At 37.9% G+C, this 72089-nt stretch overlaps 3 protein-coding genes across 4 annotated transcripts; 2 read left to right on the top strand and 1 right to left on the bottom strand.

The window, feature by feature from the left end:
- Positions 1 to 4634: 4634 nt before the first annotated feature.
- LOC145992399 (protein GVQW3-like) lies at positions 4635 to 5219 on the top strand. The gene has a single exon (XM_083128780.1). It carries the CDS (start codon positions 4635 to 4637, stop codon positions 5217 to 5219), a length of 585 nt encoding a protein of 194 aa, XP_082984906.1.
- Positions 5220 to 12079: 6860 nt separating this feature from the next.
- On the bottom strand, positions 12080 to 27991 carry LOC145992020 (uncharacterized). 2 transcript variants are annotated; one of them, XM_083128034.1, is made up of 4 exons: positions 27851 to 27991; positions 18682 to 19092; positions 16912 to 17524; positions 13281 to 13405 (listed from the first exon to the last, which is right to left on the bottom strand). In XM_083128034.1, the coding sequence occupies exons 2-3, from the start codon at positions 18867 to 18869 to the stop codon at positions 17506 to 17508; spliced, it is 207 nt and encodes a 68-aa protein (XP_082984160.1). In that variant the 5' UTR covers positions 18870 to 19092; positions 27851 to 27991; the 3' UTR covers positions 13281 to 13405; positions 16912 to 17505. The 2 variants fall into 2 exon arrangements, with proteins under 2 accessions (XP_082984159.1, XP_082984160.1); XM_083128033.1 differs by lacking the exon at positions 16912 to 17524 and having other exon boundaries at positions 12080 to 13405.
- A 6391-nt stretch (positions 27992 to 34382) lies between these two features.
- Positions 34383 to 61849, top strand: LOC145992398 (uncharacterized). Its single transcript, XM_083128779.1, has 5 exons — positions 34383 to 34469; positions 38487 to 38633; positions 46285 to 46727; positions 59492 to 59736; positions 61845 to 61849. The coding sequence occupies exons 2-5, from the start codon at positions 38598 to 38600 to the stop codon at positions 61847 to 61849; spliced, it is 729 nt and encodes a 242-aa protein (XP_082984905.1). The 5' UTR covers positions 34383 to 34469; positions 38487 to 38597.
- The last annotated feature ends 10240 nt before the right edge of the window (positions 61850 to 72089 follow it).

Raw genomic sequence — 72089 nt, 5'->3', positions numbered from 1 at the left:
TATAAGATGAAACCGGTATGGGTACAAACATTAGTATACGCTGATGATATTGTTCTCCTAGCAAAAGATAGCAACAGCCTACAAAATGCTGTCCTAGAGTGGGGCCGAGCATTCAAAGAACGAAAGATGGAAATCAATGTTAGCAAGACGAAAGTCATGCACTTCACTAAACAAGAACCAGCAAGGAGGCACATTCGTTGGAATAATAAGACCTTAGAACAAGTAGAACAGTTTGAATATTTAGGAACCATACTAACTGCGGACGGGAAAATGGACTCTGAAATTAATCACAGAATTCAGAAAGCAAATAATCTGTACTATAATATTAGTAACACCATTATAGGTAAAAAGGAGATTAGTAAAGAAACAAAAATGAAAATATATAAAACAGTCTATCTCCCCACGCTATTATATGGATCAGAAAGCTGGATAATGCAAACTAAATTGGAGAGCAGACTTACTGCTACTGAAATGAAATTCTTAAGAAAAACTGTAGGAAAGACAAGGAGAGATATGATACGAAACACAACAATAAGAAGAGAGTGCCTGAATCAGGAACCACTGATTGAAATCATCGAGAAGAGGGAATTAGGCTGGCTGGGACATCTTATTAGGATGGAGGAAGAGCGTAAACCGAAACAAATATTTGAGGCCCGACCAGAAGGAAAGAGAGGAAGGGGACGACCCAGGTTGAACTGGAACCAGTACATTTATGGACTGGCACAGAAGAGAGGGAAGACACCGGACGAAGTGAAAAGACTGGCACAGGATAGAACTTCTTTCAAGAAGTGGCTGAAAGGACCCGACGCCTAAGTGGGCATAAGGGAAAAGAAGAAGAAGAAGAAAACCTTCATTAGCTGAATAGTTCAAGTAATTGATTACGTCGCCAAAGGGTAGACCACAGGCAAGAACATGCACTTTTCTCCTACAGTGCTTTAGATATTCTACTATTGTAGTAAAGTAAAGTAAACAATAGATTTGAGAGCATGAAACAAATCATAGAAAGCTACACCTTTTTAAGCCCTAACGGAACACACCGACAGACTGTTGGTGAAATCCGCTACTAATTTCTGGGAGAAATGTGAAGATGATGTCTCTTGCACTGTAGCTACAGAAATTGTTTGATTTCGGAATGCAGTGTCAACTGAAACCAAAAGGAGAAACACGTCGATCATCATTGAAGTTGCAGAATTTCACTTCAGAGAAAATAAAATTATGGCTAGTAGCATTCCTGATTATGGACTGCTTATATGCTGTATTTTGACACTACTACCTCAGCTGAGAGGTAGTTTTCTAAGATAAAATTGATTAAAAAATTAATTAACAAGCACAATGAAAAGAGCGAGATTGAGTGGACTGATGCTATTTAGCATCAAAACTGGACATGACCAAAATAGCATAAGAACTTGCTTCCATCAAGAAATGCTGAGGACTGGTAATGGGCATTTAACAAAATTGTAATTTTTGTAGTAACAGTGTATTTTCATAATAATAATAACATATACTTTTTTACAGTTTGTCTGCTGTCTTAACCTTTCATACCAGTTTTTACACTGATTCAAATTACATGTATGAATTTTCATATTTGTACATATCTAACACAGATGTAGGCGAGAATTAATATTTTAGAAGCGAGTGTCTTAAAAAAAAAATTAAAAAAAATCCAGTAGGGGTGCACAGCATGTTAGTTACACTACTGTTAAGGAGAGAAATAATTATCGAGGCATTACGGAGAATGTTCTGTAACCCTGTTATTGTTACTAGCGCGTATCCAAGGTGGGGATCAGGTGGATCGAGCCCCCCCCCCCCTTGGAAATTTTTAAATTTACCCTAGATAAAATTAGGTTTTTGTCTTCTTCAATAATGTGACAATCATTTAAGGATAGAAATAATTATCGAGACAAGAAGGAGGATGTTCTATAACCTTGTTATTGTTAATAGCGCGTATCCAAGGTGGGAATTAAGGGAGAGAAGAAATCGACGAACATACATACTAAGATGGTTCCGACACACAAAGTTAATGGAAACAGAGGAGTAGAGTGGTAAAAAAAGTACTGATTTCACGTTCTGATTAAAATGACAACCTTAAACTGTGGGAACAATTTAGGGGATATTTGCTCCCCATTTTTTTGCCTCCACACTCCTCACTATCATACTATGGCCTCTTAATGCTAAACCTTGTCTACCAAGCCTTGTCTACACCTTTTTAAGCCCTAACGGAACACACCGACAGACTGTTAGTGGAATCCGCTACTAATTTCTGGGAGAAATGTGAAGATGATGTCTCTTGCACTGTAGCTACAGTAATTGTTTGTTTTCGGAATGCAGTGTCAACTGAAACCAAAAGGAGAAACATGTCGATCATCATTGAAGTTGCAGAATTCCTCTTGAGAGAAAACAAAATTCTGGCTAGTAGCATTCCTGATTATGGTCTGCTTATATGCTGTATTTTGACCCTACTACATCAGCAGAGATAAAATAGATCAAAAAATTAATTGAGAAGCACAATGACAAGAGCGAGATTGAGTGGACTGACGCTATTTAGCATCGGAACCAATCGGGCTCAAAAACTAGACATGACCAAAATAGCATAAGAACTTCCTTCCATCAAAAAATGCTGAGGACTGGTAATGGGCATTTAACAAAATTGTAATTTTTGTAGTAACAGTGTATTTTCATAATAATAATAACATATACTTTTTTACAGTTTGTCTGCTGTCTTAAACCTTTCGTGCCAGTTTATATATTGATTCAAATTACATTCATGAATTTTCATATTTGTACATATCTAACACAAATGTAGGCATGAATTAATATTTTAGAGGGAAGAGCCTTTAATAAAATGATTAGGGGAGCACAAATGAAAGTTGCGGGGTTCACAGCATGTTAGTTACGCTACTGTTAAGGAGAGAAATAATTATCGAGGCAATACGGAGAATGTTCTGTAACTCTGTTATTGTTAATAGTGCATATCCATGGTGGAAATCAGGGGGCTTCAGCTCCCCACTCCCCTTTCAGAAAATATTTTCTGTTTACACTAGATAAAATTAGGATTTAGGCTTCTTGAATAATGTGATGATAATTTGAGAGAAAAAATTATCGGGAAAGACTGAGAATGATCTATAACCCTGCTATTGTTACTAGCACGTATCCAAGGTGGGGATCAGGTGACTCGAGCCCGCACCCCCCCCCTGGAAATTTTTAAATTTACCCTACATAAAATTAGGTTTTTGTCTTCTCGAATAGTGTGACAATCATTTAAGGAGAGAAATAATTATCGAGGCAAGAAGGAGAATGTTATTGTTATTGTTAATAGCACGTATGCAAGGTGGGAATCAAGGGAGAGAAGAAATCGACGAACATACATACTAAGATGGTTCCGACACACAAAGTTAATGGAAACAGAGGAGTAGAGTGGTAAAAAATATTATGGTTTCACGTTCTGATTAAAATGACAGCCTTAAATAGTGGGAATGATTTAGGGGATAGTTGCTCCCAATTTTTTTGCCTCCAAACTATCACACTATGGCCTCTTAATGCTAAGCATGGTCTACCAAGAGAAAGGTAACTTTCCTTGCCCCCCACCGTTTTGGGACCAAATTGCCATCACTGGCCTTAAACATACAATTGTGAGGTTCTATCTATACCCCTTAACCCCCCCCCCCCCCCCCGAAAGGAATTCCTGGATACGTGCCTAGGCTGTGAGGTGGAGTAATATGAAGTTGTTTTAGAATGCAGTAATAATTCATTTAATATACAATTCAATAAGGGCTATCAACTTGTTTGATTTTTGTCTGATGCATTTAGCAGAAACTTCTATGGTAATCAGTTTGAAATTTTACTGATACTTTACTTTGAATGGTGAGTGTTATTCCCCCCTCCCCCATTTCTTGATGTTATTTTAACCAAAACATTTGTGTTTTCATAAAGCAAGCTGTTTGCATTACAATTAACCAACACATAGCTAGATGTGAATTGAACTGATGTGCTAATTACAAAAAAGATTGAAAATAAGCATTTGTTCTCCTTGAAATGCAATTAATATTACATAACATTTTGTCCCTTCAGTTGAATGTTACGGAAAAAGATAGTTATTGCATTTTTTTATTATAAACCATGAAAGAAAAGATTTAAAAATACAGGAAAAGTAAATCTTGCATATAAGAAATGAATTTCAGTAAATATATGAAGACATTTTTATGGAAAACTCCTTAAATTGATGATGTTATGGCTAGTAACTGCTTTTTGTAAATTTCCAATTGGAAGTACTATATAGATATTTGTTTATACAAAATACCAATTTTACTGGCATTTAGTCTGAATGCCCCCAGAAAATAACCTTCTTCCCCTTCATTTTTCTAATGTAGTTACAAAAAGTTTCAGCTTCTATTCATGGTCGGAGTCAAGTTACAGTGATTACCTCTTGTTTGTTATATTTTAACCATTGTCAGTAGCATTTACGAAACAAACTACAAGGTACATTCAATATATAACCGGAAAAGTTGTATAAAAAATCGAAAATACAACCATGTTTGGTGTTTCTTTGTTATTTTGTGGTGGCATCCTAGAACTATTAACAGATGGGCCTGGCACGCCTGCCTCACGAATAGGGTGCTGGGAATCTGTTAAACAAGATGGCGGCATCCTTGCAGGTTTGCACCAACTTGGAGCAGCGAAGTGGCATTAGATTTCTGTTAGCTGAAGGGTTGAAACCAATTGAAATTCACCGTCGGATGGCAGTGCAATATGGTGAAAGCTGTTTGAGTCGAACACAAGTGTACGAGTGGGCAGAGAAATTCAAACAGGGTGTAACAAGTGTTCAAGATTCGCCACGTCCAGGACGCTCTGTCTCTGCAGTCACCGAGAACAACATTGCGAGAGTTGACGAGTTGATACAGGAAAACAGGCATATTACGGTGAGTGAGATTGCATCAGAGATGAACGTTAGTGTCAGATCAGCCGACCATATTGTTCATGACGTACTGATGTTCAAGAAAGTGTGTGCGAGGTGGGTTCCAAAACATTTGACACCAGAAATGAAAGACAGGCGAATGGATGTGTACGGGGAGCTTTTGCGACAGTACGAGGCTGAAGGGGAGGCATTTCTTCACCGTATTGTCACGGGAGATGAAAGTTGGGTACATTTTTATGAACCTGAACGAAAGCGGGCTACAATGGAGTGGCGACATTCTTCATCTCCAAGACCCAAGAAGGTGTGAGCTGAAAGAAGTGCTGGTAAGGTCATGTTGACTTTGTTTTGGGATCATAAGGGAACAATTCTTGAACATTACATGCCTAGAGGTCAAAATGTAAACAGTGTGACATACGCAAACCTTATGCGTGAAAATTTGAAACCAGCAATTTTGAAGAAGCGGCGTGGTCTGGTGTCCAGTGGCATCCTGTTACTGCATGACAACGTGAGACCACACACTGCTAGTCACATTAGCTACCATCAATGACCTAAAGTTCATCTGCTTACCCCACCCCCGTATTCCCCGGATCTGGCACCTTCAGATTATCACATTTTTGGCCCACTTAAAGATGCTCTTAGTGGTTCAAGGTTCGAGGATGATGAGGAAGTCCAGGCAGCAGTGCATGACTGGTTACTCACATGCCCAAAAGAATTCTTTGCACGTGGAATGGGGAGGCTTGTGGAGCGCTGGCGCAGGTGCATTGAACTTGAGGGGGACTACGTTGAATAATTATCATGTGTTGTATTCCATTCGAATAATAGATTCTGTAAAAAAAAAAATATTTCCGGTTATTTATTGAATGTACCTTGTTCATACATGAATAGATGCCTCAGTGGGCAGTAGTAATTTATGAACTCAAAGTTCTGGGTCTGAATCCTTTGATGGGTGTTCATCAATTAAGAAATACAATACTTATGGAAGCACATTGGGCACTGGCATCAGCCTCTCTCTCAAGCTCACAAGTTTGTTCCACTCAGATGGTATAGTGGTACCATTGTCACCTTGTAATCAAGGGATCCCAGGTTCGATACCCTGGAGATGCATAGTGCTTCAGATCCCCAATTAGCTTCTCTCTGCATAAAGTGGACTTAAAAACTCAACTCAACTTACTCCGATTCTTGTTAAGTTCATTGTAAAAACAAGCAGCTTATCTAGCTTTTTATTTTGATGTGTATTTTGACGTCCCACAGTATGTTGGAGTGATAAGCAGAGCTAGGAATTTTAGGTGCAAAAATTTGCCAATAAAGGTGCAAAAAAGGTGCCAATTTTTGTACAAAAAAGGTGCTAAAATAGGTGCTAATTTTCAGATGTAAAATTTAGTGTGAGCAGTGCATACATATATGATTCAACTTGTCCGGATAAACACATAAGAGTATTCTCTGGTTTTAAATCGTTTAATATAACTAAGCAAAGAAAATTCTCTGATACATTAAGGAAAACATGCTTCTTCTTACTTGCTTAAAATTAGTCATCTCGAAATCTGTTAAAATAGATTACATTCAAAATTTCTATGTTCCTCTGAGTGAGGCTACATCTGCGGTCACTAAGCAGATACTTGTAAGTTGAAAAAGAACGTTCAACGTCAACAGACACAAGTGATGTGTATTTTGTTTTCAACCGGTAATCCACATCCTTGTTGTTTGCGACTTCTTGAACATCAGGATTTTTGGCTAAACTTTGTTCTAACTTCCTTTCCCGGCCCCTTGCAGCTCTCGTTGCACATCCATCAAAACAGCCTACTGTGCTTCCTTTTCAGGACACTGCTCCTCCAGTTTTGTGATTGCAGTAGTAAGGAAAGAGAAGCCATTTACAATATAGAGTTCATCTTGTAATTCCTGTTTAAGTGCAAGTTTCTTGGCTTTTTCTACAGCTGAGGAATCACTAGGCAAAGCATCTAAAAATTTCGATATTGTATGGAAATGATTGCAAATAAACACTGCAGCTTTTAACCATGTACCTCATCTAGTGAGGATGGGAGAGGGTGGTAGTGGAAGTTTCGTAATTTCTACGTACTTCTGTATTCTAGAAGAATACAGAAGGAGCCTTTTTCAGTATTTTCTTAATGCTAGAAACAAATTCGTTCACATATGTATATTCATCTTTAAGAGCTTCACAAACTCAATGCAAAGCATGAACAATGCAGGTCGCATGTTTTAAGTTAGGATACATATTCTTCAGATTAGAAAATGCAGCTAACATGTAAGATGCTTGGTCTGTAAGAACTAACCACACACTATCATATTTTACTCCCTCCGGCCACAATACAAAACATGTATCATTGAAACTTTGCATTACACTTGCATTATCTGTTTTGCCAAGAAAATAAGTTTTTAAAAGCATGGGTTTCACTTGATGTCCATTGAGAGGTGCTACTAATATGTTCAAAACGTACCTGTTTTGCCTATCTGTGGTTTCATCTAGTATGAAATAGACTGAATGGTCAGCTACTACTTGCCTGATCTGCGAGATTTTAGCTTCATAAAGAGGTTGAAGGTAAGATTTCCTTAAGGTGCTCTCATCTGGAACTGACTTCCCAGTATATTTTTGCAAATATGATTTCATGACTGGATTGTTAAGTTTCGAAAGAGGTATTCCACATGCTATAAATGCCCTTGCTGTCTCACTGAAAAATTTATTTGTATTTCTGGAACTCGAAGATGCAAGCGCCTCACCAATGAATTGCTGTCACTTCCCACCTTTACCGTCTCGTAGTTCTTTATTCCTGACGTGCTTCCCACTTTGTAGATGCTGCACAACCCGAGTGCGTTGGTGTTTGCCATCAACAGCAATAGAAATATCACACACATCACACCTCAGAACAGATCCATCACTCTGAATGCCATCACCGCTTAACTGTTTAACAATGTCCTGCAGTTTCCCAACATTTACTTTATGTTTTGGCATGGTGAACAAGCAAATCCGATGCATCGATCACAGACTGCAGTTACCTTGCTCGCTGAGACGGGAGAAGGAAACTAAAACAAAACAGCTTTCCTCCAACAATTCGTAAACAATACAGAATAGGACAAAAAGAGCACAACTTCTAGCAATTGTAACGCGTCATTGTTGGCACTGTTTAAAGTCGGCGCGCTTAATACATTAACGTCCAAGAACTGAAGAAAGCCGATTCATTGTTGTGCGGTAAACAAGAATCATGTGCCAAGAAGCCATGCCTCGAATGTGGGTGGGGTTAAACAGCGTACAAGTTGTATTTAAAAAAAAATGATAAAAGATGCAAAAAGGGCGAAAAGGTGCAAAAGGTTCGGAGATTGTGAAAAAGGTGCAAAAAGGTGCAACCGAAACACCATGTGTAGAGTTCAATACGTGCTTATTTTGGCGATGAGTCACTTTTTTACCCATTTTCACACAAAAAAATTTAAGGTGCAGAACCTAAAATTCCTAGCTCTGGTGATAAGTGGTACATGTTTTCCTCACAGGGTTGTCGATGGATTTTCACCTCCGAGCCCTGTACAAGTTTAGCAGCCACAGTACTATTACTTGATCTGGCAGTATGTGAATTGGAAGTGTGGCTTCACTCAGGCTTCAGGCATCTTCTTTTCCTTAAGAAGTGTCTATGAATACTGGCCTATACGTATTAAGCCAGTGATTCCCAAAGTGTGTGCTGTGGCATCCTAGGGTGCTGGCTTACAGGGATGCTGCGAAATGTTCCAATAGTTTCACTGAAATGTCATGATTGTTCCAAATATGTGCTTATTTAGTACTTTTTACATTTAAAATGTATCTGAATTTGAAATATGTTTATTTTTTAACTTGAGGCAAGCAACCGAACCACACTAACTAAAAGTTGCATTTATTAGATAGGCCTACATTCTGACTTGAGCACCGTGGAAAAATCTTGAAATACTAAGGGTGCCGTGAAACAAAAAAGTTTGGGAACCCCTGTATTAGGTCAAAAAAAAGTAGCCATGCAATATTGAACCTTATTGGTGTGTAACTGTGACCACCAACTAACCCAGTTACACACTGCATTTAGTCAAAAAGTTGAACAAAGTAAGTATTAAAAAAAAAAAACAGCTCTTGGCCTTTAACATATTAACAGAGGTTTTGTCCACTGTGTGAATAACAGCTTTGCTCTTACATATCCTTTTTGAGTAGATCTTTCCTTGCATGTACATCACACCCCTACCTGACATACACATATATAAATGGCCTTTCTTCTGTATGAATTCTTGTATGCACTTGAAGGTATCTCTTATCTGAACATACTTTTTGCATGCTGCACACAATGATGAGTTTTATTCCATGTGAATTCTTGAAAGTTTCACATCATCTCCATTCCTTGTAAATGCTTTTTCATGTCTGGCACACACATACTGTTTCACTCCAGGATAAATTTTTGAATGTTTGGCATTCTTCTTTTTGCCTATACCTTTGCATGACAAATACCAGGGTTGGACAGGTAATTTACTGGAAACATATTTTACATAAATTATGTGCAGTTTACAAGGAAATTATTTCACATAAAAAACAGTTTTTTTTTATGAATGTAAAAAATTGTTTGCATTAATTTATTGAAAGATCCCTCAAAATTTATAGGAGAATTTAAATACATATTGTTTGTATTCTGATACAGTATAAAAATCCATTCTATTAATGGAGATGATATTATTCTATGTAATGTGTAATTGTTCATTCATTTTACTTCCTGCTTTGAGAATCAAAAATAATTATTTTGTAATTTCATAAATGGGAAAAGTCAAATGTCATATTTTATATTTCTGTGTCCACTTTTAATTTCAGCAAAGGATGCTTCAAGGACCATGATCCTTACATACTTCACTAACTCCTATATCAAGTAATCTGTGGAAGGGGGACTAGGTGGTATCAGCTCTTTCCCTCCTTCCAAATATTTTTAATACCTGAAACAGTCTATTTACACATCCTTTAGAGGGTTGGTTCATAAACATTAAATTACAAAATAAATATAACAATTTTGCAGTTCCAAATGTGGTTAAATTATTCAATATCTGTCTTCAGAAAAAGTTGATTTGAGTATTAAACAAGGATAACACTGAGCAAGATGTTACTTCTTTGTATATGTTTCTTCACATGTCACACACACACACACACAATTTATCTCCAGTGTGAATTAATAAATGTTTGGCAAGGTCTGACTTCCTTAAGTGCTTTTTCTCACATTGCACACATACATAGTTTCTTTTGGGTGTGAATTCTCATTCATTTGACAAGATCTGATATCCTTGTGAATGCTATATTACATGACAAGTCATACATGTGGCATCTATCCAAAATGAATTATTTACGACACCTGAAGACATATTTCTGTATGTTGTATGTTGCACACATGAGGCATTGCGGATATTACGGTCGAACTGGACAATGGGCGATTTTTCTTTTATTGCTGTATCATATACTTTGAAAACTGTAAGAACTCATGCACTCAACTCACGTGTGACAGGAGTCTACCTCGTCTCTCATACTCTGAAATTTGCATAGAATAGGACAGACGTTTGGAAACCTTCTGATTTCCCGAAACTTTCATTTTGTGAGTTCGCCCTTAACCTTTATCATCCAGAGGCTCGGGCAAAGGTATTTCCATTGAAGACAGAGCCTTTTGAAGCATGCACTTCACAAAAAAAAAAAAAAAAATCTTTCTTAAAGATAGGTTCAGCATAGGTAAAATTTATACCCTGTGCCTCCCAATAATGAGTGTTAAAAGGAGAAAAAAATGGACACGCCCCTGTACCCCTCCAAAAGATCGAAGTGAAGGGGGGGTGTAGTGGTGGTACATTTATACAAAGATGCAAAGTTTCATTGAAATAAGACTGATACTTCTTGGCTAACAAAAAAATAATAACATTGTATAAAGCACCAGCGTTGCTAGCTTATAGAACAATTTCCAGAATTTTGCTTCTATAGTCTGCCTATGGATGGACCAAATTTGGAGGGAATCACGAAAAAGACCACTACGAAGATATGTATTGCTCATGCTGCAACTTTGGGGGGAAAAAACTGAAAGTACGGTGTTCGGAAATTTTACGTAATTGTGGAAAATTTCAAACTTTGGGCCTTTGCTCCCTCTTGTCCCCTGGATCCTTAATTGTCACACGTTGATTAAAATGTTACTTTGTACTCATTGTTACATGTAGATTTAAATTTTTAAAAAAGATGCAGTAGTTTAGAGGTTAGAGCCCCTTATTTTCAATTTATCCTGTAGTAACAAAAGGGACACAAAGGATCTTTTCAAATGGCACTTGTTAATAATAGTAACAATGGATATGTTGTTTTCTAATTCGAGTATGTGATACCTTCATACGTATACTAAACAACAAAAAAGACAACTGCAATATGATGTGAGGTTTTCAAGAAATGGCGTGTTAATTGCTGCTGGTGGCATCCTCAATGGTAATACTTTTTTTATTTCAAATTAAACCATCCGGATGCTACAGGTTAATATCCTCAACATCTCATATATGGTTTCTTTTGAGTGTGAATTCTTCAGTGCCTGAGAGGAACAGATTTCCCTGTAAATGCTTTTTGTAAAAGTGACAGACATGCAATTTGTCCTAAATGTACTGTATTTATGCATGTATAATGCGCACCTTGGTTTTTGATGGGGAAAAACAACAGACAATTGTATCTCGATTCAGGTTCAAGAAATTGCTTTCTGAGTTGTAGGTATATGTCTTAAAGCTGTTGCTATGCCAATCAAGTGATGGAAGGTGCATGCTCATATTCTGCAAGAACAGCGCTACACCACTTTTCTCTATCACAAAAAGTTCAGTTGCAAAGTGAAAAATCATGGAAAATGGCAATTTCACTTTTATAGTGTTGTTTTAAAAAAATATTATTACTAAAGAAATCCAACCTGGTAATTTGTATTTGCACCTGTCGATATGTACGTGTTATACGCAGGGACATAGTGAAAACATGTGTGGTTTTAATGTTGGCTGTCCAAATTATTCCGTGCATAATACGTATCACACTTATTGGGGGCAAAAATTTTGGGAAAAAGTGAGCATTATACATGAGTAAATACGGTATTACTGTATGATGGTTGAAAAAGTCTTTGTGTATACATTTTTGAAAAAGATGCAGTAGTTTGGAGTTTAGAGTCCTTTATTTTCAATTTATCCATACTAACAAAATGAAAGCAATGGACTTTTTCCATGTAAAATGTCTTGTTGCATATATCACATTAATATGGTTTCCCTACAATGTGAATTCTTGAAAGTTTTACAAGATATGACTTACTTGTAAAATCTTTGTTTACATTTTGTTCACACACATGGTTTCAATCTAGTGTGAAATTTTGAATGTATGCCAAGTTTATTCTCCTGTGTGAATTCTTGAAAGTGTATCAAGATTTGCATTTCTTGTAAATTATTTCTCACTTGTTGCACTTAGATATGGAATTTCTTGTGTGAACTCTTGAATGTTTAACAAGAACTGACTTCCTTGCAAATGATTTTTCACATGTCAGACACACAAATGGCTTCTCTCCAGTGTGAATTCTTGAATGTATGACAAGTTCAAACTTCTTTGTAAATTCTTTTTCACATGTTGCACACACATATGGCTTATATGGCTTTTCTCCAGTGTGAATTCTTGAATGTTTCTTGAGACTTCCCTTATCTGTAAATGCTTTCTCACATGTTGCACACACATATGGTCTCTCTCCAGTGTGAATTCTTGAATGACATACAAGACTTGATTTATTTGTAAATTCCTTTTCACACGTTGCACATGTATATGGTTTCTTTCCAGTGTGAATTTTTGCATGTCTTACAAGCTCTGACTTAGTTGTAAATGCTTTATCACACGTTGCACACACACATGATTTCACCACTCCAGTGTGAATTTTTGAATGCCTTGCAAGATGGGTCTTCCTTCTAAATGTTTTTTTGCATAACTCACAGACATGTGGCTTTTCTCCAAAATGAATCATTGTATGACGCTTGAGGTAGTACTTTTGCATAAATTTTTCATTGCATGTCGCACACTCATATTGCTTCTCTCCACTATGGAGATTTGTGTGAATGGCAAGATTTTCCTTCAGTGTAAATCCTGTGTTGCATGTCGCACACACATATCGCTTCCCTCCAGTATGGATTCTTGAATGCATGGCAAGATTTTGCTTCTGTGTAAATGTTTTGTTGCATGTCACACACACATATAGCTGCTCTACACTATGGATTTTTGTGTGTTTGGCAAGACTTCGCTTCTTTGGAAATGCTTTGTTGCATGTCGCACACACATATTGCTTCTCTTCACTATGGATTTTTGTATGCATGGAAAGATTTTGCCTCTGTGTAAATGCTTCTTGGTAAGTCTCACACAAATGTAAGTCCCTTGAGATACATTCAATTCCTCCTGGATCTGAATACTGATCAGTGTTTGTGTTTCCTTGATGCATGGGACTTTCAAACTCTATATTCTCCGTTGAGTACCTGGAAGTAGATTAGATCATGTAATTTACCTTCATCACATTTCTGAGCACATATTTCACAAATTCGCACATATTTCACAAATTCCCTGCTTGAGAAGAAAAACTCCCAATAAGTGTTCATTTATAACAGGCTGGTTGAAAACCAGAGATGCTTTAAATATTGAGGTGTAGTTTGATTGATAGATTTTGTGTTTTAAGTCCACTTTATGCACAGTATGGCTATTCGGGACTGGACCTACAGATTAAAGTGGGATCAAAACCACTGTGTGCAGCAGTGCCTCCACCGAGTATCGAACCCGGAACCTCTTGATTACAAGGTGACGACATTACCACTACACCATCGGGGAGGGTACTGAGAGGTGGTGTCAAAGGTTAAAAATCTATTGCTTACCAGGTATTCATTGTTCTTCAGTCATTTTTCTTGGGAGTGTCATTGACTTATCATAATGTTGAAGTTCGTTGCCTTGTAATCAAGGGGTCCTGGGTTTGATTCCCGGTGGAGGCATATTGCACAGTGGTTTGAATCCCATTTTTAACTGTAGGTCCAGTCCCAATTAGCCTTTTGGTGCAAAAAGTGGACTTAATACAACAATTTAATTCAATTCAACATCCTTTGAGTTCCACTGCCATCAATGTAAATTAAGTTTGAAAGTTTTGAATTATGTAAATTTCACTTCTTTTTGTCCACCCCGAAACATTCAAACTCGTGAATTCATAAATTAGGCAACATAGCACTTAGCAGACAACAAAGAGTAGCTTTGAGACAAGTCCTCCTACAAATGAAAAATGGTGTGAAAGATTTACATTCTGCAACATTCCATTAAGTTACAAAGCATAAAACAATAAAAAAATCATAAGAATGTTGGAGGATATTTACGATTCTTCATCCTTAACCTTTACTCTCCCAATGATACCATATGGTATCATCAGAGTAAGGTCGTGCTGCCCGATGATACCATATGGTATCATGGTGCTGATTACGAAATGAGTGTGCATTTTGGACCTTCATACTCGTATGTTTGGGTGGAAACTGACACTGGTCTGGAGCAAGCCTGGGAAATTCACATTGATGACCCCCCCCCCCCTCCGCAACACATCCATGCCACATTTCCGAACAGAGTTTCACATTTTGGCTCATTATTCAACTTGTATGGCACCCAGGAACATGAAACATGTTTCATTCTCTTTGAAAACATCCATTCTTTGAAAAGAATACTAAAGTTTGCACCCTCTCCCCAAAATTCCGGGAGTAGAGGGGGGCAAACTCCAGATTTTTATGTGTTTTCCCATTGAAATTCGGGGGTCATGTCCCCCAAGCCCCCTTTCTCGGTCTGGCATTCTGAATTGTACACGGTTGCATGCGCTGATGTTTTAGCTGAAAAACAAAACTTATCCGAAGTAGATTGCTCCCATAGTGCCCGAGTTATAACAATTTTCCTCCAAAAATGCAAATTACCTATTTTTCGTAAAAAAAAAAAATAATCACATTTTGGCTTATTATTCAACTTGTATGGCACCCAAGAACATGAAACATGTTTCATTCTCTTGAGAAATGTCCATTCTTTGAAAATAATACTAAAGTTCGTGCCTTCTCCCCAAAATAGCGGGAGAAGAGGGGGCAAACTCCAGATTTTTATGTTTTTCTATTGAAATTCGGGGGTCGTGCCTCCCAAGCACCCCTTTCTCGGTCCAGCATTCTGAATTGTACACCTTTGCATGCACTGATGTTTTAGCTGCAAAACAAAAGTTATCCGAAGCAGATTGCTCCCATAGTGCCCAAGTTATAACAATTTTCGAATTTAAAATTCCTGCCGAGAAGCCCGGGTGAGAATGGGGGCACTTTCGTAAACCTGCTCGGGAGTGTAAAGGTTAAGCACAGAAATTTAGGTGGGGTTTGAAACACTGAAGTAGTTTGCTCCACCTTGAGAGAACTGACATTTAATTTCCATACAAGGAGTTACATTTTTACAGACTATACATGATATTTCAGTTGAAATCCCTCGAAAAATACTGAACATTGTTATAAATTCAATTTTTCAAGGATCTATGGTGAAAAAGGATTTAGAACATGGTCAGATGGTTGTTTTTGTAACCATGTTCTAATTATATTCTCTTGATTAGTCTCATAAAGCAGTTCATAAGGCCCTGCCACAGTCATTGTACTTTTTTGTTAAAATGAAAGATTGCAGATTGAAATCTGTGTCTGCTCTTTCTTTTTTTGTTCAGTGAACACAAAACTTTGATAATTACTGAGTGCGAAGTGTTGTAATAATGTAATATAAAATTATTTTTCATTCAGCTAAATCGCATAGAGAAAAATATTAAGTAAGAGGTGTGACTTATAAGGATATAATCCCAGGGCAACCACATTTCATGGTATATATTCATGCTAGCTTCTGAGAATTAAATGGAAGTGACAAAGGCAAAACCTACTGGACACAAAATGTTGGTAAACGTTTGACTTATGTTTGATATAGAAACTGTTAATAATTTTCCTTCCAAAACAAATGTTACTTTGTGATGACTCAATCTTCTACATGAATACTCGGGCCTCTGCAATGGCATAGTGGTAATGCCATTGTCTTTTAATCAAGGAGTCCTGGGTTTGATACCCAGTAATTTGTTAAATATATTTGTAACTATGACTCTCTATGTTTAGAATAGATAGTCAATTCTCCACATGAATCACTACAGAGGGCAGTGTTTCCAGTAACACAAAAACTCATCTGCTTCGAATCGGAAATATTCTCTAACATTATTCCTCATGTTCAAGTTTTTCATTTTGTTCTCTATTTATGTTAAAATATGGTTTCCTACTTCACGTTATTAGCAAAAAATGTAAATCAACTACTGTTTTTGTCATCCTGTAAATGGATTTCCAAGTAAAATTGTCTACTCTCTGCTGGTGTTGAAGAGCTATGTTATCACATTAACAATTTCTGAACTTGGTAGTCAGATAATTTTGTAGTAGTTTAAAATGATATATTCATGTCTTTCCATGTTCTGTAGCATAATAAATAAAAAATGAGATCAGTAGAGATAGAGAATAGAGTACAGTATTTTGTTGAGACACTGAATATTTGAATCAGAGAATAAACAGGATGTCTACAATTTTATAAAAACAAAATTGCTTCACTTTTGTGCATTTTTCACATTAAGAACCAACATTCTCCGGACCAGGTTATTGGCACAATTAGTGTACATGAACATATCTGGAAGAAGGTCAACATTTTTCAGTTCAACACCCACTCTTCGAATAACATGTAACAAAGTTTCAGAATATTAACTTCACATATAAAAGGATAATGTGAATGAAAACTGAACAGTAATTGACTATTAGGTAGGGGGAGGGAAGCAAGTGAGTATCAAGGTTGCGTTTCTATGTAATAATTGAAATATATTGACTCATGATTAACAAATACGAGGGTCATCCAGAAAATAAAGACAGTTTGGTTATACAAAATGAAAAACACAATATTTATTGGAAAAAACAATTCTGTTACATACCTGAAGCTTCCTTCACTTCTCTACATAATCAGCTCCTACATTTAAACATTTGTCGTATCTGGGCACGAGCTTCAGAATTCCCATGTTATACTTTTCTGCCGCCAGTTCATTAAGCCAGGTGGTCACTGCATTCTCACTGCCGCAGAACCCATCGTGCACAAATTGTATTGTAGCCGAGATGTTACGACACAATTTCACCAAGCAAAGATCGAGAAATGTCTGGAAACACAATGTGCAATTCGTCGAGAGTTACGCGCCTGTCTTGCAAGATTCTGTTGTTCACTGCAGTCTTCATGTCTTCTGTGTTGAGGGATGGGCGTCCAGGTCGAGTTTCATCGTGCACATTTGTTCGTCCATTGTTGAACATTTCACATTTTTTTCTCAAATTTCTTTCGTTCATTACATTATCACCATACACTGCTTTCAGTTGCCAGTACATTTCTGCCGGTTTCACCTTTTGAGCGTTCAGAAATCGAATAACACTCCTTACCTCACAGTCGGCGGGATTTTCCATCACGCAAGTCATTTTGACCACCCCAACTGCACAAGGATGACTTCTTGCAACCTCCACTCATAGCGTTATGAGCACAGCTGTTACGGAAGCCAGTTGACCCTGAAAAGAGAAAGAGGAGTGAGCTGCGCGGCGGAAATGCGCGAGCGGTCTTTTGTTTGAATGCAGTGACCACCTGGCTTAATGAACTGGCAACAGAAGAGTATAACATGGGAATTCTGAAGCTCGTGCCCAGATACGACAAATGTTTAAATGTAGGAGCTGATTATGTAGAGAAGTGAAGGAAGCTTCAGGTATGTAACAGAATTGTTTTTTCCAATAAATATTGTGTTTTTCATTTTGTATAACCAAACGGTCTTTATTTTCTAGTTGACCCTCGTAATTCATCTTAAAAATTCTTAATGATTAATTAATTAATAATATTATAATAAATATTATGTAATTAATACATAATTATAGTGAAAACAGTAAATATCAATAACTACTTATTATAGTAGATTTCTAAACAAAAAACAGAACATAACCTCTTTCTTTAGATTATTTAATATAAAATTTCTACTCTGCTGGTAATACTCAGTTCATAAAAACTGAAATAACAGTTTGCCCATGACAAAATTAAAATTCCTGGCTTGTCCCTTTTGTTTTCTATTTTCAAAAACCTACTTTAATTCTGCTAGTACAAAAATTATGATTATTTTAAAAATAAATTTCCTTGACCCTTCCAAGACTTTTCCAGAAAAAGTACTGACCTTGCCAGGTCTTCCAGACTAGTAGACACCAGTAAAGGAATTTTAGCATTACAAAGTACAAGTGACAAAGCATAAGCTGTTTTCTCTAAGCTTTTATATAAGTTCCATTTAATTAACAGTGACAATGCTCAGCTGTCCCTAATTAATATTAAGGAAGGAAGGAGTGGAAAGTCAACTGCCACCAATCCAAACTGTTCCTGTTGATGTTATGAATCTGATTGGTGGATGACAAAAATTATGTCAGCACTTGTAGTGGATATTGTTGGAAGGGGGATATTTGCTTGATCGTGATTGTTGTTGAAAGCTTGTATTTTGAATATCAGGAATGGAATTTTAAATTTTAATTTTCGTCCATGAAAAGAACTGTTTCAACGATTTTTTTTTTATATTGCAAAAATCCTAAATTGACACATACTCGAAGTGTTAGTCTCCCTTTATATGTATGTGAATGGATATTGTTGAAATACTGTCATACAAAAATTCATTCTCATGGAACAGTCATCCAATTACCTTTCCGCTTCTGCAGCTGGGCCTTCATCTTCAATTGTCAGTTCATCCTTCACTAGTTCAGGTACTACATCAAAATTGTCATAACTATAGTTTTCAAATCCACCAGCATCAAAATGTTTACTTTCCTCCTCCAGACTTGCCTCCTGGTTGGATGAGTTGTCGACAGTATGCAGCTCCTCAATCTTCATTTTTTTCCTCCATCCGTTCACATTTAATGACTCTCGGTAGGTTTGGCTGCCTACTGTTTCTGACTATCTCTTCACCAGCAGGAACATGTAGTGGTTCTGTTGTTCCTACACACTCAAGGTCAGGCACTAACTTCATCCATAGGGAGAAAGAGTTTTCACCAAAGTCCAGCTCCTGCTGTCTCCTTGTCTGTACCTGTGTTGATGAGGGTAAGGTATCTGAAGCCTGCAAAAATTTCGCACAAATTATTAAGATTTTGAACCCAAATTTAACCCTTAAATGCATAGTTTTGGAATACTCCAACTGTTAAAACAACTACATTCGTGTCCTCTAACAGCAGCATATTTATACATGTATAGCTATGGTGCTTCATATGCAGATATTACTATTCTACTTGATTGGACTGAAGATTATCAATGAGGGCATCCTCAATGGTAGAATGTTCATCGTCTAACATGCTACGAAGTCAAGAGTCTCAGGTTCGAATTCTGGTAAGGCATAAGGTCACATTGTGAGTGATTGTGCAATCATATATTTCATTAGTTCATCATCACGATTAAGAAAAAAAAAGTTCAAAAGTGATGCAGATAGGAAAAAAGTGAAGTAGTGTTGACATTTGAATATATGATTACAGTTTTTTTCTTTTTAGCCTCTCATACAATTTTTTAAGTGTTTACAAAGCATTCAACCTCGTGAGTTTTTCTCATAGCTGTCTTATCAAATGTGTATTAATCTATCTATCTATATTATTATTTTTCATTGTGGAATGAAACAAGGGAGCCTTCATAAAAACTCATAATTTCCAAGCCATCCACCAGAACTCGGTCAGTCGTAACAAATAACATTCCTTTGCAAGATCAGCAGTGACATAGGAAACGTACAGCATTCTTAATCCACTGCCGGGTAAGATGGCTGAAATAAACAAGTAAACAGTCGCTGACCCGGAACAATTGATGAGCAGAAATTCAGCAGAACGATCGGCGCTAAATAGGCCAGAAAATTTGGAGAAGGGACCAGTCGCACGCAGAAGCTAAGAGCAAGAACAGAAGTTCCAGAAGAGGTCGGCCGATACAGAACGCTGCGTCGAGCGTCGAGGAGGACCGCAAGGGCAACCGCTACACTGTATCGCCCCTCACGGCAGCCAGCCTTGTTCTCTGGGCCAACGTGGTCAACTGCCTGCTTCGCACCGAGAGGTTGGTGCTCTTCATCTTCGTCGCAGTGAGTCCTACATAGGACCCCATCACATCACCGGACAGCCTGAATCTGCACGGCCATCCTTCGCCGCGACCCAGTCTCTGTCGCCAAGTTTCCTGATGTGCCGGCGTCTCGAGCACGAACCGACAGACCGGTACGCCACAAGGAGTCACAGCCGCCAGCACCCAGTCAGCCTGCAATGCCACAGTATACGGAAGAACTGTTGGGCATACCTCTTATCCCAGATGCCACAAAATCGGAAGAATGTGGGCATCACAGCACGAGGCCGAACCAGGACATCAACACCAGACTGACTGATCGAGAGGTGAGTTGGGCAGCACTCAACATCCCTTGTGTCCTTCCACGCCACTGGCTAGGAGTTGATAAGGGAGATTGGAGATTGTAGGGGGACCTTAAACCTAAAACCTCTTTCTCTATCATCTGGGTCCTACTCCATTCACGGTAAAATCCCACGTAGCAGCAAAGATCCAGTGATTGCATCATGGTGGAGATGCTTTGGGCTATTTTGTAATTTTGTACACTTCTGTACAAATTGTTTTTCAATTAGAGTCCTCCAACCCAGCAAAATGAAACTCATCCCTCAGTGTTTGACATAAATGCACATATTGTGGCAGTTTTGTACACAACTATACAGCCCACAGTAACTGTTATGTACTGCAAGGTACAATTCAAATTCTGCATACATTTCTCATTAAGGTGAGCCCATAATAACTGTAAAAAAAAAATCAGAACCTCCCCCCTCATATCCTGAGCGTAACAAATGAACACATCTCTACATGACGTCTTAGATCAATCACTCGATGAAATTTTAGAACTAGCTTCAGCAATACATAACCCTATCCGGACCCCACCCATAACTCGCTCACAAGCAGCAGCTATCTACCCCCATTTCCTAAACGGCCTTCAAACACCCAGGCGAATAAGAAAAACCCACTAACCAGTACCCCAGACCAATAACCACATTCAACATGACCAAGCACATTAGGGTGGATCGAAAAACCGTTTTTTTCGAAATCGGTCTGCGGCTAGTGCTTAAAGTTTGTGGTTGGTGGTCCTTATAACCCATAAAAAATTCCAACTTGATCGGATAATATCTTCAGGCTGCGCTTTTTAATCAAAATTTTAAATTTTTATGAAAAAATGTCAAAAATTTGCAATTTTTCCTGATGGGTTCTCTATGTTTCTGGAGTGATTTAATGGCAAAATATTACATATATTGTTTGTATGTTGCTTAATATTTTTGATAACTATTGCTTTTATTTATTATAAACTCAGAACATGCAAGAAACCTGTACAAAAAAATAGTGATTATGAAACACCCACAACAGGTGCACATATGCCATCTCTGTCAAGACCTCTAGTACCCCCCCCCCCAGCTATAATCAAAACTCCACAACAAGCCCCGCAACCACCTCCACTTCCCACAGCTATAATCAGATCTCCACAACAACAAGCCCCGTCACCACACCCACTACCCTCGGCTATAATTAAATCTCCACAACAAATCATATATTTCATTAGTTCATCATCGTAATTAAAAAAAAAGGTTGAAAAGTGATGCAGTTAGGAAGAAAAGTGAAGTAGTGTTTACGTTTGAATATACGATTACAGTTTTTTTTTTCTTTTTAGCCTCTCATACAATTTTTTAAGTGTTTACAAAGCATTCAACCTTGTGAGTTTTTCTCATAGCTTTCTTATCAAATGTGTATTTATCTATCTATCTATCTATATTATATATATATATATATATATATATATATATATATATATATATATATATATAAAGGGATGTATGTGTGTTTGTTTTGTTCCGGTATAACTCTCGAATGCCTGGAGTGATTTCAACCAAACTTGGTACACGTATCACTTGCAATCTCGAAAGAAATACTGTGGGAGTAAGACACCCCTGGCACCCCTAGGGGTGAGGGTGGGAAGGGGGTGACATGTAAATATAATATTAGTGTGGAATCCATAGTTTTCGGGGTTGCTAAAATGAATAGTGACACTCCCAATGCCGTTCAACTCCAAGTTCATCACCTATCAAGATGGAGGGTGAGGGGGGGTGAAAAAATGTCAAAAATGACCTAGATTAGTGTCGAATCCATAGTTTTCGGAGTCTCTAAGCTAATTGGTGACATTCACGATGACCAAACTTGGTACACTTTTCTCTCTCTCTCTCTCTCTAGCCTTCTTAAACCCGAAGGTTCATGGCTGCAGCAACACAGGCCTTCCATGTGTCCCTATCTTGAGCAAGATCTATATACTCTTTTCCATCTCAACGTTATACCTCCATCTTCGTCTTGGCCTTCCTACAGGTCTCTTACCATCAGGTTTCCCAACAAGAATCCCGTAAACTCCTCTTTCCTCTCCCATTTGTGCCACATGGCCTGCCCACCTAAGTCTTCTTGATTTCATCATTCTAATAATATCTGGACATGAATACAAATTATGTAGTTCTAAATTATGTAACCTTCTCCACTCACCTGTCTCCTCATCCTTTTTAGGTCCAAATATTTTCCTAAGGATCTTATTTTCAAATACTCTCAATTTATGTTCCTCTTTTAATGTAAGGGACCAAGTTTCACACCCATATAATACTACAGGCAAAATTACTGTTTTGTATATTTTAACTTTTAGTTTAGTTTAGTATATGCTAAATTGAACGAAATGAGTGCTAATGGAACCTAAGGTAACAGGCCTAACCTAACCTCGTAGGCATACCTCGTGTCCGTGATGGTTCGTGGGGCTATCGTGAATTTTTGGGGCTAACGTCAATGGTTTGTGGGGCTACCCGTGGATGGTTTTTGGGGCTAACGTGAATGGTTTAATAATTACTCTTTATGTCAAAAATTGAACTTTTTCGTGAAAAAAGCAAAATAGCACCTTGAAGAATCTTTCGCAATGCAAAATATGTCAGTACGAATGTTAAAAATGATGAAATAAACAAGTGAGAGGTGTTGGGACGCTATTGAAGTTTTACCCAGAATTTTCTAGTACCCATTCCTCACACACTTGCCTACAGTGGTTTGACCAGTCCACAACTGTTCTTGAACTCATGTTCAGTTCAAATTCTATGAGATCATGTCTTGGGTAAGGCAAAAAAAAAGCCACATATTACAAAATATTATGATTTTTGGTACAGTAAGGGTACTTTGTCCTATACCTGTACCCTTTCATGCGGAATGTTGAAATCTACACGGAATTCTTTTGAACCTTAACTTGCCACGTCCTTGGACTCTCTTCGCACAGATATACATCAATTTCCCATTTCGTCCAATGTGTAGTTTACATACACTGCCACATTTTCGACATTCAATTTATTTTTTCACAATTCCGTGTTGAATTACAAAATCTTCTGGATCTTCCACACCTGGCAATAACTTGACAATGCATGCTGGACATGTCATCTTCTTGAAAAAACACGTGGTGGTTGGAAACAGTGACAGGGGCTTATGTCATCAAACGCACACAACATCCAGGAAGTACATGGAAGCAACGGCAATTGCGATATTTTTACACATAAAAACATGATATATTGCTAAAAAAGATGAAACGATGACAGGAAATACATTCGGGAACTTCAACAATGCTACAGAAAGTGATTTGCGTAAGTAGTTTCTTCTGTAAAAATGAAGAAATCTGTTTTGACTAGTTGAAAGCGTTACCAAATATGTACCTTACCTTACACCAATATCGGCTATTGACTTGACATCGACAAGGCATTCCATTGCACAGACTACTTTCGGCACAAGGTTCAAAGCACAGATTAGAAATTCCAAGTGTGTGTTGTGCTCGAGACCAGCACGAACATAGGGAAACTAATTAAATTATTGAGTCTTTCCCATTTAGCTTAACAATGTTACCTAAAAGATTTCCGCGGGGACGTCAGAACGCAATGCTGCTAGCACGTTGTGCGATAAGGGAAGGTCCTACGATAGGCCGCCAAAACAAGACAAAACATACAGAAGAAGATGATTTCTACCACGGTCATGAACCTGTGCCAAGATAGTCCTTCGCTTTCTATTCTGTGCCCAAGTTACTTTTGTTTTATTGTGATTTCATCATGCTATGGATGCAAATTTAACATGGATCGATTTCAATTTACTTCTGTTAACGCACACTGCAGAGTTCTAGCGATTACTTAAGATTTTTTTAAATATATGCTTTCGTAGTTAGGTTAGGCAGGCCAGGTTCGGTTCTCTTAGCATTAAAATAAATCCCCCAAATGTGGCCACAGTGGCTCAGTCGGTAACGCATCTGACTACCATGCTAAAGGTCCCGGGTTCGATCCCTGGCCGGTTCAAATCCAGGAACTTTTCTAACGATGGAAGCGGCCCCGGTGCCCATCCAGCGTCGAATAACATGTGTACCTGGGGGGTAAAGGCAGTCAGGGGCATGATGCTGATCACATCACCCCCACTCACGACCGGATCAAGAAAGTGTGGGGCATTACCCCTACACCCCTATACGCCTTCATGGCATGGTGCTATGCACAGGGGAGCACTTTACCTTTTTTACCCCCAAATGCATTCTACTAAGGTTCTGATTACTCCTACATTAATTCCCACTAGTCTACGATACTTAGTCGTTTGTCAACGGAAAATACATTGTCCATGGGAAGCGTGCATGCTTGCGTAAGGTAATTTTTAAGTTGTTTTTTCAACATAAATGTTTTATTACTATTTCGGTATGGTCCCAACACCTCTCACTCGTTTATTTCGTGATTTTTAACATTAGTATTTACCTATTCTGCATTGCGAAAGTTTCTTCACGGTGGTATTTTGATTTTTCGTATGATTTTACAGCCATTCTTTTGTAACGGACGTGACACGTACACAATGTAAAAGTATTAAAAAATACACTAATTAAGATTTGTATCCATTTTAATTATTGAGAAAGGTTGTACTCACTGAAATGTACAGTCACAAAAATTGTCATGCCAAATACTTAACTGTATTTGATTTTATCTTATATGAAAGAGGTGTAACGCACGTGACGTGTAAAACACCCTGTAATGAACATAGGGTTGGGTTTTCCATAGTTTCTGTTAATTGGACAGACAAATTAACTGGTAAATATTTGTTATAGTAATGTTAATATATGCTCTTTTAAGACTATAAAGTATGACCTGTTAAAAGTTTTGATGTCTTATTGAAAAATGTTTAACTTTGTAACGGACGTGACAAAGGATTTGTAACGGACGTGACAAAAAAGTGCATCATTTATAATGACAGTTTTTATTTGAAAAAAACACTAATATTATGTAATACATCCTTGTACATAATAATAATATAGTTATACATAGTTGCAAAAGTTTAATACTACAATTCTAGTGAATTAACATTAATTAACATAAAAGAAACAGGTCTGGGAAAGAGATTAGGCTACATTCTGCTAGTTATGGACTAATTCTGATTTAATAAGCAGGTTGAGTAACAAAAGAGACATTACACCTTTGTGGACACTAGGTCTATAGACTATTTATGTTTTTCTCAGCACAGGTCGTAAATTATCACTTTTCTGTGTCACAACATACTTCATTCAACACTTCCTTGTTAGTTTTTGGAAAACAGGCTGCTACCTTAGACAGTGTTTCAGTCATAAAAATTTGCATGCTTAATGCAAACACACACTGTGTGAGGCATATCACCAACCGGGAGCACATGTTTTGGACGTAAGCTATAAAACTTACTTTTTGAAATTTGGTCATGTGGATACAGCAGTTTATATTCTTCATAGGACTCGCCAATACCCATTACCATGTGTCTCAGTTGGCATAAACTGCGTTTACCAGTGACAGGGTCTTTCACTGATTTCACGCCTCTTTTCCCAGATGCGTGACGACTTATTTCATTGCACTGGAGAAACTCATTCACTCTTTTAAGACAATCTGATTGAATCTTTCTTGGTCCAGTTTTCTTAGCATTCACAATATCCTTTTTTAATTCTGAACCTAAGTCTTCTCTTACCAGTTTTCTAAATATTGCAACCTTCTTAGTAGGACTGTTAGGTAATGCATTTTTTATTCTCTTTGCTGCTTTGCCATTTGTTCTTGGACTTTTGTATGAACCGAGCTCACTCTGACCACCATTTTGAATCACCTTCTTTCTTGCTCTATACAACCGCTGTCGTTCTTTATCTTTCTGCCTTTTTTCAGCTAACAGTTTTTTATCTTTGGTCAATTCATTTTGTTCCTTCTCTCTTACTTTCCTCTTCCTCAATTTATCTTTCTCCAAATAAGCCTTTCATTGCTCTTGATTCTTTTTTCTCTCTTCTCTACATTTAGCCATTCTTGTCTTGTTGGGAGTCGGAGCCATAATCTGAAACAAAACAATAAATTTAGAGCCAAATAACCTAAAAATAAATTTAGGGCCAAATAACCTAAAAGTAACATTTAACATAAACATTTGTTGCAATGTTGAACATTTATATTATTGTCATGCCTTTGCTAATAAGTTTCTGTTAGAATTGTGAAAAAACATGTTGAAGTTGGTCAGCTCCAGCTGGTTTTGTTTCAAATAGATTTTAAACATAATAAAAGGTTGTTTTATTATCAAAACATGTTAAAAATAGGTACTATTGCTTTTCATTAACAGTTTAATACCATTTTGAAGTATGTGGAAAGTTTTATTTCTTTGTAGCATAATGGAATCTGAAGCTCTGCTATTAGTTGCACATGGTGTTTATAGTTGAGTGTTGTTAATTCTGCCTCATTAGTTCTTGTATCCTTATTTATTAAACAACTTATAGTTTTGAGTATATAATTGCATTTTAATTTATAGAAAAATTTTTTAGGTTAGGTAGGCCTACCTATTTTATGAGACATTTTAGTCCTATCTTGTATGGTCTGAAAACTGAATTTAATCTTATCTCCCAACAACAAATAAATTTTGAATTACATAAATAAAGAAAATTTAGTTCTACTGTTACAGAAATATGAAAATCAGGCCATAAATATGGACCCTGCTCTAAAAGTAATTAAATGAGAGGAAAATAAATATGAAAAACAATCAAGAAATATAGTATTTGTTTTTGTCACGTCCGTTACACTAAAGTTTGTCACGTCCGTTACAGGATTTTCACAGGTAATGCTATTTTATACAAAACAGACAACACTAAAAATCAATAAACAATGCACATAACCCCACTTCTACCAAGAGTCACTTACATCATATTATTAGGGTTGGTGTGATATAAACTTATTCATGTTTTTTGTAACGGACGTGACATTTGTTCTTCCCCTTCTTAATAAACAAATAAACAGCTTAATACTTACATAAATCAATAACTCTTGAGTGTAAACAATACTCCAGACATCAATATTTCTTCATATAACTGAGAAGAACAGCTCACTGGATGATTTGATTATGTTCAGCTGTTTACAAAGCAGCTGATTTTAACTAACAACTGATCACATCTCAGTGTTCCAACTTCAATGTAAGGAAATGTGATGAAAAATAAAATTAAATAAGAAATAAATGCTTGAAATAGTTATTCTAGATTATTTGCTGCTTAGCTATGAAGTTTATATGATATTTTAAACAGTTTTCAATTTTCGCTATGAGGTGTATGTTATAAAAGAATGGCTGTTTACAATACCGGACCCTTCTCCAATTTCGTCCATATTTGATTAATTTAGGGCTCCTAATCACGAATCTGCAGTTAAAATTTGGCACTCTCGTGTGGAACTTTCAAAATAACGTGTAGAAGGTTGTGATTTTACAATACCAAAAAAAGGCATAATTTCGTTAATAATTCTAATACTCACTAATTATGGACGTATCTGCAGTTAAGATTTCGTGGTCACGTGTAGAAATTGTAAATTAACATGTAGAAGTTGTAAAACAGCGTTGTGAGTTACCACGGTGATTGTCCATGCATAAAAAATGAAGAAGCCATGTCACAGGCCATGTTTCCTCATGTGCAAGGTAGATAGAGATTAGGTAAAGCCATCCGAAGATTGCCGATCTTGCACGAACGCGTGACGTCACCGGAGAAGCAGTGAGCGCGGCTAAAGCAGACGACCCCTAGCATTTGTATGGGAGATTCAGAGAGCGAAAGTATATTATTACTTTTAGGAGGGGGAAAATAATAACTGTCATCCTCCAAGATGATATTGAGGCATCCTTTTAATGATTAGTAACATAATTGAAAACACGCTACTTTAAAAAGGGGGCAAAGTACAAGTGAAAAAATGTATATGGAAAATCCATATTCCTAAAACATTCTGACCGATGCGCTACAAAGAAAGTTACGTGTTCTCCTTCAGAATTTCGTCATTTTACAAATCGTAATATAATAATTTAATAAAAACGTGGCTTGCTAAAGAACAATTAAAGAGTTTAAAAAAATAATTGATTAATAGACTTAGTTTATTTTACTTCGCTTATCTGTTACATATGGCTAATCGCAAAGATGAGGATGTGTGATGATATGATGAAATTGAAGAAAGGAGAGTAGACCCATGCCCGGGCGGGGATTCGAACCTAGGGGCCCTTGGCATCGTTAAGCGTTGTGCTAACCACTTCGCCACGGAGGTCAGCATTACAAGAAAATAAACAGAAAATGGCATCTATGTTTTAATATGCGAGAAACATTTGTGATTATTGAAGTAACAAATAAATATTACAAGACGTTGTGATGAAAATTATTAATATATCTGAAATATCGAGAGTTGATCTTGCAGTCTCTAAATGTACTTTTAGAGTTACGCAAAACCTTTACTCAAAATTGCTAGTGTAAATTTATAAGCTATTAAAATTTAAAACTTATTCCTGTTCGAAAAAACAAACTGCCAAGTCAAATTAATATTTCGTAGAAATACATATATTTTTCTTTCATGGGGCCTAGAGAGTATTTGGAGAGGACGGTGGCTTGGGAAGGCTATAGCCTCGGATCTTGATCTGCAAAGGGGCTTCCAGTGAGAAAACATTGCTATGAAATAGTCCAGAAGAAGGGACGAAATGATTTTTTTTTTAAATGGTTCAAGAATACAAAGATATATGTGGACATTTGACAAGCTTAGACTAAAACTTACAACTGAAATCGTACGTGTGTTTGTGTGTCGGGGTAACGTGAGGTAACGCAGAGGAATATGATTCACAATACTAAAATTAAAATAAATATGTGGGAACAATAGAAATCAAAATATGTTGTAGCTAGTGACGGCGCAATAGTCAAGATGGAGGGGTAAGTCATATTTTCCCGGGGCAATTATGTTTATTATTCCGTTACATACGACACAAAAATGCATATTTTGGCTAGAAGAGCATTCATTAATTTATTTATTTTTGTCGTTTTACTGGAGGCAGATAAGATAGAGAGAGATAAATTGTCGAACGAGAATAGGGGTCGTTCCTGCCCCCCCCCCCCATGTAGTGTGGTCACTGCCTATAGCTATGCTGGAGAAGAATGCACCAATTATTAAATAATATTATTAAATAAAACAGATACTTTTAAAACTTTTAATCAAATTATTTGTGAACTATGATTTAAATGTAGAGAGAGCACATACTTCTTTAATTTAATTTGGATGAGTTAACTTCTGAAGTCTGCCATATCCGAGCCTTCTTCCGGTGTAACTGCACTGCACTTTGAGCCCTGGCTGCTGCATTCAGCTGGCGGAACGAGCAGAATATAATTAAAACAAATATGTGACAAATAAATAAATAAATAAATATATATATATATATATATATATATATATATATATATATATATATATATATATAAAACGTGTTGAAGCTATTGACGGCGTCAAAGAAAAGACAGAAGAGAAACGTGGAGAGTGCAGTGATATTTTACGGGAAGCAGTCACGTTTATTACACCCTTACATTTACATACAATATTAAAAAGATCTGCTTTTAGATCTTGCACAATGCCTTTTTCACAAAAATGGGCAATCCCGCATTTTTTATATCAATCAAGCTGTGATATTTTAGATTTCTTCCGTTAGTTTTCTGATAATAGTTTTCACAGCTTTCCATAGCATTTAGGCATGATTTCAGTTGACAAGAACTGCATAAGGAACCAGCCTTTTCCGTGCCGAGTGTTTCGACGATGACGTCTTGCATCCACGGACAACTGCGCATACGAACGAGCACCCCCCTGCCTCATGTTAAGTTCTGAACAAGTGACGTTCGCAACTCGCAACATTGCATTCAGAAGGTTGCTAAAGTGTTGTGCGATAAAAGAAACCTTCAGTTCGGGCTACGAGTTCAGGTCAGATGTTCATGTGAGGAGGATGATGTCTTTTGAAGGAAGAAAGTAATGTCCATTTTTCTGTAAGTTTTGTTTTGGAAAAAGCCATTTCCTGTCCGATTTTCTTCATATTTGGCATACTTACTAATTGAGGCCGGCTAATGACAAATCTGAAGTTAAAATTTGTCGGAAACGTCTAGAAATTGCAAAATAATTGCGAACCATTGACGTGTAGTTAGGTTAGGCAAACATGCAGTATGCAACATTCTTATTCGTACACACGGATTTTCAAAGAAAATGTGTAAATTTCTCGGGTATCGGACAAACTGATGAAATTTGCTAGTTCATTTAATTTGAATATTCGTACTCTGCATTGAGAAACATTGCTGGGTCGGGTACCCTATTCTACACCCTCGAATTTTGATTTTTTTTCTTTCATTATGAAGGTTATGTGATCCTATTTGTGAATTTAAAAAAATGAAGCGCGGAAAGAAGTATTTACGACTGTACAGCCGTTTAAAGTTGCGATTTTGTCGTTTGCGATTCTTGAGTCAAAATTTCCCACCGGTTCCCGGCTCCGCCCCTGGGGTAATTGACTTACCGCCCCCTACCGCTACCGTGGCCCCGCCTTTATCGAGTCCCTTTTAAAGGCATGTTAGAAATTGGCCGAAGTCACCTTCCCACAACACTATTTCTCACTGTTTTCCGCATTGACACATGAAGATACAAAAAATGAAGGCTAAAATTAAACCAAAGAAGGTAACTTACCTCTTTTTACCAAGGCCTGGTATTAAATTGTGCGTCGAAGTTCAATTTGTAAGTCCAAAAATGAAGTAACTCCTATGTTGAAAGTCCTTGTTGTCCTTTTCCACAGAATACCAACCTCCACTCCCTTCCCATCATAAAAATTAGAAGTCGCAAATTATCCCATCCCACAAGCCATTTAGAAAAAACAACCCTCCCCTTTACGGCATGCAGTTGCCAAAAAAAATATTATTTCAAATTTCTGAAGTCGCATAAATGAAATCGAATGTCTGAAATGTCCAATACGCGAATATATCACACAAATAACATATCGCAATCGCAAATGTTCCTATTGCACAAGTCAATCATATGAAGAAAAAGAAAAAAATCAGACCTGTGCCTGTGACATAATATCTGTTTCTGTTGAAAACAATGTCAGAAGTTAATCATCCGTTTAACGACATTCTATTCGACTTGGTTGAATTATATGATACAGGCAAAATTAATAACTGCGAAGATATAGGATGGGTGCAATTATATAATGAGTACTATGAGGATCATCAAAAATTATTGAAAGTAAGGAGTAAGCCCATATATACTCTAGATTTTCCTGTTTGTGAATATAGAGATATTTATTTTCCTGAACAATATACAAAATATGATTACATGGAAAGATTATTACTTTATATATACAGACGGTTGAAAAAGTAGTCAAAATGTAGGATGTGCTGTTTATGATGTACAGAAGAAGGAATCAATTATGATACATTTACCGGAAGATTTTTCCATTTTTACAGCTGAAGCTTATGCAATTTACCAAGCACTAATTTATACATATAAATTGCAAGAAAAAAATATATTAATATTAACGGATTCCAAAAGTGTATTATATTCAATTCAGTCCAATTATGATTTATTATTTAAATGCTCTCCATACATTATAAACTGTGTAAAAACTTTACAAAATTTAAGGAGCAGGGGAAAGATAATTCATTTAACCTGGATTAAAGCACATTGTCAAAATTTAGGAAATGATATGGCAGATTTGTATGCAAAACAAGCTAGGGTAATTCAACCTGTACTGGAACTGAAAACCTGGTACACAGACCTTCTACTGAGGGTGAAGAAAAAGTTGAAGGAAAACTGGATGGAATGGTGCAAAGGTGAATTTCAAAATGCAGGCAGCTTTTATCAGAGGATAGCTAATTTCAATAGAATGAGACCTTGGTTTACAAAAGTTCAAGGTTCACGGAATGTGATAGTATTACTAAATCGTATTAGGTCAGGACATACAACTACTAAAAGTCATTTACAAAAGATCCGGATTCTACAAAACCCAAACTGTACATGTGGCAACAAGGAAGATATACACCATATCCTATATGAGTGTAATAGATACACACAAGAAAGAGAGACATTCTATAAAACTCTTATAAACTGTGAAATTCCTTTTCCTCAGTGTTTGGAATCTTTGATTTGTGAACCTAACCTTACAGTTGGATATATATTGTTATCTTTTTTTTAGAAAATGTGGCTTAACTATTTAATAGAAAAAAAAATTGGGTAAAATTTTCGTATCCCCAAAACGTATTTCTTCAATTTTACAGGAGAAAGTACTTACCGAAATGGGTTTATTTATACTTTAGGAAGGTCTTGGAAGTTTGCTTTCAACTCGTTGAAATTTTTTTGCCGATAAATCATGTAATTTTCGACATTAATGTCGCTCCGATGCATGAAAGCTGTTCCCTTGATGTCCGTCTACTACGTGAACCAAATATTTGCGAGCGTTTCATGACGTAACAACCGGTCAGTGTTTCCAAATGCACGGTTTTGTAACTGTGTAACAGTTCTAGAACGTAAATAAACGCGAGTTACTGTTCATCATTTCTGATTACGAACTTGCGACAACATGACGTGCACAGGATCAGTGGCGTGCTCAATGTGAGGTTGATGGGGGTGATAACCCCCCCCCTTTCGCCCAGTATCTCTAAGGCTATTTATGAATGGTTCGTGGGCTATTTATGTATGGTTCGTGGGGCTATCCGTGAATGGTTCATGGGGCTATCCGTGAATGGTTCGTGGGGCTATCCATGAATGGTTCGTGGGGCTATCCGTGAATGGTTTGTGGGGCTATTTATGAATGGTTCGTGGGGCTATCCGTGAATGGTTCGTGGGGCTATCCGTGAATGGTTCGTGGGGCTATCCGTGAATCGTTCGTGGGGCTAGCGCCAATGGTTCGTGGGGCTATCCGAGAATGGTGTGTGGGGCTACGAATATTTTTTTCGAAACCAATTTTTAACTATTGAAACCTTTGCGTGGCCCTACTAACCTATCCACGCGCCAATGGTTCGTGGGGCTAGCGCCAATGGTTCGTGGGGTTATCTTTTTCACTATTGAAACCTTTGCGTGGCCCTACTAACCTATCCACGTGCCAGTGGTTTGTGGGGCTAGCGCCAATGGTTCGTGGGGCTATATTTTTAACTATTGAAACCTTTGCGTGGCCCTACTAACCTATCCACGCGCCAATGGTTCGTGGGGCTAGCGCCAATGGTTCGTGGGGCTATATTTTTAACTATTGAAACCTTTGCGTGGCCTTACTAACCTATCCACGCGCCAATGGTTCGTGGGGCTAGCGCCAATGGTTCGTGGGGCTATCTTTTTCACTATTGAAACCTTTGCGTGGCCCTACTAACCTATCCACGCGCCAATGGTTTCAGTTGCTTTGTTTTATTTCAATCACTTATCGCACAACACTCTTGCTACCTTGCGTTCTGACGTCAGCAGACTGAAGTTTATTTTTAGGCTAAAGGCCTATGTTGTTATCCATATCATTAAAATTTCAGTAACCACCAAACGTCTCTAATTCCCTTATTTTCGTATTTTCCATATTCATACTTACGTATTCTCCATACTAGTACCTAGATATTTTGCTATGAAGAAGGTCGCAACACTGCATAACCACTGATCATGGACTACGCTAGTCAAGATTTCTCCGCCATATCGCGGGTAACGCAAGCAAAAGCAAAGAAAATAAAAATACTCCATATTTCGAAAATTGAGATTATTTGCCTGCAAAAAACGAAACGCGAAATAGAAGAATCCTTACGAATGCAGAATATGTAAGTATCAATGTGCAAAATACGAAAATAAGGGAATTAGAGACGTTTGGTGGTTACCGAAATTTTAATAAAAATTGTTCATAGTATCTTTTAATAATAATGTACTAAAAATGTAAGTTTATGTACAGTACATATGTATATAGATATGGGAAAAACTGCTTAGCGGTAATCCCAAGTAAACTGTAAATAAAAATAAATAAGACATAAATCGATGATCCGAAATCTTCAGACTTGCGCCTGTGACATGAATGCATCATATGCCATCATAAAGTTCTGAAAAACCTTTTTGACGTTACGCAAGGAATTTTAATTTCATAAAAAACGTAAGTTTCGTAGCACGTAGATCAAAAAATTACTTTCCGCGCTATTTAGAAACATCATTTTTGTAACAAGAATATTTGAAATGTGCGAAAAATCGAGGGTGTAGGAAAGGGTACCGGAGCCCACGAACCATTCCCGGTAAGTTTAGGTTAGGTAGGGTCACGTATAGGTTACAATAGTAAAAAATTGGTTTCGAAAGAAATATGCGTAGCCCCACACACCATTCTCGCATAGCCCCACAAACCATTAACACATAGCCCTACGAACCATTTCCGGTAAGGTTAGGTTAGGTAGGGTTACGTATAGGTTACAATAGTAAAAAATTGGTTTCGAAAAAATTTTGAGTAGCCCCACACACCATTCTCGCATAGCCCCACGAACCATTGACACATAGCCCCACAAACCATTTGCGGAAACGTACCTTCTTCAGTTACAAAATCACGTGTTTGGAAACACTGACCGGGATTACGTCATCACACACACAGGCTACATCCACCTGGAAGTAAATGGATGCAAGAGCTTTCGTGCATCTGTCACACATGTATATCAAAAATAGATGATTTACCGGCAAAATTCAATGAACGATGAGAGAAAACACTTCCCCGAACTTCCACAAGTATAAAGAAACTGCATTCGGTAAGTAATTTCTTCTGTAAATTTGAAGAAATCCGTTTGTCCGATATGAGAAATTTACCAGAAAATGCTTCAATATCTGAAAAGAAATACACTCCTTTGCGGTACTAGTTTACTATCCTTCGGACAGATTTCGGCAAAATTTCAGTAACCATCAAACGTCTCTAATTCCCTTATTTTCTTATTTTTAACATTGATACTTACATATTCTGCATTCCTAAGGATTCTTGAAGGTGGCATTTCCTTTTTTTCCACGCAAATAATATCAATTTTAGACATATCGAGTAATTATTTTTTGTTCGCTTTTGCTTGCGTCACACGCAATATGTCGGAGAAATCTTGACTAGCGTTGTCAATGATCAGTGCTTATGCAGTGTTGCAGCCTCCTTCATCGAAAAATACCTAGTTTCGTGTTACTGATTTTGTATTTTTTTTTTTTTCCAGATTCAAAAACCCCATGAACCATGCACAGATAGCCCCGCGAACCATTCACGGATACCCCATGATCCATTCATAAATAGCCCCACGAACCATGCACGGATAGCCCCATGAACCATTTCTGGTAAAGTTAGGTTAGGTAGGGTTACGTATAGGTTTCAATAGTTAAAAATTGGTTTCGAAAAAATATGCGTAGCCCCACAAACCATTTGCCTTCTTACCTTCTTCAGTTACAAAAACACGAGTTTGGAAACACTGACCAGGATTACGTCATCACACAGGCTTCATCCACCTGGAAGTAAATGGATGTAAGAGCTTTCGTGCATCGGTCACACATTTATATCGAAAAATAGATGATTTACCGGCAAAATTCAATGAATAATGAGAGAAAACACTTCCCCGAACTTCCACAATTATAAATAAACTGCATTCGGTAAGTAATTTCTCCTGTAAAATTGAAGAAATATGTTTTGCGGATAGGAAAATTTTACCCAGATTTCTTCATTTCTACAGAAGAAACTACTTACCGTAATAAGTTCCTGTAGTATTGTCTAACATCGGGAAGGTGTTTTGTGTGAAATTCAGGTAAGTTTTCCGTATCCTGGAAACGGATTTCTTCAAATTTAAAAGTTTGGGGCTCATTTGGGGGCAGGTGACTCCGGCCAATTTCTAACATGCCTTTAACAGGGAGTCTATAGAGAAAGCCGGAGCGTAGGCAAGTCTACGTTAGAGGTTGGGGGCGGTAGGTCAATTACCTCAGGGGCGGAGCCCGGAATCAGTGAAAAATTTGGACTCAAAAATTTCAAACGAAAATAATTTTTTAGTTTAAATTTCCCACCGATTTCGGGATGGATAGCCCCAAAAACCATTCACGGAATGTTCCGTGAAGCAGAAAGGTTAGCACGAATGTCAAAAATTGACGAAACTAAGAAGTTATAGGTGTCTGAAGGATAGTAAACTGTTACCGCCAATTCATGTTAATTCGCGCCTTATGCTTACTGTCATTGTCTTGTTGGAATCTGTAGATAGGAGGCATGTCCATTTTTTTGGGTACTCTGCTTTACATTGTTCTTCAATATGTCCAAATAGACATATGCATCCATGATACCATCAATAAACTGGATGGTATAAAGAACCTTTGGACGACATACAGCCCCAAATCAGTAATGACCCACCCCCGTGTTTAACTGTTGGAACTGTGTTAATGTGATCATTGTCTTTATTTGATTTTCTCCAGACCCTATTTATCCCATCTGACCCGTATATATTAATCTTGGACTCGTCTGACCATATGACTCTATCCCAAAATTCCTGGTCCTTGTGGATGTGCTCTTTCGCGAATGAATGTCTATTCCTGCGATTCACCTTATTTACATACGGCCTCTTTCGTGGTATTCTATGATATCTATTCTTCCACAAGGCACGACGGACAGTTTGATCGGATATCATCTTGCCAGCAAAATAGTAACAGTCGTAACTGAGGAAGAGTTAGGTGGGGGGGGGGGGTTCGCATTGTTTTTAAAATAAAGCGTTCATCACGTTTATTGAACCGTCTCTCTCTTGGTTTTCTCAGCACATTCTGTGTTCAACCTTCCTCTCTACATTTGTTTACTATGTATTGAACTGTGGAGTGTGATTTATTGACGGTTTGTCCAATTTTTCTTAACGAATAATCTCTAAGGTTCAAATTTATAATAACATCCTTCAGGTCGGAACTAAGTTCCTCTAGCTTGCCCATTTCGAACATGCTGATAGATAGACGATAGGCCTACAATAATACCTACGCCAGCATTCCGCTTGATGGGGAGCGCGGCTGCATGTTCAAACTTGTTACGAAGTTGCAAAATTCACGAAATTGCCCGAATAGCGGTGGTGCTGTATGCGAGGAGGATTGAAACTCTTGCCTGTACGAATAACAATGTTGCATGAAACAGCGTGTTTTTCTCTTTTCACACAAATTATATGCTCTGTTTATACACTTTGAACATACATTTTTATTGACATTTGTTGGTGAAACCTTCATTAGCATTCACTGGTGCTGACACTTGGTCTTAATGGCACTACGGTCTTGTGTATTTTGTGGAGTCTGTACAGTTGTGGTGGTATTGTTTTGTGCAGTGTCAATTTGCCAAGAATTTGTTTCGGTAATTATGTTTTCTTCCGGAGTGCTCTGGTCTTTCTTTCAACTGCTGCTGTGGGATCTCAGAGGAGTTTTCGGTATGTGCAGTCTGCTAGAAGTTTTGAAATTTTCTTGTAGTCTGCGGTCTGGAGAATGACTGAAGCATTCCCTACATCTGCTGGTGGATGTTTCACTCCTGATTTTTGCTTATAAAAATCAAACTATTGGTCATAATGTAATGAAATTTGCTACTGACATACCTTGGTGTATGAGAAGGATGGTGACTTCATTGGAGATGGCTCCACTGTCTCTCTAGTCCTTGCATGGGCATGCGTGTGTGTGTGTGTATCTGGGTGATTCTGCCATTAAATGCAAATCATACAGACATGTGCTTTCAGTCTTAGTTCTTCGCCCTGCTGTTGTGATGCACCAGGTAGTGGTTTGTGTTTGTTTGGGTTCGGTTGAAAGTTTGTGCTTACAATCAGTAGTTCGTGATTTAAATACAGTAACAAAGCAGTGCAGTATGAGTCGGTACTCAGTGGAACAGAGTGTGCTTGTCGTTGAACACTTTGCTGGTGGTTTCCGGACCCCAAGCTGTGCAATAAATTGTCGCTGGCAACCATTTGTGGACTCTTGCTGAGTAACGACTCATGCTGTACTGTAAGCACAAACTTTTAACTGAACCCTAACATGTTTTCTGTCAAATATGAAAGTGTTTGATGCCAAATAATTATAAATACAAAATACTCTGTCGTTTGATGTCACAAGCAATAACATTGTTTGTTTCTTTTCTGTGTACCACTACTTACTTTTGCCTTTTTACCAATAGGTTCTTAAGGATGATTGTTACCACTGCTTGTGTGCCTGACATGCATTGGTGAATGGAGAACTTCCTGAATATTCAAAGCCTGTGAAGAGTCTCAATAACTACATCGTGGCAATGGAAGAATACAGCCAAGACATGCAACAGTATGAGGTAAGCAGTGTCAATATCTGATGTAAGATGTACAAAGTTTTATCATAACTTAACCGCTAGCATGAGAGACAATTTTACGTAAATAAGACTCTGCAATGGAAGTTTTTAAATTGTGGACCCAAGACAGATTAATGCAGACATTTTGTGTCCAATTTGTTTTTTAAAAGATTCAAGCTCTAGTGGTAGTGACATTTTGGAATATTCTTCCTGTAAAGTACAGGTGTTTAGGACATGTACTACAAAATAATACAATAAAGTTATGTATGTATTCCAATGATATTTTTTCCAGGTTTCCTAAACTTTTTCAAACTTACACTATCAGTACACACTCACAGCCTTAGATGGCTAGTCTCTGTACAATAGTTAAATATGTTTCAGTTTAATCTTTCTCCCTTGATTCTTTCTATTGCATGAACACACAACTCTAATCAAAATGTCATTTGTTTCAAAATTATCTCATGATATAAATCAGGGTGGCTACTCACCGGGAGTTTCTTGAATTCCAGGAGTTATTATGAATTATTCATGAATTTTTCTCTGTAGATGTAAAAAATTGGAACTTTTATTAATCTAAATCCCATTGAATTTATACATATTTATAAATGCCCTGAGGGTATTTTTTCACAATTTAGTTTTTATTTATCGAGAAAGGAAAATATGGCTGCATGGAAAATAACACAGAATTCTCTCAATTATTTTACTTTGTTAGTGTCCTTTGCAGAACAATTTACCTGACAGATAGATGATAAAATATCCACAAGTTGATTAGGTAAATTTGAGATTGAAATTCTTTCACAATTAACAATTTTTTGTAGATTTGTATGTCCTGCAACATTTGTGACTTGTGCTTGTAGATATATTTTGAGTCTGAGTGTGTATAATGATGCCTTAAATGAAATATTTTAAATGTATATACGTTTAATTGAATTTAATTAGAATTTTTGGATACATTTTAATCATACAGATCCTTTATGTTGTTAATATATTTGTGTGTGTGGTATGTACTGTATGTGTGCATGGTGAGAGTAGTAAATGTAAGGTTGAAATGGAGAAAAAAATCTGTTTGTACCATTGAATTTTAGGAAACTATACCTTGAAAACCAGGAATTATACTTGAATTTTATCATAGTTCTAAAGTGACCACCCTGTTAATGCTTGGACTTAATGTGTTAATATGCCAATAACGCTCCATGTGATATTTTATGGTTAATACAGTATTTTGTGAGGGAGAGGAGAATATCCTATGAATATATTAATTTTAAGATAAGTATTTCAAAGTCATAACATTTTCCCCAGTTTCATTGACTTTTACATCCTCAAAAATCTAGGAGGCAATACCTTCTACTGCAACTTAAAAAAATTTCAAGTGTCATATATTAACTGTCTGTTCTGCAATATGTTGGACCCACTATTAATAAATGCTGGCACAAAAAAGAAAAACACCCATTGGTCTGACCAGATATTAAAATGTTCCATTAATGCAATATGTGCCATTTCAAGTTGTATTTTTCTTATTAATTCTTAGATTTTTGTTTCTGGTTACTTTGTGTTGAATAAGTGTTAAGGTATAGTGATACAGCAGAGTCCGGAGGATTCCAGGTTGATGGGACCAAGATTTCTACCTCAGATTATAAAAAATGAAACTGATTGAAATGGGAAAACTTAGTGAAAATTGGTACAGACAAAACAAAAAGCAATATAGAATATTACAGTATGTAAAAAATGGAATCCATAATATTTGATGTGTGCGACTTACTCACTTTTATATAGATTAATTCGTATTCTCAATAAATTAATCAAAAATACAAATCTTTTGTACTTACGTGTAGTGAGTATCTATTATTTCTTACCGTTCCCTTCTTCAGGTACTTTTTCTTGGCTACCAGAGTTATGTCATAGCCACGTCATATCATCTCAAACGTCAGGAAAGAAGGAAACGGTATAGTTTAGGTGAAGGTGGAATTTGGAAAACATTTCTACAATCTTTACTCCCCCATGTTCCCTCGTTTGTTTAAAACCATCACTGTAAAAACTTCTCTTCTAAAAACCCTATATACAATTAAAATGTTAAAAAGATGCCTGCCTGTTACACTTCCCCATGTTGACTGTTGGTTTCTTCCTCGCCGGGCGTTAAAGGACATGAACAAAAAATAAGAAGGTTCAGATGGGAATGTTGGGAAATTGTACACTCATGCTCATAAATTAAGGATAATAGAGGTTTTGGTGCCCCACGATACAGCACTGAAACAAGCTAGTTGTGGTAGCACAGACACATGTTGAACACACAAGAGAGACATCCACATACCCTGCTTAACCATGTTTATTGCAGAAAACGTGAGAAAAACCAAAGAGCGCACATATGATACAAAGCAAGAGAGATTGTAAAATGTTGTTCCACAGTTCTTTGAGCATGTGCACAGGTTTCAGTATGGAATGTGATGCCCATGTACATTGACACATGCAGTACAACGACTTGGCATACTCTGGAGGGGGTTGTCGAGCAGCTGTTGGGGTATGGCCTCCCATTCTTGCACCAGTGCCTGTCGGAGCTCCTGAAGAGTCCCAGGAGGTGGAAGACGTGCGGCGACACGTCGTCCTAAAGCATCCCAAGCATGTTCGATTGGGTTGAGGTCGGGGGAATAGGCACGCCACTCCATTCGTATGATGTCTTCTGTTTGAAGGTACTCCTCCACAATAGCAGCTCGGTGTGGCCTGGCATTGTCATCCATCAGGAGGAACGTAGGACCGACTGCACCTCTGAAAAGACGAACGTAGTCTTGCAGAATAACATCCCGGTACACCTGACCTGTTACAGTACCTCTTTCGAAGATATGCAAGGGTGTACGTGAACCCAGGATAATGCCACCCACACCATGACACCACCACCTCCATACTGGTCCCTTTCGACGATGGTACTGGGTCGGTATTTGGTTCCTGGTTCACGCCAGATGGTTACACGACGAGAATCATTGTTGAGACTATACCTGGACTCGTCAGTGAAGAGTACCTGAGACCATTCTTCCATTGTCCATGCCCTGTGTTCTCTACACCAGTTGTTACGGGATACTCTGTGACCATTTGACAGTGGAATGCAAATTGCAGGCCTCCGGGCGAATAAACCGTGCCTGTTGAGTCGTCTGTACACAGTGTGTCTGGGAACAACTGTTCCGGTGGCAGCTGCAAGGTCTCAAGCAAGGACCCCGGCAGTACTCCGTCAGTGTTTCCGGGCACTTACGGTCAGATACCTGTCTTCTCGTGGTGTTGTACACTGTGGACGTCCACTGCTGTAGCGCCGAGACACGTTTCCAGTCTGTTTGAATCGTTGCCATAATCGTGAGATGACACTTTGTGGCACATGGAGCACCTGTGACACGACCTGCTGTCTTTGGCCCGCCTCTAGCTGTCCAAGTATCCTTCCCCTCATTACATCATCAATATGTGTTTGTTGAGCCATTTCACACACACACTCACCATTCGCTCAACCGAACACAACTGCACACTTCCTATAGGCACTGTGCTCTGGTCAGCAGTTTCGCTCCTGTGAGTCATTTGTCTGCTTACAGCGCCACCACACACTGGATCAAGGTCATAGTCAACACAGGTTCTTTGGTACAGTACCCAGACATCATTTCAAGCTGCAACGTGCACATCAAATATTTCTTTGTACAAGATTCAGCATTATCCTTAATTTATGAGCATGAGTGTATAAGAGAAGCATACGGCATAGTGAACAGACTTAATAAAGTGTGTTTACAGTTGCATTTGGAGCTAAGCACCATTATGGATGGGGTGACTTGGAGTAGAATCGAGGAAAGGCATCATAAATTTGTGAAATCTGCGAAAAGCGAGCATAGGATAAGAATTCAAGGTAAATTAGGTAGAATGGCGGATATGTAAAAGAAAACATAAGAATAAATTAATAAAGGGGAAGGAAGGATAGCGGGGGAGAGGTACTAGTGCTTAACCCGACTAAGAAAGATCTTCCTTCAGATTTGAATGTAATCATGGGGAAAGGGCAAAAATTTGCTATTGGGAGCGATGAAATAGAATAAGAAGAATTTATCATAGCTGCAGAAGGAATAGTGGCCATTTTGGACGACAAGGATTTCAGAAGGGAGGTCAAGCAAAAGATTCATTACATCATTGAGCAACTAATCAGAAATTAAAATACCAAGGGGGGAGATGATAATGCGGGAGAAAAAGAAAAGAACAAGTGGTATAAATAGTCAAGAAATGGGTCAAGGACAACAATGTATTTCTAATTCGCTCTGACAAAGGTAATAAAATGGTCATTATTGATAAAGATGATTACAAAAGGAAATTGGAGGAATGTTTTTTTCAGTGACGACTTTAAAGAGGTGAGCCAGAACCTTATTAATAAAATAAGAAGAGAGACGAAGAAGGGGATAGAAACTAGTATTATGCTGGCTAGGGTGGAGAAAAAGAGGTTAATTGAGGACTGCAAAAAGGGATTCCCAGTTGCCTTTGGAATACCTAAAACACATAAGGAAGGAACTCCGCTAAGGCCAATTATCCCTATGTATATGCACCCGGGATATAAATTGGCCAAGATTCTGGTTTCAAAAATCAAAGGGGTCGGGGATAACACAGAATTCAGTGTCAAAAACTCATGGGACGTAAAAAGGAAGATAGAAAAACTAGAAATTACAAGCACAGATAGAATAATGAGTTTTGACGTCGTTAACCAGTATCCCAGTGTTCCCAGAGAAAAAGCCGCCGACTGCCTGCAAAGGTGGTTGATGGGGAAAGGGATTAATGTGGTGATAGCATGGGAATATGTAAGGTGGTTCAACCTTTGTACAATGTATAATTAATTTTGCTGTAATGGGAAAATTTACCTCCAAAAAGAGGGATTGGCTATGGGAAACCCAGTTTTCGGGATAATATCCAGCATCTTTCAAGACTATATAGAGAGTGGAGCCCTGAATTTAATGGGAACTGAGGTTATATTTTACAGTAGATATGTCGACGATATCCTGGTTATCGGAGAAGCGGATGGGTTGGAATGATTTTTTTCTAAAATGGGAGAACAAGAAGAAAGAATTAAATTTACGAAAGAGGAAATGAAGGACAATAGGATAAGCTTTTTGGATTTTGAAATCAGCAAGAAAGGCAAGAGACGGGGGTTTATCACAAAACTTTGTCAGGGGAAATGTACACCTTCACCTAAACTATACCGTTTCCTTCTTTTCTGACGTTTGAGATGATTTGACGTGGCTATGACATAACTCTGGTAGCCAAGAAAAAGTACCTGAAGAAGGGAACGGTTGTTCCCGAAACATCGTATGAAATAATAGATGTACACGTACGAGGTTTGGCTAGAAAAAAACCAGACTGATGCTATGAAATCTTTTATTCGGGATTTTGTGCAACAGGAACTTTATCTCCTTCAAAGTACTCCCCTGCACGATCTGTACACCACTCCATACGAATTTTCCATTGCTGGAAGCAGTGTTGCCAGTCATTTTCGGAGATCATGTTCATTACATCCGTCGCTTTTCTTTGCACAGCTTCTACTGTCTCAAATCTGGTTCCTTTTAGGGCGGACTTCACTCTGGGGAATAAAAAGAAGTCACAGGGAGCAAGGTCCGGTGAATACGGCGGATGTTCTAACACTGGGATGCCATATTTAGCCAAAAATGTCTTCACTGACAGGGCCGTATGGACAGGAGCATTGTCTTGGTGCAGAATCATGACTTCCGTTGCCACAAATCAGGTCGTCGTCTTCTTACTCGCTCACGAAGGGTTTTCAGCACATTAATGTAATGATGTTGGTTTACAGTTTGACCCTCGGGTACCCAATGAACGTACACAATGCCTCGAATGTCGAAAAAGACAATCATCATGGCTTTGAATTTGGACTTGCTCATGCGAGCTTTCTTGTGACGTGGCGAACTCGGGGTCTTCCAATGCATTGATTGCCGCTTTGTGGCAGGGTCGTACGTGAAAAACCACGATTCATCACAGGTTATCACTCTCTCTAAGAATGTAGGGTCTGTTTCAGTGTTCTTCAAAGTGTCCGTACAAATGTTCACTCGAGCTTCCTTCTGTTCCAATGTCAGGTTCCTTGGCACGAGTTTTGAACACACTTTACTCATGTTCAAATTCTCGTGTAAAATTTGTCGAACACTTTCTTTGTCTATTCCTGTGATTTCAGCAACTGCTCTAATGGTCAATCGATGATCTTTTCGAATCACATCGATCACTTTTTGAATGTTTGTTTCCGTTTTCGACGTGCATGGTCGTCCTGAACGTGGGATGTCTTGGATCATTTCCTGTCCTTCTTTAAACCGTTTAAACCACTCAAACACTTGTGTGTGTGATAAACACTCATCCCCGTACACAGATTTTAACATGTCGTAAGCTTCTGTTGCGGATTTCCCCAGTTTGTAAAAGAACTTCATATTGACACGCTGTTCCATTTTAATACTCAGCATTTTTCCGACGGAGCACAGATGCACGTTCCACTTTGTCCAAGTGCCACAGCGAAACTGAGAGGCCTGCACCCAGGGCAATTAGTCATTCTGTAGGCAGGGTATGGTAGTATAGAATCATGCATTGCTCAACCTTCGCGCATTCGTTGTTTGCCAAGAGCAACATCAATCCGGTTTTTTTCTAGCCAAACCTCGTAAGTACAAAAGTTTTGTATTTTTGATTAATTTATTGAGAATACTAATTAATCTAAAAAATTGAATGTACAGTATTATTATGAATATTGTATTTAAATTGCTTGGTAATGTAATAACAGTGGTGTTAGGAAAAATAGTAAAATGATATTGATATAAATGATATATACATTTTAAAGAAATGGTCAAGTGCTTTTTTGCCATGTCAGGAAATTTCAAGCATTTTGTTGCCGGAAAATTTTGGAAATGGTAACTTCCTTTAATTCTGAATGTAGAGATTTCAAAGAAATTTCCATTCTGATATCATTGCGACCAAAAAAAATATTATTGTCTCTGGATTTTCAATGTATACTAAATAATTAAGGTGGATATGATGGTATGGTGCTAGGAATCTTAAGTGAAATGTTTTTAATCTAATTATATAGACTAGTATATGCAGCTGTGTAGAGAATCAAAATAAAATAGTATTTACAAGTACCATGAATATTTTATTATGGTAATTTAATTGCAAATTAATTTGCATTTAATTAATATGTTGATGAGAAAAACTCACAAGGTTGAAGCATGTTGAATGCTTTCAAAAACACAAAAAATTATATAAGAGGCTAACAAGAACTGGCAACACTACTTTGCTGATAGCTTTTTCTTCTATTTATGTTATTTACATCATTTTTGTACCTCTTTGTTTAATGGTCTTGAAGAACTAATGAAATATGGGAGTGTCATTCACAATTATGCACCCATGCCTAACACAGGGTTCAAACCTGAGACCCTTGGCTTTGCAGCATTTTTACTGAGGATGCCCTCATTGATAGACTTCAGTCCATTTAAGTAGTGAAGTAATGTCTACATATGAAGCACTATAATTCTACATGTGCAAGTATGCTATTTGAGGGCACAAGTAGAAAGTTATTTGATTTAGAAGTTTAAGAGCATTCCAAAACTACACATTTGAGGGTTAATTTGGGTTCAAAGTGTTTATTATTTGTGTAATGTTTTTGCAGGCTTCAGATGCCTCACCCTCGTCAACACAGGTCGAGACAAGCAGACAACAGGAAGAGCTGAAGTGTGCCGAAAACTCTTTGTCCCCAGACCTGAAGTTAGTACCTGACCTTGAGAATAATATAGGTAAAACATTACATGTTCTTCCTCATGAAGAGATGGTTGGAAACAGTGGGCAACCAAAACCATTGACAGTCATTAAATCCGAACCAGTGGGAGAAAATATGAAAGTCTACGAGATGTACACTGCTGATGACAGTTCCTCCCAGCAGTTCCTGTGGGCTGGTATTGAAAGTGTATTCATAAAGGAGGAAAGTTTGATTGGTACACAGTTTGGTGCCAGTGGATTTGAAAACAAAAGTGGTGACAATGTTAGAGTAGAACCTAGTGAAGTGAAGAGTGAGCCGAGAAGTGAAGATGAAAGCCCATCTGCAGAAGGAGAAAGGTAATCATATGATTTTTCCCCCTGTGAGAATGAAGCTTTGCATGACAATATTTCAACTATATTAATTTACTTGATATGGGTGATAGCATAAACTACAATTTAGAGTAACCTAACACTCAGTGCAAAATTTTTGCAATACAAAAGCAGATCGTTGAAACATACTCTATTCTTCTTTTCATGGTCAAAAACATTAAGCACGATGGGATCTGACAATGTACAGTCACGGACACTGCCGGCTTGTAACGATTCCATTGAAAGTCAATGTACTCATTACAAGCCAGCAGTGTCCGTGACTGTACAATTAAAACCTATGTCTTTGTAGATATATCACACAGGCGAAAAAAAAAATCATTCTTTCTACTAATACAGTGAATTCTCAGTTATACGTTTAATGGGGGACAGAAGTGAAAAAATGTATTATTCAAAGTTAATTAAAATGGTAAAATTAGGTACTATATATACACAATGAAGTTTGCTGTATTGCATCAATCTGTTCTAAATCATTAATGCAAATTCAAAAAATCACAAGAAATGAATGGTGAAGATGCGGGGGAAGGGTGGGGGTACAGGCAAGATTTACCTGCTTAATCCGTTCAGCCAATTGCCTGCAAAATACCATATTAAGCATTCTGACGTTTACGTGGAATCTTATGTTTGCCGGAACTCGCATTTCCCGCGTACATTTCCCAAGCTCTGCCGATGTCATAAAATTTGCCAGAAGCGTGTTCCGTAGGCCAATTGACCTCTCCCTTCCCTATTCCTTGTTTTTGCAGCAGTCTCATTCATTCACCATGAGATCTTGAACTTCTGCCTTTATATCCGCGAACGTGCTCACTATTTCCAAAGCAATAGTCACTAAAGGCTGCTTTTTCTAGGGCTTGAACACATTCTAATTGTGTAACTGAGTTGTCTTTGTTCTCCCTCTCTCCACAAAAAACATGTATGGATAATTGTAGGGATGTGACGAAGCTGCAAATTAACTGATGCCGATGTACTCACTGATAATTTTTGGAACCGATGCTGATATTTAACCGATTCCGATACATAAGATTATTAAACAGAAATGGGATGTTATTTTCAGCATGACAAAAATAAATTTGCTATGTATGTACATTTATATTGCATATCATATATATACATATACAGGAAAACCTCGTTAATACGATATTGGTTAATACGAAGTACCCTTTAATCCGAAGTTCTTCCCATTCCCCAGCCAATAAGATAGGATTTATAATGTATTTCAGTACGGATAAATCGAAATACAGATAATTTTTAATACGGAGTTGTTTACAAGACCCTTCCGCAAAACTGGTTTCGCTTAATTCGAAGTAGACACCTGCGTAAGTCGACAAGAGAAGATCGAATGTGGAGAGAGCTTGGACGTTATTTTAACTTGACCTTGACGTGTTTCCTTGTTCTAAGAGCTGCTGACAACTCGAGGGAAGCAGCCCGAAATGCCCGCTGGACATTGACATTCTTTGTCATTGTGCATGGGAGGTGAAGCTCTTTCCCCGTTGAATGCGCCACCTTGGAAATATTCACCAGTGCTAGATGAGAAATGCGAGATAAGATCGCACGAATGTTCCAAAATACAAGACGCGTGGCGCCTGAAAGTCTCACCCATCTGTCTAGCTCTGAGCTCGAGATACAGCAATTTCCCGTGAGCGAGCAACGTTTGGCCTGGTAGCCGACAACTTCCGGTAACCACTTTAATTAAAAGCGTGTTCTTTGTGCCCTGTAGAACTTCATAAAAAAAAGGGAAACTGTTACAGATAATCAGTCGCATAGGCCAACTAAAGATCGTCAACCCGCTTAATGCGTTGTCATCTAGGTTTCCCGCAAAAGTTGACGTCTATCTTACGTATGTTGCAACTCCAGTTTCCCGCTTCATACGTTTCCCAACTGTGCCGGTCATAAAATTTGCCAAAACGGTGTTTTGTTGTCTGAGTGACTTCTCCCCTTTATCTATCAGCAAATCGAACAGTTCTGAATACCTTCTTGAAAACGAACAAAAACCGCATGATAAGTAAAAGAAATTTAACCCCCTTCCTTCTCCTACAACAGCTCATTATCCGCCACTGGTGTGCATGGTAATGTGATAATTGCAGAATTCAGGTCCCTCTTTCTTGTTTGAATGCAGCTGTCTGGATAGGAAATATTGCCCGTATTATTGTCTGTTGCATGGTAAAAGGTAATGCAAGGATCTTTTTTTTTCACACTGCTGATAAAAGTTCGGTCTTCGACAACTGCGTTATCTTTAAAATGCCGATGATTTCCCTTCTGCCACCTGCTGCTCTAACTTCGAGCCGGTCTAATTGAGCAATGCTCAATGTAGGAATACGAGAGGAAAAGTTTTGGCGGAGCGAGTGTTTGACCTCCAGAATACTCCTGAAACCTACAATAACAATAAATTGTCGATTAATCTGAAAATACGCAAGTTTCGTAAAGCTTGTTTTTAGTTCATTTTATGCTGATGAGCTAGGCGGGACTAAATATACAGTTTAAAGTGGGATCCAAACCAGAGTCATTATCGAGTGCGTCACTGTTTAATGTGTCCTAGGATACACATTCTGTGCAAACAGATCGCAAGTTGTGTGTTTACTTTTTCAGAGTGGATTACAATGCAAGTTGAGGAAGAGTTTGAACTGATCCCTGCAAAGCGGGAGGGGGGGGGGGGGTGAATATGAAGTTAACTGAAGCAAAGAATACATGACTTTTTTTACGATGTGTTTTAGACAGCCGAACCAGAACGAAATTTACAGCCCCGATTTTTTTGTTTTGTTTTGTGCCAGGGAAAGGTTGTGTTCTCTCCCAAAAGAATCTTCTCTTACCAGTTAATCCAGTAACGGACAATGTTCTAGTGAAAGCACACAAAATCCAATATTCATTCTGTCCGATTATCTCCCGTCTCTTGCTCGCGCCACTGTGACTACTGTCAAGATTCTTCCCAGTTTCACTTCTTGCAATAAACGAGATTGTTTTCCTTTCCGTAGGTCTCCATGCAAACGGGTTTCTTATGAACTAAAATTGTAAGAATTTCGTGGAAGAGCAACGACTTTGCACAATTAAAAGAAAATACCGTTTTTTATAAGACTTTTTGCCACGACATGCATCCAGTGCATAACCGGTTGTATAACTAGGCAGGATAAATGGTGTTAACAGTCTCCTTGGAATCTTTGTGTCCGCGTTAAGCTCCGTGTTCTCATTTTGTGTAACATTTTGTACAGTTTCTTTAAAACGTACAATATTATTATATAGTACATATAAAGCTTATTTTCTGAGCTACCACCAAGTATAAAACATCCTTTGTGGGGGTAATTTATACTCTACTTTATTTACACCTGAAAACAGGCGCCATCTTGAAAAGTTTGGATAACTCGAAGTCGTTTAATATGAAGTTGACATTTTTGGTCCCTTGAACTTCGTATTAACGAGGTTTTCCTGTATATTCTCAAGAGATGCGAATGTACATTTGCATCTGCAAAAGGTGGTTATGTGAACCTTTAAGAAGAACATGGATTCTCAAGAGATTTTATATTAGTACACAAGCGGTTCTTTGAAATGCAAAATGAATTCCTGTTCTTAATGTTGGCAATTTACTGCTGCCAGATTCAACTTCAGAAACACGAGTTTTGGAAGCACTTCAGGAAGTAACCTACTTCTTCTCTTATCGCAAATCTGTTCAGCAACACTGAACACCCAATCACGGAATACTGATGCAGCAGATATCCCATGTATATTCAACACTTGCTTCAGGTTTACATACTCATTTTTGAATTTCCAATACAACAGCAGATCCTGGTTCAGCAATGTACTGTTTTATTTCCGATTTTGAGTTGGGTTGATCCTCTGAATGAGAGTTTGCAATAACTTTATTACAAAAACTCTACAATAATGATGAATCATAACCTAATTTTCAATAAATCTTACAAAACTAAAATATAAAACTTATTAGAAGGTAAAACTCTAGTATAATCTGTACTGGTTTAAATATCGGATTTTTGCCGATACCGATGCCGATATGTCAATTTCTGCATACATCTGTAATCGGCTTCGGCACATCCCTAGATAATTGAGAACATGTCTCAATTATGGCTCATACGTCTTTACTCATGCTTTTACGGAATCCTTCCTAGTTGATGGGGGGGGGGGGGGACTTGCTTGTGAAAACTTTTCCTTTCTTTGTATTTGGTACATAGCTTATAGGGGGAAAAAGTATAAAGAGTTTGCCAGCTGCTGTTATCCGATATTGTTTTTAGGAAGGAGTGAGTAAAAAAAAAAAAACTCCCATCTTCCCTCACAAGAGCTCATTATTCTGCAACTGCTATGAAGGCTCTGCAATAATTTCATGAAGCAGCCTTTCTTTATTTTTATTGCTTCTATCTGCATAGGGAATATTGCTCGTGTGTCCATTACATTGACAACAAGGGTGGAAGAAGGTGCAACTTAGTTCAGGAATAAGCATGCTGTGGATAAAAAGAAAAAAGAAATGCTGTAGTCCAGCTTCTCAGTCTTCAACAAGTGCTTTATCTCTAAAACAACCAGGACCTTCCATTCCACCACGAGTTTCTTTAACTTCTTCTCTTGTGCCAGTCTGGAGGGAGGCTGCTACCAGTGCCAGTGTTATGTCTGACTGTTCTAAAGTTGTCGCAGCAATGACTCATCCAACATAAAGGAGCAAAATTGTATCATTTTGAATCTGCAGTCTCATAAGGTGGTTTTGCTTCGACATCAGATTGATCCTCTTGAACACTCAGAGCCAGTGGCATGTCCAGAATTTTCAAAAAGGAGGGGGGGGGTTCATATACTATTTTGAGTAGTCCAACCTCATTTTGCCATCCTTTCCTGCCTTTTGTTGTTTTTTTTGTACTAATGCTGGTCCAAACGGGAGGGGGTTATGACCCCCCAAAATATCCCCCTTGAACATGCCATTGCTCAGAACCATTCACATGCTAAATAAGTCACAAAATGTTCAATAATTATCAGCAATTTCGTTTGCATAGGAAAAAGTACTGCACCTTTTCTGTCTTGAACGACTGTAATAACTTTAAATATCATGGCAATAAGACACAGCAGGACTTTTCCCCACCTGCAAGCTGCTGTTGGTCCCCTTTCCCTTTATTGACCTTGTTTGTAATGTGTATAACAGGCTGGGAAGTGTGGCACCAGTGACCAGACCAGTACAAAGTCCCAGCTCCGCCACCGTTTATTGCTTGTTAGAATAGTTTTCCTGCTGCCCAGCCCATGCCAACGAGTCAACTTGTCTCTTTACCCAGGTTCCTCCTCACCAAGGTGCTCTTCACTTACAAGGTAACTGGGCATTCAACGAGACCCAGAAGGTCTGCTAAACTTGCTGGAAGGAAACAGCCCTCAGGCAGTGTATGCTTAGCACGATTCTTCACCACATGGTCAATTTCAGTCAATGTTGCCTACTTACGTAGCTCCTAAATCATGAAGTGCTAGGAGGAGCTATCTCCTCGAAGGAGAATAAATTTATTTAGCCAAATAGTGACAGTAATGCAGGCCATATTTAAAGAAACTAGTATTTATGTATTCCATAGGGTCAACAATGGCAGCTTCATTTAATTTATCCCTGGAGGGAGCAAAATGTTCATGAAATTTGACTAAATCAAACAAGTCAAAATAAAAAGGATATTTTAGAAAACTTAGAAGCATTAGAGATTATGTATTTTTATAATGTTGCTTTTCTATATCTTTAGGCTGATCACAACTTGAGGTTGAAAGGTGATGCGATAAAATTGATGAAGGGAGAGTCGTAAAATAACACCAATGCCCATGCCAGCAATCAAACCTGGGATTGTAGGTGGAAAAGCCGGCCCCCCTGGTGGAGTGGTTAGCACATCGCACTACGATGCCAGGGGTCCCAGGTTCGAATCCCAGCCTGGGCATGGACGTTTGTTAGTGTCCATCAATTTCATGATGTCATCACTCATCCTCATCTTCGCAAATTAGCCAAAAGTGGCACAAGAAGCGAAGTAAAATAAAGCAAATCACTACAAATGTAGGTGGCAAGATCGCAAGTCCAGCATTAACACTCTCGGCCTTCGAGGTGTCACAGAGAGGAATAAATCTCACAAAACGGATTTTGAGAATGTGTTTACGCCATATTCGAATGGAGGAAGACACTACGGAAACCTATTTCAAAGTCTGTTTGTGTGTATATGGAAAAGTAGCAAAGTAGCACCATTTGTAAATCTCATTGGTGATGTGTCATACAAAGCTTTGGGTTCATTTTCTATGAAGTGGAAACCTACTGTAGTCGGCAACACTACTGTTTCATGGACACTATGCCATGCAATGGGAGGGTATGGATTTGATTGAAAGAATGCACTGTGACTTGCCAGTTAACTCAGGAGCACGGGTACCTGACAGATTTAGAATGCCTGACAGGAGCCATGTAGGTAAAGAGATCCAGCAAGTTGGTTGCGCAGGTTTCATTATAAACTGGTCAGAAACTGCATATACAAGCCAGAAAACTGTTCAACTATAATTTGCCCTTGGTGGCCCTTCCTGTAACAATCCACACTGGAGTGTTGCAGCAGTAGCTTCAGCGAGTGACATCACGAGGCATGACTCACAAAAGGAGATTAGATGTCGAACGAACCAATCTCACGGGCACCCCAGTAGTGCAATACTGACTGTGAGAGAGTGTGTGTGGGTTTGTGTAGTTAAGTATTGAATATGAACAATGATGCCACAGCACGATTTCCAAGAATCTATCACATGGAGAGCCATTGGAATGATTGAAGCGGGACGGACTTAAAGGCAGGTAGCAGAAGCTCTCGGTATCTCTCGAAGTGTCATTTCTGCCCTGTGGACACGTTTTCAGGAGGTGGGAATTGTGCAATGGAGGCCAGGACATCGACAGCGAGGGGCGACCGGTATTTACTGTTAACAACTCGGAACAGGTGACAAACTGCAACTGACTTGCAATGTGAGCTTCTCATGGCAACAGCCCACAGGATATGAACCCAAACCGTTCCCGACTGACTACGTCAAGGTGCCCTCTATGCACGAAAGTCAGTGGTTTGTGTCCCTTTGACTGCACAACATGGTCGGGACAGTAGAAAATGGGCCGCAGTACACTGTAAGGGGGGGCGTGCCAAGTGGAGTCAAGTTCTCTTCTCCGATGAGTCGCACTGTAGTCTGCAGTCAGACAATAGACGTATGCTAATCTGGAGGGAACATGGAACTTGTCATTGTCCAACTAATGTGCGTGAAGTATCCCAGTATGGGGTTGGAATTATAGTGTGGGACAGGAATCACCAATCGCCTACGTACTGACCTCCATATCATCCGGAATAGTACCGTGACAGATCAGTGGTATTGAGATGAGTTCCTGAAGCCTCATGTTCTGCCTCTATCTAAAGGAATTGGTGAATCATTCATTTTTATGGACAATAATGCCTGTTCCCACCGAGTGCAGATGATGAACAACTTGCTTCAGGTGAGGGTATTGAGAGGATGTTTTGGCCCACGTGTTCCCCAGACCTTAATCTGATAGAACATGTCTGGGATGCCCTGGGAAGATGCATATCAGTTAGGCCGGGACCTCCTGCAACTCTTCAACAGCTGAAAATGGCTGTCCTGGAGGGGTGATAAATGCTCCCCCAAGAACTTATTGATAATATTTTGATTATATGCCAAACAGGTGTGCTGCAGTGTTAGCAGTTATTAGCAAGCAAATAAATCACTGTTGCACCACTTTCTGAGTTTTTTGTGCAGTTTCTGGCTTGCTCCCCTATTTTTTTTTGACAATTGTATTTTAGGAGTAATTTCTTGCAATGGGTCTGTTTCAGGTCTAGTGTAGACCTCTGCCAGTGACTTGCCTGACAGCTTGAAATATAATGCTGGGTTACAAACCTGTTTCATACTACCATCACTTTTCAACCTACATCATTTTACATGCAGCACTACAACTTTAATCCTTTTCACATTACAATATTAGCATATACGTGAGCCAAGCATAATCAATAACAAATTATATTAAATTCAAGTGGCATTATTGGCTTAAAGTTAACATGATCAGATTTAGTGTCAATAGTCATAGGTTCAATTCTCTGCAATAGCAATTTTTCAGAAGGTAAATGGTGTTAGATAAAATGTTTATCCATAAAGGGCCCACAATTGAAATAAGCAGCATAAGATAAAACTAGTGATCATATTTCTTTTATACCCAATACTTTCTGTTGACTTGTGGTGAGTATTTGGGTAGGTGGTGAGAATTATGACGAAAAATAGTGATCTCTTCAAGTATAAGTATCATTTGATATAAATTATCTTCAAAACGTTTTTAAAACATTTCGCACTTGAATGTGAAATTCATGGATTAAATTTGCCAACCAAAGAAATGTTTGAAATAAATCTTATCTTTCAACCACATATCTTGAAACTTCTGTAGCAGACGAAAAGCAAACAAGCTCGGCAGATAAGATTAATCAAATACACCAGATTCATTATTGTAATGTTTATGAAGTCTTCTCAACTAATAGGTACACTTCATGCTAAGTAAATCTCATTGTCCCATGTTAGAAGAAACGTTGGAGAGATTGGGTTTCAACATAAGAGACCAAGTGATTTCCAAATTTTCTATAACATCGCTGGATACAAGTTCTTTAAAACATGTAAATACACTGTGTCCCATAATTTTCCGGACAAGGACCAGAAAACAGGAACTGCACATGCAATTACACTCTTGGGTGTATATTAATCAAAATAAACTCCTTGTGCTTCATTACACTGAATGCAACACTCGTGCAGCTTTTCAAAACATTTCTGCAAGTCTAACGGGAATAGTGTTGAGATACTCGGTCGAAGATTTTTGAATGTCTGCAACAGCATCAAACTGGGTCCCTTTCAACTGCAATTTCAGTTCCGGGAAAAGATGTAGGAGGAGACAGATTCAGAGAATAGGGGGGATGATCAAGCAGAACAATCTCCCTTGGAGGCCAAAAACTGATGAACAACCTCAGACCGGTGACTTGATGCTTTCTTATCAAAAGGGACCATGTGCCCTGTTGTTGGTATTGTCGGCGTACTCGTCGAATTCCTGCCCACAGACAATTCAAAACCTCAAGGTCGAACTCCCCTGAGATCGTCTGTCCATTGGGAACAAATTCTCTATGAAAGATACCCATGATGTCGAAGAATGTGATGAGCATCGTCTTGATACCTACGGGACTTGTGCAGACGAACTTTCCTGGGTTTTGGGGACCCTTGGTTCTTCCACACCGAATGCTTGCACTTTGGTAATGGCTCATATTGGAAACACCACGTTTCGTCAACGGTCATGATAGTTTTCAGGAAGTTTGAATCCGTGTCCGTAACCTTAATCAGGTCTCGGCAATGTTGAACTATTTGGTTTTTCTGCTCATTTCCAACATGGTATCCTAGGGTGGTGTCGCTTGTGTTACTGTAACTTTTAGGAGGTTAGGATCCTTTCCCAATGCTCAAATTTACTAGCAAGAAAGAGAGAACATCAGGGCAGTTGGAGATAAAGTGTTTTCTCAAATCATAAAATATGTAAATGCACTACGACATCAGTCTGGAAGATTATGGGACACACACTTTATAATTGTGCAAGCAACTATTAGTCCACATTCTATTTTTAATTTTTTTGTGGACAAATATTAATTAATCTGTGATTGCAAAGTATTTTCTAAAGTATATTACATATATTTATTTTGTAAATGCACCTCTTTCTGTTCAGACTAAATGGCAATTTTCTCTAAAGGAACCACAACCCAGTCCAGAGCCATTTTAGATTGTCATGAACGAATAAGTTACATTCCACTCTTTTGCAGAAAATACATTTTGAATGGTAAATTGTTGGTTTAAGCCAATTACTGAAATTAAATGCTTTTCACATGGTTTTTCCTTTGTTAATGTTATTTAGTTGATGATACAAATCTTTGTAGAAAATGATGGGAATTAACTCCACAGTGTCTTCTAATGTGAGATTCACAGGTCTCTGACTAACAGATGTGTTTTTATTATTCTCAGAGGGCTCCTCCATGAAGAATGATTAGTTATAATCTACAGGTTTCAAATATTTTACTACTGTAACTTTTTTAAACAGTTTCTCTGTGCCATGAAATTTGCATAGTAATCCCATTGCTGACTACAGTTTTGTAGAAGAAATTCACTGGGACCTGATGAAATATGGGGAAATAAGAGGGGGAAATTGAGTTCACCCATTGGTTTGTAAATTTATGGGACATTGATATTTCAAAATGGCATTAAAAATATAATTTTTACCATAGAGGTAAATAATTTCTAACAAGGAAACATATCTGAGATGTCCAAATATGATTTTACCTGTACAAATCCAAATAAAATGTTTTGTACATGAGTGACGCAAGTAATATATTTATAATTCTCGTAAAATATAATAATAAAAAAAATGCACTTGTTTTCATTGCTACGTGCTGATATTCTTTCGCTTGAAAGCACATATCTGTACTGTTTCTCACTGGTTCTGTGCATTTTTTTTTATTTAAAAAAATGCCATGAACTGTCAACTTCCCCTCTTGATATTTATTGGGAATGTAAAAGTAAGGTGCTCCCCTGTGCTTTTGCACCATGCAATGAAGGCATATAAGGAATGTGGAGTTAGGACTCCACACTTTCTTGATCACGGCCGAAGGTGATGTGATTAGCACCAAACCCCTGGCTGCCTTGACCCTCAAGAGTTTCCTCCAGGTACTCACTTTATACGAAGCTGGGTAGGTGCTGGAGATACTTGCACCCAGCATCGAACCTGTGTCTCTCGCATAGTAGTCAAATGCCCTAACGACTGAGCTACTGCAACGCAACATATTGGCATGCAGTTGTTAATTTTAGTGCAAGTTAAATAATGATGATTCTATCAAATTGCACATAATTTGAAACATAGCAACTTCATTTAACAACCATTACAAGTAGCTATAAGAATGTCTGTACCTTGAGTTTTGCAAATGTAGTCACTAGGTCTAGGATTTTCATGACTTAGCATATTTATTTTGGTAAGGGTGATGTGTTCCCCAAACGTATATAAATTCATATTATGAAGAAACGAATTAAATTAAGGTGCTTCTTAAGGGCATATTTTGGCATATTTAGCCATTTCTGCATGATGGAGCATATGTGGTCTCTTAGGAAAGTAATGAGACTGATTTTCTGTAAACGATGAATTTTATTATTTTTACAAATCAAGATTATCCCTTTCAAAATAGTTCCCTTGGGCAGCTACGCAGCGATTGAGGCGTTGTTTCCATTGTTCGTAGCAGTGCTGGAAGGCTTCTGCTGGAATACCTTTCAGCTGGTCGGTTACGCTTTTCTGGATATTATCCAAAGTATCAAATTGGCATCCTTTCAAGTGGTTTTTGAGCAAGGGGAATAAAAAAAGTCACAGGGACTGAGATCTGGCGAAAAAGGGGGCTGAGAAACCACAGGAATGTTTTTTTTTTTTTTGCCAAAACTTCATTGATTGAGACTGCCGTATGACATGCTGCATTGTCATGGTGCAGCATCCAAGTGCGTGCAATCTCTGGTCGCACACGTGCAACCTTTTCCTGAGTCTTGCAAGGACTTCATTCAGTACACACGTTCAAATTTAACTCACTACTGATCATTCTCACCGTCAATCGATGATCTGACCTCACGAGAGACCTCACTCTTTCCACATTGTCATCCGTTTTTGAGGTTGAAGGTCTTCCCGCACGAGGTTCATCTTCCACTTGTTCTCGGCCTTCTAAAAAGGACTTGTGTCATCTGAACACTTGTGCCCTAGATAGTGCATGTTCTCCATAAGCCCTTTGTAACTTTTTGTAACTAAGTCACAGTAGCGGATTCGCCAAGCTTAACACAAAATTTGATGGCACAACGTTGTTCAAACTTTTGCCAGTTCATTTTCGTAACGCACCTCACAAACACAACTTTACGTCAGACGCTCTCAACAATCGTGTAGCAACTGTAGCAAGTTGAAACTTGTACTGAGTCAACAGCAAGCATTCGCCTGCCTGCCGTGTGAAGGTTGGGGCATCAGCGTTGCCCGTTTGTGCACAGTGTTGCCAGTGTCATTACTTTCCTAACAGACCACGTATATTGATGGATTTTCAGTCATATTCAGCATATTTTCGCTTTTTCAAGAAATATACAGTCATTTTCGAAGTGGATTCATTCTTACTCCCAGGTTCACTCTTTTTTTTTCTGTTTTTTTTGGGGGGGGTCTGCAGCAAAATATTTTTCATTTTCATTTGAAAATGTACAGAAATTATTCATTGGGTATTGCAACTCAGGGCCCATAAAGTAAACTAAAAATAGTACGAATGTGAAAATATCTCAGCATTTAGATATTGATGTTCGAAACAGTCCATTTATAAGGGCATATTTTTCAAATTATAGTGCATATTTTGTTCAATTTTAGGTCATAAGACCATATTTTATTTTGCATATTTTGGTGATTTTTAGGTCATAAAAATCCTAGCCCTAGTGATCACATTCAATCTTGTGTGTGCATAATGTTTGCAGAACTTGCAACATTAGTAAGAACACTAAAGATGAAAAATTAATCCTCGGTAAAGAATTACTATTGTTTAACGTTCTGTAAAATTATGATTTAATAAAGCAGCTCTTGGTCTCACACAGCCTCCACTAAAAGAGCACTTCGCAATTTCCCTTCTCAATCAAGAAATTTATGAAATATATGCTCATAAATATCATGCAGTTTAATTACATTTTTTATCTAAATCTACTTCCAGGTACTCAATGAAGAATGCAGAGTTTCCAAGTTTTGTGCAACAAGAAAACACAAGTATTGTTGAAAATTCAAATTCAGAAGGAATTGAATATATTTCAAATAACTTACATCAGAAAGACTTCCATCAACCTAGGATTCCATCTTGTAGCACAACAGCAGCATCCACCAAAGATCCTGCGTTGATTCAAGGACCTAATTTAGAACCTGGTGCGGCCAGAGAATATAGACCATTGTCCATCTCTCAAAGTAATTTGAAATGCAATAATTGTAAGAAAAATTGTAATCAAAATGAATTATTTTTGGATCACCTACAAATTCAAATTGGAATAAAGAGGTATTTGTGTGTGACATGCAAAAAAGCATTAATACACAAACATAATCTTAATCAGCACACAAGTCAATCTGGTGACAAACAATACAAGTGTGTTGTATTCATAAATAAATTAAGAGACAAGAAACATGTCAATAAACATTCAAAAGTTCACTGTGGAGAGAAGCCATATGTGTGTGCAACATCCAACAAAGCATTTACAGAAATAGGACATCTTTCCAATCATGCAAGAATTCAAAGTGGAGAGAAACTACATGTGCGTGGAAAGCGTAGAAAAACATTTACGAGGAATGAAGACCTTAGTGAATATCTAAAAATTCATGCTCGAATGACACCATATGTGTGTGCAGCATGCAAAAAGGCATTTCTAATGAAGTCTGAACTAGTCAGACATTCAAAAATTCACACTGGAGAATCACGATATGTCTGCGTTACATGTGGAAAATCATATGCACGTAAGGCATACCTTGCAAAACATTCAGTAATTCACACAGGAGAGAAACGATTTTTATGTGCAACTTGTGGAAAAGCATTTGCAAGGAGATCAACTTTTACGGATCACACAAAAAAGCATACGGGAAATCAACCATTTGTGTGTGCAACATGTCAAAAAGCCTTTTCATACAAGTCACTTCTTGTCCATCATATAAGAATTCACAATGATAAGATGCAGGGACCAAGTGGGGAGGAGAAATTTAGAATGAGAAAGAGAAGGAAACAAGGAAAGAGGAGAAAGAATAAAGAAAGAGCAATGAAGAGTTAATGGGCAAAGCTATGTGGGGGGGTAAAGGGTGTCACGGAAAGTCTGTTCTAAAGTAGAGAATGGGTGGATGGATAAAGAGAGGATGAGTTACTTAGCCTTCTTAATCCCGAAGGTTTATGGCTGCAGCAACAAACGCCTTCCATATGTCCCTATCCTGAGCAAGATCTATCCAATCTTTTCCATCCGTACCAATTTCCTTTAGATGCATCTCAATGTTATCTCTCCATCTTCGTCTTGGCCTTCCTATCCATCTTTGTCTTGGGCCTTCCTACTGGTCTCTTACCATTAGGCTTCCCAAGAAGAATCCTGTAAACTCCTCTTTCCTCTCCTGTTCGTGCCACATGGCCTTCCCACCTAAGTCTTCTTGATTTAATAATTCTAATAATATCTGGACATGAATACCAATTCACAATGCAACAAAATGAAAAGTCAAAAAAAAAAAAAAAAAAAAAACCTTTTTGAAAAATGTATGTGTACTTTATGCATTTCGACCTCCTGAATTCAAATATGATACTCAAAACATCGTATCACCCACAGTTTTTGCACAAATCGCATAAATTTGCATGAATAATATCATACAGGAAAACACCATATGAAGCACAGAAACACCGCATGTCTTCCAAATTTTTTTTCAAAAATGTATGTGTGCTTTATGTATTTCGACCTCCGGAGTTGAAATATGATACTCGAAACATCTTATCACCCACAGTTTTTGGACAAATCGCATAAATTTGCATGAATAATATCATAGGAAAACACCATATGAAGCACAGAAGCGCCGCATCACCAGGTTAAACCATGACGTCATCATTTTACACCGGCCTCAAGAGCTGGTGTGGCTGGTGAATCAAGATGGCATCATCTGCATTCATGATATACATTCTGTAGGCAATAGTACGGAATGTCCCGCCAATTTTGTTGCACGGAGGGCGAATAAACTGGATGCAGACATAAACTGTCTACATTTTAAATACTACTACTCCTTCACTTGCACATGAAGTGAAATAAAGTATGCCGATGCATCAAAACATGCGTCCATCTTCTGTGGCAACATGCAGGAAAGCATCGATTTGCAATATTCAAAATCTTTACAAAAGAATACCACTTAAATTTGTAGCGGATGTGCAAAACAAGATGACGTTAAGAGAAAATATATAATATTCATGAAATATCTTCTGTGATTTAGTCACTGATGGTGCATTTTTCCTGATAAATGTGAATATGAGTGTGTATTCCAAATCTAACTTTAATTTGTTTCAGTATGAAGCTTTCCGAATTTCACGGAATTTGACGTAATTTTTGGTGCACCAGTCTGATGCACGCTGGTGAATTCTGCAAAGCATGGTCTATGTGCCCTCCATCTGCTGCATTGATATGATTATGACGATAGCTGAATTTCCTCTAAACGCATCTTAGTGTGTGTTCTTCCACAGACACACGTTCGGGAAGTTAAGTAAAATTCTAGCCATGCACAGAGTTAAGACCATTCACAGATCACCACTGAAAACCAAGGCCCTACTCTGTTCAGTCAAGGATGACCTGGAACTCTTCATTCAAGGAGTATACTGTGCACCATGTGAATGTGGGACACTATATATATAGGCCAAACAGGATGCACTATTGAACAGCAATGCAATGAACATCAGATTATTCCAACCAGTAAAGTCAAACACAGCATTACCAAGGGACACGGTTTTATTTGCAAACACCAAAATAATAGCCAAATGTGCCAGTTACTGCAACCGATGAGTAAAGCAAGCCATGGTCATTTTACGAGAAAGCACCAATCTCAACAGGGACAGGGAACTCGAGCTCAGTCATGCCTATACGACGCACGGTTTTAGAAGCGATATCGGGCGGAGTTAAGGAGAGCGTGTCCTTGGCGACCAGCCAATAGCAGGAGTGCAACGTTGTACAGTTAGGTTTGCGCGCAAGAAGTTCTTTGTAAAACTCCCTACTTTAAGGTTCATCATTGCATGGGACATGATATTATGAACCTGACTGCCCAAGTCCCATACATTTCCGTCGCCTACAGCCGGAGATATCGTTTCTCGAAGAAACTAGGGAAACAGCGCGTCTCTACAAACACACACAATGACCCTTCGTTTTCCTTCAGTGTTCCGTTTGTTTATTTTTATTTGCCTCCTTGTTAACCCCGCTGAGTTGTGTCTTGGTAAAGCTATGGGTGTCAAATTCGGCTGAATATGAACAATGGCCCTTCATTGTCGTGGGCGTTTACGAACATTGCGAGTCTGAGTCACTTTCAGTTCAGCATTTTCGTAAGAAGGGCGGTGTAAGATAATTGTACTCGTACGACACGAAGAACAGTTGTGAGATGATTCAATATGGCCCTTATTGATTGATTAAATTTTGGTTTATTTTACTTCGCTTTTCTGCTACCTTTGGCTAATCGCAAAGATGAGGATGGATGATGATATGATGAAATTGATGAAGGGACACTTACAAACACCTATGCCCGGGCCGGGATTCTAACCCGAGACCCCTGGCATCGTAGCACGCTGTGAAGTCCAGCCCTTATGTTCGATAGTTATGCAATAGTGTGTGTTCCGTGAGTGTTACTTAATAATTTCACGCCGGCCCTCATGGTGGAGTGGTTAGCATATTACGCTACGACGACAGGGATCCCTGGTTCAAATCCCGTCCTGGACATGGATTTTGTGAATGTCCATCCATCAATTTCATCATATCATCACTTATTCCCATCTTCGCAATTAGCCAAAAGTGACACAAAAGTTAAATAAAATAAAGTAAATCAAATCAAATTAATAATGTCTCTCTCGAAACCTATTACAAGTAGTACAGGCACCAAGGGTAAAATATTACGTTCACAAGACAGAAATCTAGTGTATTCTTGCTTCAAGGAATTGGCGTCGGAAGAAGTGCGTGCTGAAACAGTGTTTTCTCTGAGTCGAGAACTTACGGCTAAAGCGTGTGGTGTCTGTGTGCATACTGCGTTGCGTATTATAAAACAGGGTAACGTATCTACCACAGAAATCGGTGAACCCCTATTCAAATCTCCTGGCAAACATGCCAGAAAACAGAAACAAGAGCGATGATGATGACCTTGCAGTTCCTCTATAATAAATACCTTGAAACTTCTTTCAGGTACAAGTTTCTCTTATATGCTGCAGTGATATAATCCTGTGTAGAATTATTTACTATATATTTCATTGTACTCAAATATCACGTGCATGCATTTGAATATTGGACACGGGGAAATGTCTGCGTTTCCTTTCCGCTAACAGTTGGTTTGGCATCAGCGCAACAGCACTGGCTGCGTATTGGCTGAACTCATGTTCCTTCTAAAAGCGTACGCCGTATAGAACCCACTCTTCCATAAATACATTAATCCAGGATCCAGAGCGAGCCAATAGGAAGACAGTTTCCAAGCTCTGCCCCATCACAGTCATGTATTTAACCCTACACTGGTCTCAATTTTTTACATTCCCTGATGAGAGCAATGTATGCGCTTAAAACGTTGGAAGCTAATGCTGATTTAACCTGGCTGGTAACCCAAGAATATTTGTTCGAATCACGTCGCCAGGAAAGCTACAATTCCTATTTTAAGGTTATTCTTTTTTTAAACACACTGTATTCTCAGGGGAGGAGTAGTGGTCAAGTTGGGAAGGGGGGTGGATAGATGTTATCCCCCAGTTAAGAAAATTACCATAGAACTTCCCTAATTATTCTCTCTTCAGCTTTGTAATGAAGTAAGTTAACTAAGCCACTAAGTTACCGAAATTTGTATTAATGTGCACATTTCCCACTTTCTATTCAACAGTACTAGCCCCTCCCTTTCACTGAACGTGATACCTTCAATATCAGTATTTTGTAAGTGCCAAAAGCAGATTGTGTGTTTGAACAAGAAATATGTGTATACCAAGACTTTTTACATGTAACTGATTTGTTTTAAAAATAATCAAAGCTTTAAATATTAGAGATGAAGAAAATTCAATAAAATAACAACTTACCAACAAGGTCAGTTTTATTCAATAGGTAATATATCATCTAAGAAGTCTAAGAATTAATCATTTGAATTGTGCAGCACTTTGTACAATATCAAAAGACTAAATCTTACTCATATCATTATTATTATGTGGATTTCAAGTAACCAGTGTAAATGGATTGTGTCAAATTCAGAATATTTCTATACCAGGGATTGAACCGAGACCTCTCAAATTCTCACACGAACCCCAATCTTTAATCGAAGAACTTACCCTTTTTTTTTTCTTCATGAAAAACACTAACAGAGGGAGTTGAAACATATGCAAGAGTAGTTAGTTTGTGTGCTATAGGTGTCTTAGTTTTAGAGAGTATCAGTTGTCTGAGTTACGTATAGCCTGAAGGTGTTGGCCTAGATAGCCAACTGGTGGACACCCCAAAGCAAACAAAAGCAAAGAAACAGTCAAGACTAATCACAGGAATGAAGCGTATAGAGTAGAAACAGTATTGTCCATGTACAAGAGGTAATTGGCAAGTTTGCCAATTGAAATTCATTGGTCTGGCGATTGTTGAAAGCCTGAATGAGCATAGTGACAATTCAAGATCCCGAGGTGTGTTTTGGCAAAGTGGTGTATCGCAAGGCTCAGTAAGTGAAAGGTCCTGGGTTTTTGACAGTTGTTATCCAGGAAAATTCAGGCAGTCATTATTATTATTATCTGATTGCAGCAAGTGCATAATCATTTGTTTGACTTTTTATCTTTGAAGTATCCACAATACCACTTGGCTGATTTTCCTTGTGGGCCTCATAAATGCTTTATTTTGAGACACCTGTGTATTGAGAAGTCAGAAGCCACTTTGTCAACACAAAACTGGATTTTTCTCCATAAGATAATTGAAGATCTTCAGCACAATTTTATTATCATTCTTGTTAAAGGATTCCAACATGGAAGCTTTGTAACACTTGTCATTGCAGTGATATCAACATGCAATGATACAACACTGAAAAATTACTAGAAGTTCCACTTGACAAACCAAAACTACTACCTCCAAACTTTACTATCAAGTATTAAGCGATTGCAATGGGACAGGGTTTCGCAGAGGTCGTAAACATCCATAAATAGTAGTCTTGTGCTTGAGGCTACGATATACAAATTTTGGACCCTGCTGCAAAATATTTCTAAAGCCCCCCTTACATATAAAATACACATAAATGTCAACGCTTTAGCTATTATTCAGTGTGTGTGTTGGGGTACCTCTGAAAGATTCATTTTTTTGTTATTTAGCATCCCTTTTCTGCCACTTTTGGATAATCGCGATGATGAGAGGACAAAGAACACCTGTGCTCAGGCTGGGAATCGAACCCAGAACTCCTGGCATTGTAGCATGCTGTTCCATGCCGCTCAACCATGGAGGTTAACATACGTCTGGAGAACTAGGTAGAATAATATTGTATTTCTCATTCAGAAGTTTTGCCAAATCATGTGCCTCCCAGATGACACAGTGGTATTCAAGGTGTCCCAGTTTCGATACCTAGTAGAGGCATATACCATACAGCACAACATGGTTTCAGATATGTTACGGATATGTAACTCATGAAACATTGTAACATTGCGAAACATTACTGTGATGTTTCAGGTATGTTTCAGCAATGTAAAAATGTCTGTGAATCTAACATAACATTCGTAATGTTACAGAAACATGTCAGGAGAACATTACAGATACATTTCCGTAAGGTTTTGTGATATTTCAGCTATACAGTGTGTCCGAGAAAAAATATACCAATAAAGAATTCAAATAACTCAACAATCGTTAACGACAGAAATGTCAAATAACGTTTATTTGCTAGAGAAAATCATAGAACTTTTTTTTAACCAAAGAACAAGAAAACAATTTCACCTTAGTAGATCTCAATGTGTGCTCCTTTGGTGGCGCGACAAACATCAAGGTGGTACTCAACCTCCATCCAAGTGTTCTTCAACATTTGATGAGTGACGGAGCCACATGCATTGATAATTCTTTCATGGAGATCATTGAGGTCTTGCACAGGTGTTTGGTAAACCATAGTCTTCACATAACCCCAAAGGAAAAAGTCCAAAGGACACAAGTCTGGTGACCGTGGTGGCCATTTAATGGGTCCACCCCTCCCAATCCAATTAACAGCGAAATTGTTATTAAGGAAGTTAGTAACACAACAGGCATAATGAGGGGGGGGGGGGTTCCCATCCTGCTGAAACGTGTACCCATGAGGTGTAAGAGGTACAGCATACTGTTGCAACATTTGCAGGTAACTTGCACATGTAACTGTAGCTTCCTCAAACAAAAAGGATCCAATTACGGAATCTCGTGTCAAACCACACCACACATTCAACTTTGGACTGTCACGTTCATGTTCAATAACTGCATGGGGATTCTGCTCACCCCATATTTTACAGTTATGCCTATGCACTTTTCCGGAAAGGTGGAAGGTAGCCTCATCTGAAAATGTTACGCTTGTCAGGAATTCATTGTCATCATCAATTCGTGATAGCACTTCACTAGCATAATCAAACCTAGCGGGTTTATCAATGCACTTTAGTTTCTGAACAAGCTGTAACTTTTAGGCTCTAAGCCTTAATCTTTTATGTATGATATTATGCACAGTAGAACGTGGAATTTGAAGTTGAGAACTAGCACATCTCACAGATTTATGCGGGCTTCTCTGGAAAGCTTCCTGAACTGCAACCACTTTATCCTCGCTCACACGCTTCCGACCACTACCTTTCTTAACAAACACCCTGTTTCCAGCAATTGTTTATTCCATTTAACAATGTAATGACGTTCTGGTGCTTCCTGTCCATATTGTTGCCGGAATCTTCTTTGTACCGTTACAGGAGACTTCAATTCTGCAAACCAAATGCATCACTCAACTTTCTGACGAACAATAAACGGCGCCATTGTAAAGACTACTCATGAACAAAGCTGCGCATGCGCTTAATTATGTTATGATTTTTTCCCTTCTGGTGGTAAAAAAAAATCCTTTCTTCCCTCTTCCAAATAAACGTTACTTGACATTTCTATCGTTAACGATTGTTGAGTTATTTAAATTCTCTATTGGTATATTTTTTCTCGGACACACTGTATTACAGTGATATTATTTTACATTACAGTTATATTGCATGGAATCAGTACTTTATTAATGAGTGGCATATTTAAGGAGGCTTATTGGGGTTAAGCCCCTTTATTTCAATATTAATATATAAACCATTTCCTGAAAATAAAATTCACAATGTTTGAAACCTAATTAGGAATGATATTTAATTATATTTATTTTACCTCTCCTCAAATGACCACGTATCTCAATTGCTACAATTATTCTCGAGGGGAGAAAAAGTGCATAAAAGTACGAAATACACATTCATTCACACCAGACAACAGTTACAACTCCTAACCAAATCCTAAACTACCTTAAAATTTCTATAAAGTTTTACATGCAATAATAAAGCTCTTCGTGGTTTGTTGCACCCTGTCACAAAGAAGGTGGGATTTGAATGATGTGATCAGCATAATGCTCATGTCTCCTTTACCAATTGATGAGAGGCTGGAAGCATATAGAGCATTTTAGTGTATGAAATTCATTCATGATTCTATGAGTCACGATCATCTGAAAATTCTACTCTGTCATATCTGTATGAATGAAAGCATTTTTCCTGGACAGAATACATGTTCAACCTATATGGTTTTCGAACTTTCAGAATTCCAATATTCCAAATTAATTTCAAACATCACAAATTGATCACATGCCTTCAAATATAACTTTCAGATACTAAAATTTACTATGTCACATTCTCACCTTTTATCTCAAATAAAAATTCAAAATGAATGTAATAATTAAATAGCAAACTTGAATGTTTGTAATTTAACAAAACCTTGCACAGAGCTACTGGAAATTCTTTACATTTTAGATTCTAATAATATTAATTCTGAAATATAATGTATTATTACTTGAAACTCTTTGGAGATCAATCAGACGGCCTTACAAGTAACCTAAATTGGCATATTTTTTTTTAAGTTGCTAAGAATATCCTATATACTCACATAATTGGAGAAATGTAGATACACATTGACCACAAAATAAATTCAGTAAATGATCCACAACCAGAACTGGGAAATAAATATCAATTCACAAGTGCAAAGTGGAGACAAGCTAAACTTTAGTAATTTTTAGGCAGTAACAATATGAATAATATAATTGAATAATAACTAAAAAATTTTAAATCAATGAAAAGTTTTGACATTCTCTATAATATTAACCTTTTGAGTCCCAAGGCCATTTTCACATGTAACCCCCTTGGTCCCGAGCGGATTTTGAGCAAAATGCAGTGTTTCAATTAAATGAGTGTAGATCGGAGGCTAATTGCCCTAGAGAGATGAGTGATATACCGTTGTACGTGGAATGAACCAGAGATTCAGACTATATGAAATTTATGCAATTTCGGCGTATATGTGGTGGGGGAGGGGGCTAACTCTCAAAATTTCAGGGGAAAAATGGGGTCCTCCCCCCCCTCCCCAAGAAAAAACTACATGACAGTGTCGACATGCACATGGAAATGATCGCTGACATGTAAGGAACACAAAAATATTTGCATTATTATCATATGACCAATGTAATGTGAGTTATACCCCCAAAAGGAATGGTCGGCACGCCACTGATTCAAGCTTCAAAATGCAGCGGTACCTTGAAATGAGCTGACTTTAGCTCGGAGACTATTTGCCCTGGATATATGAACGGTATACCGTTGTTCGCAGAATGAATCACAGATTCAGACGATATATAATTTATGCACATTCAGCGTACGTATGGAGGGGGAAAGAGGGAAATCCCCTGAAAAATGCTTTTATTTTTAAAAAATGGGGTTTCTCCTCCGATCCCCCGAAAAAAAGGATATGAAAAGTTCAAAATGCACATAGAAATTATCGCTGGCATGTAAGAAACAGAAAAATATTTGCATCATTGTCATATTATAACAGAATATTTTGAGGACTGATTACACTGATGAACAAATTCAAACTTTTTTTTGCTCCTTTGAACGAAAATAGGTGATTATTTATAATTCGACCCCGCTGAATCCAAATCTGAAAGAAGAAATGCTGTATCACCTATCGTTTCCCCTGGATTTTCATTTTTTGTTTTTAATGAAAATTTAATTCCCTTTGTAATAATACATCGAAATTTGAAATTATTTTTGTTTGTTTGCTCATGAAATAAGATTTAAATATTGTAGTGAATAACTATGAAATATGAAAAAATTAAAAAATATATATAGGACCGATTTTAACTGTTCAATGAAGAAATTTCATGCAAAAAAGGGATAAAAAAACACATTTTTACTCACATTTTCAAAATTTCTTTCTTGAACTCTGCTGTTTGTAACTGCCACCAGAAACCTCTTCCTTGAGGTTCCAACAGTAGTCTGCTAACATGTTCTGTACCGATTTTCCTGCATATAGTTTCTTCATGATAGAAATATCCTGGTGAAATCTCTCGCTGCATTCGTCACTAACCGCGCCCAAGTTAGGGTGGAAAAAGTCCAAATGCGAATGTAAAAAGTGAATTTTCAAGAACATATTACACCCCATGCGCTGATAACACTTCAACAAGTTCCTTGTAGTTGTCAGCTTTCACATTTCCAAGAAAATTACAGCATACTTGTCTGAAAGCTAACCATTCGCATGTCTCTTTTTCTGTTAGCAAATTCCACAAAGTTGTCATCATGAATGATCTCACGGATTTGCGGCCGAATAAATATGGCTTCTTTTAACTTACTATCACTGAGTTTAGGAAAAGTTTTTCTGAAGTACCCAAAACCCTCACCGTGTTTATCCAAAGCCTTAACAAAATTTTTCATCAGCCCTAACTTTATACGCAACGGTGGTAACAAAATCTTGTCTTTCTCAAGTAGAGGGTGATTCCTAACACTCTTCTCTCCGGGAATTAAGTTTTTTCGTATGGGCCAATCCACAATGTTGTAATGTTTATCTTTTGCCCAGCTGTCCCATTTGCAAAGAAAGCAACAGAATTTTGTAAACCCAGACTGCATGCCTAACAGTATAACAATCATTTTGAGGTCTCCCCATATCTGACAACCATATTTTTCATAATTTATCACTTTTAATATTGTATCCATATTTTCATATGTTTCCTTCAAGGTGGAAGAATAGGCAAGGGGTACTGATGGGTATATATTCCCATTATGCAATAATACTACTTTTAAACTATTCTTAGATGAATCTAAAAATAGTCTCCACTCGTTTGGGTTGTGACTCCTTCCAAGTTCTTGTAGAAGGCCTACTACATCCTTGCAGTAAGTTAACTCATTACTAACAGGAAAAAAATGTGTCAGTGATTGTTGGCGTTTCCGATATGACACCTTAACACCATCTTCTAATAAATTCCACCCTCGGAGATGAGAACCTAATAATTCAGCTTGAACTTTAGAAAGGTTGAGGTCTCTGACTAGATCATTTAGTTCGGATTGGGAAATAAAGTGAGGTATATTTGGATCAGGAAAATTTGGATTGGTGTTTCAATAGAGGGTCCAGGATCGTCATCTGGAGAAGCACTGCTTGGTTCTGTTTCATCCACTGTCCATTCTTTAGGAGGCTTAGGAATTGGTATAAAATCATGACTCATAGGTTTCTTGGCTGAAGGAACATCAGGATAAAATATAGAATGATTTGATTTAGAACTATATCCCACTATGTTTGTTAAACAGAAGTAACAATCCGTAGTATGATCCATCTGTTCTGTCCATATTACAGGGTTTCCGAAGGGCATTGATTTGTGAGTGCCATTAAGCCAACCACGTAAAGTTCGTGAACAATTACAACAAATTTTACCTGGTGCCCAGCTTTTTCCCTCGTCTACTTTACTTCCAAAATACAACTCATATGCTTTTTTCACTATAGGAGTGATAGTATTTCTCTGTGACTTCGGAGTAAATTCCCCGCAAACATAACAAAACAAGTTCGGGTTATTCACACATTTGTGTGACATGGCGAACTCATTAATTGAGTTATAATATATTTCTTTAAAAAACAATTATGAATGCTCTGATAGTTTTGTTAAAATACAACTTACACTTCACTTCACTATACACAATATTACATTCACAATTTCACGAACATACACAAATATAAAATATGGCTACTCGCGAAGTTATCGGAAAGGAAGTTAAGACTCAACTAACCCACAAAAGAACAAATTTTAACAGAGAAACAGGAAATTACTCTACTGCCACATGTTTCCTTCATGAAATATTAAGTGCCAGTCATAAACACACAAGGTCCCTAAAAGGTTCTTATCCATTTACTAGGAACCAAACGTCAAGCTGGATGCAGAGCAGGCTGCGGAGACTTGAAACCATAACACTATAAAATGTGGGTGTTCTGCAAAAAATTTAGGTGATACAGGAAAACGGATGCGATATTCGTTATCAGCACATCTGAATACATAAAGATCACTTAGTTTTATTTAAAGGAGTATTTCATTGTTTATCAGTGTTA

This window comes from Lepisma saccharinum, chromosome 9, assembly GCF_977018435.1.
Source record: "Lepisma saccharinum chromosome 9, izLepSacc3.1, whole genome shotgun sequence".
Taxonomy (NCBI): domain Eukaryota; kingdom Metazoa; phylum Arthropoda; class Insecta; order Zygentoma; family Lepismatidae; genus Lepisma; species Lepisma saccharinum.
The sequence above is the reverse complement of the archived record's forward strand: the minus strand, read 5'-3'. Positions and strand labels throughout refer to the sequence as shown.

Coding starts and splice junctions, on each gene's coding strand:
- LOC145992398 (XM_083128779.1), top strand. CDS start 38,598: ATGGAAGAATACAGCCAAGACATGCAACAGTATGAG. Junction 38,634..46,284: donor AAGACATGCAACAGTATGAG/GTAAGCAGTGTC, acceptor ATGTTTTTGCAG/GCTTCAGATGCCTCACCCTC. Junction 46,728..59,491: donor CCATCTGCAGAAGGAGAAAG/GTAATCATATGA, acceptor ATCTACTTCCAG/GTACTCAATGAAGAATGCAG.
- LOC145992020 (XM_083128033.1), bottom strand. CDS start 18,869: ATGAAGATTGAGGAGCTGCATACTGTCGACAACTCATCCAACCAGGAG. Junction 13,406..18,681: donor CCAGCTGCAGAAGCGGAAAG/GTAATTGGATGA, acceptor ATCTACTTCCAG/GTACTCAACGGAGAATATAG.
- LOC145992399 (XM_083128780.1), top strand. CDS start 4,635: ATGGCGGCATCCTTGCAGGTTTGCACCAACTTGGAGCAGCGAAGTGGC.